Source organism: Ursus maritimus, unplaced genomic scaffold, assembly GCF_017311325.1.
Source record: "Ursus maritimus isolate PB19 unplaced genomic scaffold, ASM1731132v1 scaffold_13, whole genome shotgun sequence".
In the NCBI taxonomy this organism is placed as follows: domain Eukaryota; kingdom Metazoa; phylum Chordata; class Mammalia; order Carnivora; family Ursidae; genus Ursus; species Ursus maritimus.
The window spans coordinates 41,456,503-41,528,591 of NW_024423675.1; the positions used below are offsets into that span (position 1 = coordinate 41,456,503).

Below are 72,089 nucleotides of genomic sequence, written 5' to 3' on the forward strand. Positions count from 1 at the left end.
ATTTAACAAAACAAATGAACAGAAAAAAGAAAAGACAAGAAAGCAAAACAGACTCTTAAATACAGAGAACAAATTGGTGGTTGTCAGAGGGAGCTTTGTGGGGGGATGGATGAAATAGGTAAAGGAGATTAAGAGTACACTTCTCTTGATAAAAATAAATAAATACACACATACATACATAGTAAATCATTTAATAAATTTTAAAAACCTATGCTCCCAGCTGTACCGTAGGGCAAGCTTTGTAAGTAGTGATGCTCTCTCTAGGTCCAGAATTTGAAATCTGACACACAGCCGTGCACAATGGTTTTAGCTCCTGGCTAGGCCATTGACCCTATAATTTATGGATGATTATATCTTTTGAATTTCTAATGATCCTACTGCAAACTTCTCAGCTCAATCAGGAAGAGGGAGCAAACACATGAAGTTGATTTAAACCTCCTTGGTCTGTTGGGGCTGCTGGTCAGATTAAAAGAGAAGTTACAGTACTGGGGGATTTAGTAGGGGACAAGTTTTCCACAGACAACGGTAAGACAAGACAGTCCGTGGTGAAACAGAAACAAGAAAATCCTAGGAGAAATCACAGGGCTCACATTATGGAGAGTAACTGGCCTCATATTCTCCATTATCATAAGTCTTTGGGTACCTGCTAATTCTCTGATTCAAGTCTCAGTTTGATGTAAAGTATTAGTCATCTTCTGTCCTGCTTGAACTCACACATAAATAAATCCTTCCTTGGAAACAGAGAAGTGGATTGCTTGTCAGTACCCCTCAGAGACTTCACTGAACCGAGAGTGATTCATTCCATGCGGTGTCAAGTCGCTTTGACTAATATCTCATTGAAGTCATGCAAATGACTAATGGAAAGTTCTCTCGCTGGAGAAAGTTGATTGCTTGTAACTTTCTTGGGTCTGTGTGAGGAATCCCTGAGATCTTCTCTTGAATGGTCATGATTTTCACTTTGATCGGACATTGTTAATCCACAAATCGCCTAAAAATGACCTACGAAGTTTGTCTGCTCTAAAACTTTGTGTTTGATCTCCCAATTTTAAACCGGTGGACTTCTGCCTTTAAGCAAATTTTATAGACCAAGAGTGTATCCTAAAATTAAACCACAGCATCTAAATTTGTGACTTTTTTATTGGAGTTGAACGGAGTAAATGGAGTTTGCAGTACTTAGACCATGGTTTCTGGATTGAGGCCTTTTGGGAACAGGGATTCTTAGCTGCTGTTGGCACTTTCTGCCTCCGCTCCCCCGTTATGCACTTGTGCCTCAGTTCTGTGCCGCAAGTTAGTAACACCCTGCTGGCACCATTTGGAGATAGCACTTCTTAGGGTGAACCTGGTATTTCCTTAAATGACTAACAAAATGTATTTTCCTTCTTTCTCTAAGGGCCCTATATGAGTCCATCAGAAAACAAAACAAAACAGACAAAACAAGATAAAAAAGTGGTTCTAGGTCATCTAAAAGTAGCCCGTCTGTGCATGCGCACATGTGCACACGTGCGTATACACACACACGCACGCATGCAGACACATACACACACACTTAAATCCATGAGTTTATACTGATACCTTTGTTTCTGATCCAACACCATAGAATTCATTCTACCTAGTCTCCCCCTTTCCTAATCTGTAATTCCTTTGTCTGACGGAGAGAGACCTTGCCTTCACCGTCCATAATAGACTTACGTTGTGTTCGGTCTTACTGCACACATAAAATAGTTTCGGAATTGCTAACTCATACCCGTGAAAGACACAGTTTACTTGAGTATAATATTTGTGTACATTCTTTTCATTTATATAGACAAAATACTATTTTGTTACTCAGGGTGATTCTTTCCTTTTCCACTCCCTTCTGTGTGGTTTTGTGGTTCATTAGTAATGCAGTAAGTTTCGTCCGTTACTGTTTGTATTCCATTTTGCACCCCCAATCCTCAACAACCAGGTTTAGAGTGTTAGTTACAGAGGGGTCCGTGCTTATCCCCGGTTTCACTTCTGTGGTTTCAGTTACCATGGTCAATCACGGTTAGGAAGCGATGATCTTCCTTCTGACGTATTGGCAGAAAGTCAAGAGTAGCCTAAGGCTGTGTCACAGTGCCTGCCGTCGTTCACCTCACTTCATCTCATTACATAGGCATTTTGTCATCTCGCATCATCACAAGGAGAAGGGTAAGAACAGCCCAACAGGATATTTTGAGAAAGAGAAACCACATTCACAAAACTTTACTACAGTATATTGCTATTATTGTTCTATGCTATTATTAGTTGTTGTGGTTAATGTCTTACTGTGCCTAATTTGTAAGTTAAACTTTATCATAGGTATCTATGTATAGGAAAAACCACAGTAAATAAAGAGTTCAGTGTCATCCATGGTTTTAGGCATCCACTGGGATCTTGGAACATATCCTCCATGGATAAGGAGGGATGATTGCAGGAGGATTGATATTATAGTCAAGGTGAGCCTGGTTGATGGGTAGAAACTCTAGGTTTATTGAAGAAGGGAATTGACTTGTAAATTCCTTTCCTCTCCTGTCTGTAATTTACCTGGATTCTGGAGAGAAGTTGCACTGTGACGACCTGAAATCCACAGCCACATCATACTGCCTTGCAGTCTTTTCTCTTGACCATTTTCCCCACCCCATTTCCTGGTCTCACTTTTATACAAGTTTCTAATTAAGAGAAAAACTGGTTCTAGGACTCCTCCCTAATGCTTTTAATTTGGAAGGAGATCGGAATGAAGTCAAAAGGCTAAAAGGTAGGAAGCGGGTGGGTGGAGGCACCATAGCCAAGGGTGAGAATAATTTATAAAATAGGTAATGGAGATTTCAGTACAACTGATGGTCAGTGATATTCGTAGTAATTTAGCACTAACACAATGAAGAAGGGCCATGTCCTTCTTTACCTCTGACCTGGGTCATTTAGTGAGGCCTGACCAGCGCCAAGAAACATATAAAGCCAAAATGCCATTAGGGTGACCAGACTCTTGTCTAAGTGAGCCTCTGGGGTTGGCAGGGCCTTATTCCCCATACAGCTTAGCTACGTACCCTACGTCTGCTCGTCCCTTAGTGTGTTTATCCATTTATTTAATCATCTATTGACAGACACAGACGTGAGTTCTTATTCTGGGTGAAGGACTTTGTAGAAGATACGGAAAAGCTGGGTCTCTCCCAGTGACTAAGTGTCCTTCTGCCTCGTCCCACCGTCTCTGTTTTGTGACCATCCTCAACAATTGATGCATCAACACCAAAATATTTGGGAACTAAGCAAATAGAAGCCATGGAATCATGCTCAGAACCAACCATACAAAGAAAAAGGCTCAGGAGTCCTGCAGAGGGAGTGGTTTTGAAAATCTCGCTCCATACCCTCCCCTATTTAGACTTCAGAAAGACAACTAACTACCTACGGGTCTTGTCTTAGCGTTCTTCCCTGAAGCCATTCAGACAGCCCAGCCTGGACATGTATTTGAATCAGTGTAAACAGGGTTCTCCAATTAATGGGGAAAAACAGCTTTGTGTCAGTGCTGGGAAACCACGGGTTGGAAGAGCAAGGGTGATTCATCAGGCATGTCACAACAAGGCCAATGCAAATTCTAAAATGTTTGTTTCACTTGAATACTAGTACTAGCATAGTAAACAGAGCTACAAAATAATTACGTCAAATACTGCAAACAATAGAAATTTGAAAAATTGCCCAAGGTGGAAGTAAAAGAGAGATTTTCATCAACTCCCAAACCAAAGATTAAAGGTACTGTTGAAACATAGGATTAAGTTTCAAACTTTATAACCCAGGTATTGAAAATGTCAGTGTGTTAGTAACATGTTTCACTGCGAGAAACATGCGTGACATTGTTGGATGTAGATGCGCTTTTTGTGTTTCTGAATTGGCTTATGGTCTTTGTGGGAAGGTAAAGCAGTTCGCATGGGTCATCTCTCTCTCTTTCTCTCTCCTTTATTTCTTCATTATGATGCACTAAGTAACATGATTTTATTTTACCTCGGAGCCTAATTAAAGGGGACATAATTAATTGTGCAAGGACTGGACAGCAAATCCTCTTTCTCAAAAATAATACTAAGTCTTCTCTGTTTCTGTTGGCCATCTTATTTCTTTCTATCTGTTTGACAATTAAGGCTAGTATTTGGGACCATATGAAATGTTATTTGTTATTGCTCAGGGGCTTGCATTAAAAAAAATGTTATTACAGTCCTTTATTTCGGCACTTTGTTGTGGAGAACCCATATCTACCCAGTGGCCTCCAAGGATTAGGAGGAAAGGTGCTTCCAAATGTCCAGATCTTATCTGCGCATCATCTGAAATATGCTAGGGCCCCACATTTATGCATTCAGATTGGCTCTTCATTGGGGAATAGCTCACATAAAGTTGTTGGTATTTCCTGCCCCTGTTAGGCCAAAACTATTGTAATAACAGCCTTTCTGGCTAGATTCAGGCACCTTTGCTTCAAGCCCAGGCCAGCATCCGGAAATGAAGAGGCATGTAGGAAAAGGAAAACTACTGGCGTGGAGTTTGGGGGTGGGGATTCGGGGATTTCTCCATTTTTTCATGGCATCGAAATGTTCAGCATGGAGAAGTCATTAAGGGAAAAAAGAGAGAACCTGTTCTTAGTGGAAATTACCACTGGTTAGATTCTGCACTGTAACTTCTGATTCTGACGTGCTGAAAAAGGCCTGGTAGACCTGAGAGGCCGCAACGTTCCTCAGACTATGAGTTCGAACGCTTAGTTTCTTTGAATGTATGTTGAGAGCTCATACAACTTGGCAAAGGTCTTCTCTGAGAAAAAGGATATAAATTAGAAATACAAAATTAGGTATGAAAGTGAACACCTATTTATAATGAGAAGAGATGCTGAGGATTACAAATTTCATTTTATTGTATTTTTAAATGAAGATTTATTTATTTATTTATTTATTTATTTATTTATTTATTTATTTGAAAGCGGGAGAGCATGCGTGCAAGAGTGAATGGGGGGAGGAGCAGAGAGCGAGGGACAAGCAGATTCCGCGCTGAGCAGGGAGCCCAATGCAAGGTTTGATCTCACACCCCTGAAATCATGACCTGAGAGGAAATCGAAAGTCAGATGCTCAACTGACTGAACTGCCCACGAGCCCCAGGATTACAAATTTTACAAAGCTGGCAAATGCTATCTATATTACAAAATTGATGAAGCCAGCACAATATTTTCATTAGTCTGACACATTTCTATAATAGTTTTTCCAACATTTTTTTGGTTGTATACTCTTCAGTTGCTTCTTCAAAAGATAACAATTTTATAATATTTTCTATAGAGGATAGAATGATAATCCAGTCTTAATATGCGAAAACTTGATTCTCATACCCACGTGCTTGTGGTGTTAGATGCTGCAGGACAACCATAGCAGCACAATCGTTGTGTAGAAGCCAACAGAGTTGGCATGGGGTATGTGTGCGTGTATGTGTGTGTGTGTGTTTGTGTGACTCCAAGCCAGTTCTACACCAGGAAGTCTTGTCATAGTTACTATACACACAAGTCACCATGGAACACATAAATGGATCCTCTAAAACTTAACCAAATGTATTGCCAACTCAACTTCTTAGCTGGAGCCTAAAAATTCTCAAGGTCATCCAACATGAAGAAAAATCTCACGGAGAGAAAATTGAAGTAGAAAGAGAGAGTAATATTTACCAATTGTGATTTAATTACCAATTGTGATTAAAATGTCTCATTCTTACAAAGTTTATAGAAACTTATAACCACATGAACACATTGGTGGGCCTCTTTCCTGTCCAGGATCTTAGAAGGAGCCCATGCAAGAGGAGAGTCCTGATGCTTATCTTCATTAGTTTTGCGATAAATCTACTTGTGGTCCTATGTGAATGTGAGCAAATGACTTAACCTCCTGACCTCCATGTCTACATTTATCTATTTCACTGGATTATTGTGGAGACCAAATAAGATAAATGTATATAATAGCCTGAAAAGAACAGACTCCTTTTGTGTGGGTTACTCAGCATGAACCTCATGCTTGGGGAATAGAGTTTACTGTCCAATGGATGAGAGGTTTGAAGATTTCAGTATCTGGAACAGTACTCCTATTCTGAAGGTTCACTTTAGCTCTTTCCAAGTCATCATCCTCTCAGAAAGCCAGCAGCAGCAGTGGAAAACAAAAAGTTTCTTGGAGCCGGTGAAGTGAGGGCCTGAAGATTTTGGAATTTGTTTCCCATCGTGTGAGGCAGCATGTCTATTGGCTGGTGCTGGCCTTTCAGATGCATCCTGGGTGTGTGTGTGTGTGTTTTAATGGATACAGGAAAGCTTCCAGAGTCTCAGGGGTTTCCCAAAAAGGTGAGAAAATTTTGTTCTGGCAGGATCGAGAGAATTCAAAATGGGGCCTTTACTGCTGGCAGATAAGGTATGGAGGACGGTGAATGATGAAAAGATGGTGGTGAATGATGAAGGGAGATGTGCGCCATCTCAAAGAAGAGCCAATCCTTCTGCAGAAGAGCAAAACATGTATCCAAGGAATACAACTGTATAGCAAATGAGATTTCCTTTATCGAAACCAACTTGGAACTGATTAGTGAACACACACACACTCACACACACACACACAATTCTTTTCCTGTTTGGTCCAAGGCAATGAGGTTGATCCAACTTCTTACCCTTTCTTGTCTCCAAACACTCCTACCTGATGGTTTATAAATCACTGTGTCATCAGCAATACACCTTGTGCCTTTGTTTTTTTTTTTAATAATAATTTTTTATTATGTTATGTTAGTCACCATACAGTACATCCTTAGTTTTCGATGTAGTGATCCATGGCTCATTATTTGCATATAACACCCAGTACTCCATGCAATATGTGCCCTCCTTAATACCCATCACCGGCCTATCCCAATCCCCCATCCCCTCCCCTCTGAAGCCCTTGGTTTGTTTCCCAGAGTCCACAGTCTCTCATGGTTCATTCCCCCTTCTGTTTACCCCCTTCTTTCTTCCCTTCCTTCAGTGTCTTTGATCTCTTTTCAGGATGTGCACTTCATCTTCTAGGCCTAACTGAATCTTTGCTTTCCCCTCAGGACATTGATTTTGTGCCTGCTTCTCAAATGGGGTAGTTTCTCCCATTCCCCGCCAACCCCTGGGCCTGAAGATGCAGTAGCCGGTCTTGTTCCTTATTGCCAGGTAATTTCTCCCTCTTAATTTCTTCAAAATTTCAAGACTTGCTCCACTTTCCTCCAACCCTTCTTTTTTTTTGTTATCAGCCTCCTATTTTGTCTATCGGGGTAGAATGTAGGCTGCATATTAGTAGATGTTGTCCCCCTCCCTGTTACCTGAGGAATACCAGGCACCTAACAGGTTTTCAATCAGTATATGTTGAAGGAAAGAAGAAAACTAAAGAATAAAAGAAAGATAGAAAACACATCTGTCTGTGATGTACCTCCACTCAAATTTTCAGCCTTCTTGGATGAGACACATCGATTATCTCAACACAGATCATCCTAGTATCATCTCCATGGCTTCGTTTCTGTACTCTGTGTTCTGCATAATATAATGTGTTGACCCTGTCCCTCAGTCGTCTTGTCATTTTCTCTTTTAGGGCAGCTCATATCTGATGTCCTTGATGGAGCTTGTACTGCTTGTTGAAGTCAAGCCAACTTCTTTCGTTGGGCTCATATTATACTTGGAGCTAAATACCCGTGGCTTAATAAAGATACGTTAATCTATTGATGATAATTATATGGCAATGGAAAGCAAAATGTTGAATTTTATCTACATAGTCTATGTATACATGTACACACACAAATGGAATATACATCTATATCCAATCAAAGAAGACATAAAAGAAAAGAATTACTAGAATTATCTTCATTGTTGTAGAAAAGTCACAGAAGCTCAGTGAATTTTGACCCAGTTTAGGTAACATTTCGGGGGAAAAGGACTCCCTGTGTGTATGTGATACAGTCCTGGTTCTGAGGACCAGAGGCCCTGACCTCCCTTGAGCATGTCCTCATAGTCATGGCAGCCTGTAGTGACCTACTTAGAAGCTGGTTGGGCCATAGTCAAACTCCAGTCATCTAGGTTGCCCCAAGGAGGGAGAGCCGCTTTCTGTTTCATAAGCTGAATGACTTTGAATGAAGTTCCAGTATTTGAGGGCTGAGCACAGGGGAATTAGGAGGACGGAGACTGAACAGCAATTACAGTTTTGGAGAAAGGAATGAAGAAAGAATCCGAAGTATCTGGGCCATCCTACAAGGACTATGATTGCTGTGAAATGATTGGCAATAAGTAAAACCCGTGAGGCCTTCCAGTTAAGAAGAACTGGCCATTGGCATTGCTCTTTTTCACTTGATTTCTAGGCTTGAGGGTAGGGAAAAACTGGAATTAAATTCTATTGTTCTCCAAAAGTTTTGGGGGAAGAATTATCTATAAAAAATATCTAGCCTCTTACTTCCTGCATAATCCTAAGCATATGTTGTAAGAAGAACGGTAGGGTGAGAGAATGCAGAATTGCCTACCCAAATCTATTTATCCATCACACACTTGTATTCTGTGAGACTTACTCTTTTATCCTCGTGAAAAACACTGCGTATTCACATGTTCCAATAAAACTGAAATAAGCCACATTCCAAGGCCAAAGGAGGTATCAGCAGGTATGGTTTCTAAAACTCTCTAGCACATATTTTTTAACATTTTAAAGGAGACCTTCAGAATGCTGGTACATCAGTTGGAAGGACATTTGTACAATTGATTTTCTCGAATCGATTTTTTACTCACCACCACTTTTAGTCTTGTGTAGGATATTCTCAAAGACAGTGGTCTCTGAGCCCCTGCCAATACCCCTGTATTAATCTGCTGTAACGAAGTACCACAGATTGGGGGGCTGAAACAAGAGAAATTTCTTGCCTCACAATTCTGGAGGCTAGAAGTCTGAGATCGAGGTGTTGGCAGGGTTAGTTCCTCTGACGGCTGTGAAGGAGGATCTGTTCTGTCCTCTCCGTGAGCTTCTGGAGGTTTGCTGATAAGTCACCTCATCTCTGTCTTCTTCACTTGACATTTTCTCAAAGTCTGTGTCTGTCTTTATGTCCAAACGTCCCTGTTTTCTAAGGACCTAAGTTTTGTTGGATTAAGGCTCACTCTAAGGATCTCATGGTAACTTGTTTAAATCTATAAAGACCCTGTTTCCAAATAAGGCACATTCTGAGGTACTGGGAACTAGGACTTCAAGACATCTTTTTGCAGGCAAACAATTCAACCCTTAAAAATCGTTACTTATACCTGGCCAATAATTGCATTGAAAGGCAGGCAATAGCTCTCACAGCTGTGGGTCAGGGTGTGTGTAATCCATGAAATATGTCTAGGTATTTTAGTGAGATTGATGAGGTTGGTTTTCTAAAGAGAAAAAGGTTGAGATGCCTGTAAATTTGAACTTGGCCTCCAAGCTCAAATGGCTGCTACAAGGGCAAATATTGTTGGAGTAGAAGTTTAGGTGCATCTGGGATTCTTTGGCCAGTCCATGTGAGAGTAGACATCCCTTTATGCACCATGTGGGTTTCCTCCCATTCTATTACCCAGTATGAGTGAAAAGCAAAGGAAGAGTGAAATTAAGGGAGAAAAAGAATTCTAAGAAATCTTAGCTTGACGTACTTGGTATCTTGATAGCTTTTCAAAACTTTTACCACCAGGTGATTGTTGATCATAAGTAGGCATAGAAAGTTTACCAGTAACAACATGCACACCATACAAAGACCCTGTGTTTTGCTCCTTTGGAATCTGCCCTTGATGAGTTGCTCATCACTTATCCCAGCCTCAGGCATCATAGATGATCAGCATCCCTCCAAACGACTCCACTAATAACACGCACCACGCCGGGCCCTGGGAGATGACTCAGACGTGAAGCCGAAGACAGTCAAGAATGCTGTTCCCAACATACCTGCTGGATAACCCAGCACTGGAAATCTAGGTGTCAAGTGCCCCGGAGGCTCACTGGAAAATTCTGCCAACTTTGCGGTATGTTTGAAAACTTCTAGAATAAAATGGTAAGAAAAAAAAATCACATAAATCAACTCCCCATGGATACCTTATTTAGAGTGAAAGAGCAAGATCTGTTGGTACCGTTTGTGGTAATATAAAGACACTCAGAAATAGAGAGACTGGCACCTGGCTTAACTCTCTTGGTGATGGCTGCGTAAACAGAGCACATCCCGTTAGGTTTAGGTACTTATTCTCCCTTTTTTAAATTACTGGGATGTGGTAAGCAGCCCTTTTATCTTGTTTTACTTTGTTTTATTTAATTAATAAGATAACAGCTGCCAGATCCCAGTCTATATGTTTTAAAAACTAGCCTATGGCTATTCTAAAATCTTCTCTGTTTGTGTCCTAGGTATGATTGCACGTTTGATGGGGGGTCAATGAAGATGTACCTAAGACAGAGCATCCCTACCTGTGAGCTATATCTCTTTTCTTTTTTTTTTTTTTTTTCGGTTCTAAAGCAGAGGAGTTAATGGTGTAGTTTCTGGAGTCAGACTGCCTGGTTTATTAGAATTTTAGCTTTAGTAGGACTTTGGGTGAGTTATTTAACCTTTCTGTGCCTTATCTTAAGGTCCAGAGAGCACTATGCTGGTCTCATATGACTGTTAGAGCCCGTGGTAAGAGCTCACAATACATATAGCTATCTCTCTTTGGAAGCCTTGTTTTTTTCTTTTGTTTGTTTCTTGTTTTTTGTTTTTAAAGACTGATTTATTTATTTGAGAGAGAGAGAGAGAGAGAGAGCATGAGCAGGGGGAGGGGCAGAGGGAGCGGGGAAAGAGAATCCTCAAGCAGACTCCCTGCTCAGTTTGGAGCCTGATACGGGGCTTGATCTCACCACCCAGAGATCATGACCTGAACCGAAACCAAGAGTTGGCCGCTTATCTGACTGAGCCACCCAGGCGTCCCTGGAAGCCTTCTTTTATGTACCATCCTTATGTCTCTCTCTCTCTCTCTTTCGCTTTCTCTCTCTTCTCTCATATCTTTATCTCTGTGTCTATGTCTCTCTCCATTTCTCCAGACCTACTTCCCTCAGACCAGGGATGTACTGAAGGAGGCCGTTTTCCTCCTGTCCTGCCAGTGACCCATGACTGGCTTTCACGGACCCCATTCTCTTCTCTCCTTCTCCATTATGAAAAAGCAGCCTTCTTGGTTAGAGGTTTCTCTGGGAACAGCTTGCACCGTGTTGAAGTCTGTCTACTTCACAGATAACTGCTTCCTTTATGAGCACTTTCTTCACCACCACCATTTGTTTCTTCACCCCTCTGACCTTTCCCACAGTCGAGCCCTCAACTTCCTCAGCAGTCCCTGGTCTCTATTGAGAACCTTCACATGCCAGGTGAAACATTTAGTCAAATCTTTTATTTGACACATAGGCAATCCACAAATACTTCTATTAGCTTCCTTATGTGCCAGCCACCTAAAACCAACATTGAAGTCAACCACGACAACAGCAGCAATAATGATAATTTTCATAAGTTAAACTGGGCTATGTGTAGACACAGGTTTTTTAAATGCAAATTACAAAATAGATCCAAAGATAAAGATCAAGATTGAAATGTTAACAACACCAGATATCGCTCCACTTCCCTATCCTATAGCCAAGGAGGCCGATGGGGAATACTTGATTGAAGGAAGGTGGGGAGTTTGAGCAGAGATAGGAATTTTCAGTTGCGACGGAAGGGCTTCATATGTAACCTTCAGTTGGAGATGATGGTTTTCTTACTGTTTCCTTTAGAAACTTAAGCTGGGCTGTAAGGCCTCAGAATCTTATTCGTATTGTAAGCATGAAAAATAAGGTCTGGACTAAAAGAATCCTATTTATTTTCAGGAGACCATTGTCAGATGTAACTTATATCCTAGTCATTGTCCTTGCGCTGAAAACACACAAACAGGCTTCCTGTAGTCATCTTTTACCCCTGGGTCTGAAGACTGTCTACTAATTCAGAGGCACCTGGGGTGTGTCTTTAAAATGCAGATTCAAATTCAACAGGTGATTTTGAAGTGCCCTAGAGTCTGAGAGCCACCACTTTCTGGACTTTGGGCCTCAGTAGGGACCATTTCCCATCTGGCAGCACTATAGAGTGAAGCTTGAGTGACTCAAAAAAATGCTGGAACAATGAGATGTCAGACATATATGTTGCAAATGGTTGTTAACCTTCAGATATCCTATCATTTCTTAAAATCAATGTTATGGTTGTGGTGATGAATGAAACCAACTTTAAAGAGACTTCCCTGGAAATATAAAATAATAGTAACTCCTCAGCTAAATCCTGTGGGCGTGATTCAATCCTTTCCTGGAAACAGATGAGGACATCATTTGGGACCAGAGCCCTGCTGGCCACAGTGGAGCTTCTGAAAGAGGAGTCATCCTAGGTTAAGGGAAGGCCTTAGTCACTTCACTAGAGTGTTCCAATTCCTGATGATGAATGGAGCTCTGTTGAACAATGGAAGGAGGACACCGGATAAAAGAATATTGTCTTCTAGGTATAGAAGACTTCACTTATCTCTTTGAAGTATTTACTCCTGGGGCGCCTGCATGGCTCAGTTGGTTGAGCGTCTGACTCATGATTTCTGCTTAGGTCATGATCTCAGGATCATGATATCGAGCCCTGCATCAGGCTCTGCACTCAGTGGGGAATCTGCTTGTGTTTCTTTCTCTCCCTCTGTCCCTCCCCCTGCTCATGCTCTCTCTCTCTAAAATAAAAAAATAAAAAATTATTAAAGTATTTACTCCTGCAGGGCTAAGGGATGGCCTATTTCTTCCCTGTGAATCAGTGAAGGACTTTATCGGGAACATAGACCTAGACACTCCCACCTCCCATGCATGTGAATGAGGGAGCAGGGCAGCCTTGCCCCTGGGAGCACCTTGAGTCAGGGCTCTCCATGGCTTTCCCATCATCAAGTCTTCAGAAATGCTGTCTTAAGAGGTCCCTGGAACTAAGGCCTACCGTTTTACATCATACAGTCATCACAAACACAATTCTTTGGCTCTCTTTTTGTCCCCCAAATAGCAATTTGGGGACTTGGACATCCAGGAATTTATTTGAAGTGCCTAGGATAGAGTTGAGTTAAATAAGATTTCTGTTTTCTGCCTCTTAAATCTGCATTTCAGGCTACAGCTTGGTGGTTTTCATCTCTTGCTGCATATTGGAGTCATCCAAGGAGCTGTAAGAAATTCCAACACCCAGGCCCTGCTACCAGAGAGAGTTTGATACCATTGGTCTTGGGTGGGGCCTTAGCATCCCATTCAAAACCTCAGCATCACAATGTTCCAAAGCTCCCAGCTGATTCTAAGTGAAGCCAAAGTTAAGAATCACTGCTAGTTTTATGATATAACATTAACCAAAAGTCAATTGTATTACAATCAACCACCACCACCAACAGCAAAACTTCTGATTTGACAAATCCTAACAGTAAAGTCGTTTATGGAAACTTTGGTCTTGGTTTGAGGCTCTTCTGGGAATTGGACTGTATTTCACCATTTAAGGGACCAGAGTAGAATTCCAGGATTCAATACTCCAAAAAGACAGACAGAAGATCTCCCATCACATAATGGTGAAGTAGTAACAACAATCCCCAAATTCGTATTTGTATACCGTTTGAAAGCAGAATTCTACAAGATACTCAGTCAGTAAAATTGCTAGTGAAAGCTTGTTTTCTCAATTTGTCCATAAAATTCCTAACCTCGAAGCTTTAGAGAATTTAGTCTTGTAAGTCCAACAAGTGTAACAAAATCAGCTGCGATGTTTTCGTGGTTAGGTTGCACTTGACTGATTGTGAGGACTTTCGTCCAGAGCAAACCTATGCCCACAGAACCAGTTGAAGCACTTCCATTTAGCCACAGATGCTTATCTCCTTTCGTAAGAAGGCGAATAACATCCATGAGAGCAATAGCAGGCGAGGATGAGTCTGGTCTGGCCTCGGAGGATAGTGACCGCCTGCGAGAATAATTCCACCAGGTTCCATTTGTTGGGGAGGAGGTTGGACACCTGCCCAAACAGATGAGAGGGGATAGTAGCACGTCCTTTCTGCCTAACGTTGCATTGGTCAATTTGATGGAATGAGTTTTAGGAGTTGAACTGCTGGCTTCTGATGTTGGTGAAAGATAAATGTGAAGAGTTTATGAGAGCTAAATTGCTAATACCTTGGAAAGTCTGAGGAACCACATAGGTAAAAATTTTTCTGGAGGGCAAGGGAGCAAGATGAGCAAGAGGGAAGAAAGAACAAAAGAAACTCAGTATTTTTGTTGTATTTGAGGGACGAGACAAACTTAGGGTCCCCCTACTCCTCCGCCATCTTAACTCCTCCCTAAGAAATTTAGGGTGTTTTTTTTTTGTTGTTGTTTTTTTTTAAGATTTTTAAAAATTTAATTATTAGAGACAGCCAGCGAGAGAGGGAACACAAGCAGGGGGAGTGGGAGAGGAAGAAGCAGGCTCACAGCGGAAGAGCCTGATGTGGGGCTCGATCCCATAACGCCGGGATCACGCCCTGAGCCGAAGGCAGACGCTTAACCGCTGTGCCACCCAGGCGCCCCAAGAAATTAAGTTTTTTAAAGTGCATTCATCTAGATAGTATCCTTAGCTAGTGTCTGTCCCTATGTTGAATGGGAAGCACTTGCATCTGGTAGCTGCAACCACTTACCAACTGCATCTTTACCTTGAAAGCTGGGGGGCGGGGGAGGAGTGGGGGGAAAGGGAGGGCAGGAGGAAGGGATTCATTGTAATCATTGCTGACATTCATTTAAAGCTGAAGTCATAGAGGGAAGTAATTGAATTTGATGAAAATGGGGTTTTAAAATAAAAATGTGTGGGATTTGATTAACTTAATTGAATTAAACTTATACTTCACATTATCTCATTTAAATTGCCTCTGTTTCCATTTATGTTTTGAATCCCTGGCCTTTACTCAACAGGCAACATTTTCTTAATATGAAATAATGAAGATCTGTTTGCCTCTCCAAGGTCCTGCTTTCTTTGCACATGACCCAGGATCAGATGACCCAGACTGTTGCAGAGGTGGTTGGGTCACAGAATGTAAGCACGTGGAGGGACTTGAAAAGCTCCCTCACTGTCCTGCTGCTCCCTCTGGCAGTAGTGTGAAGGCTCCACTTTCCGAGCCTCTGGTTTTCTCAGTAACCATGGGAGTCAGCCTGACTTTTTCAGCCTTTCAAGGGCACCCGACACTCCTGAGGGCCAAAGCCATGGGGACCTTGACAACACACCAAGTGAAGACAATGTGCTCATTTCCAGAATGAAAATCAGTCTTGCGCAGTCGTACAAGGTACTTTATCCTAATCACAAAAACCAGATTAATGAAACCAACCAGTTAGACCTCATGATTCACTAGACTGACAGGGTGAGTTCCTCCTGACCTACATCTGAATGCCCCTTTGGTTTTCTCTCCACTGAAAGTAGGAATCATGGCAGAGCAGGCTGTGCTGGAAAGGAAACCCAGAGTGGAAGGGAGGAACCGTCCTGGTTGTGGCCCTTTGAAGGGGGCGAAGGAGGCAGCAGGCCTCCTGTAATCTCCCCCTCCTTTGCTCTCAGTGAAGCAGGAATGTCTAAAGTCATGAAATAATGCATCCCTGTACACTCATAGGGACACACTTCCACTGCAGGAGGGAATCCGTCTTTCTCGTTTCTCTGCACACCCACTCTCAGGGGAAGTCTGAAATTCCTCTCCTCAAGCCCTCTATTCACCTCATTCCTCTTACTCCTTTGAAGTTTACAGAAAAGTTGTGCTGCAGTTAATAATAAATAGGTCTATTGTTACCTGTAGGAGCAACATTATTTGGAAATATGTCTTTGTATCAGTTTAAAAACACACACGCAGGCGTCATTGTTTATGCTTTGTAGGAGAATGGTTTGCCTTCTCCACTCTTATTCTTCTTCTCCAATAACTTGTGTACATATATGAGCCATTAAATTATGGTTACTGATTCACTCTCAGTAGAACGGGCAAGGCGGCAATACAGTCAGTGACCAACTCAATAAGCATTTATTGGGCAACCACTTTAAGGCACTGAGCCCAGAGACTGTGGTTAGTACAAAAATGCATGAGGACTTGACCACTCTCCCAGGGGCTTCTGGTCCCGTAAAGGAGAGTCAGCCTTATTAGATACAAATAACTAATGCAAAATACAAAGTGGCAAATGTGAAATATAAAAAAAGTACAGTGAGATTTCTGAGGACAGTAAGCTCCTGTCTGAGAGTCTTCTGCGGAGGGGATGCTTTCTGCACTGGGCTCTGAAGGAGATGAGGGTTTGGACAAGTAATGATGGGTGGGGGGAGATGGGGTACCCCAGGGAGTGGGAGTAGTGTGAGCAAGAAAATGGCCCTGGGAAAGTGCTGTGTACCTTCTGGACCCATGAACTGGCTGTTTCGTTGGGATGTGGATACAGCACACCTCTGAAGGTGGGAGGAGGAAGTTCTACAGCGAAAGACCCTCAGAGTACTTTGGTGTCAAGCTAAGGAGCTGGAACTTGACCGGTAGATACCTACCATAGATACCTATGCTCAGAGAGACACTGATCTAAGTCTTTTCAGGGCAGAGGATACCCTGGCAGCCTCGGCCCTCCCTAGGTAGGACCTGGTGTGCCTGTGGTGAGCTGCTAATACCCGGCTGCCCTGAGTTACACTATGCACCTGAACTTCTATCCCAACAATACTGTCCTCTCCACTCCAGCTGCCATTTGAACATATACTGACTGGTCTGGGTGCCCCCACGGGCTTGCAGCTCTGCTCTCAACCTCAGTGCATTGGAATGTGACTCTAGCAGCTGTCCAGATCTTACTGGGGCATTCTCCTGTCACCCAAGCATCAGCTGCTGGCTAGGACTCGTGAGTAGTAGGTAAGTGTGGGATTCAAAGCTAGTGCTTCTGTTCTTACCACATCTGCTTTCTATGGTTTACTTTCCTACTGATGTGTTTGCCATATTAAATGTACAGGCCTCGAAGAGCGGAAAAGAGAACTTTCATCTTAGTTCTTCTCAAAGTTTGCCTTTTGCTTAAGAGACGTATGATAGCCATGTCAGAAGAAATATCAATTGAAAGATGCTTTTGAAACATTTACTCATGAATACTCTTTTTTTTTTAAAAGATTTTATGTATTTATTCGACAGAGATAGAGGCAGCCAGCAAGAGAGGGAACACAAGCAGGGGGAGTGGGAGAGGAAGAAGCAGGCTCATAGAGGAGGGGCCTGATGTAGGGCTCGATCCCATAACGCCGGTATCACGCCCTGAGCCGAAGGCAGACGCTTAACCGCTGTGCCACCCAGGCGCCCCTATTCATGAATACTCTTGAATCAATAAATTCATTGAGCAATAAAGATATTAGAGCAACATCCTGAAAATGAATCAGTCAGCATGATGAGGCCAACCTTGCCTGGTTGACTTCTGGACTGATCTGCCGTCCCACGGTTATGCTTCACTCTTATTCATGGGAACAGAGATGCAAATGCTTGTGTTAAAGAAACTTCCATGTCTTCTGTTCACTCTGCAGAGCGCTGTAAGGCTTCCTCTTCCCCAGAGGTTGCAACATAGACCCCTTCCCTTGATCATGAGTAGAAATAAATGACCACTTCGTGTGCTGATTTTCTAACACCGCAAGATTTTAGGTCAATCATCTAAGGACAAAATAGCTATAGTGTGAAACCTTAATACAAGCCTGGAGAGTTTAAAATCTAATTTAGAGACATCATACAAGGAATGATTACTACATCAAGGGAGATCACTTTTACTACTCGAATGACATTTAATTCCAGTGTTTATTTGTAACTTTAATGTCGTATGAACATGTTTTATACGAAGTCATAAGAAGAGAAAAAGAGGAAAGAAATTATTTGGAGCCTAAATATGCCAATAAACATATAAGCTGGGAAAAAGTGAGTTACTTCTGACATCAGATTGCTCACAGCATTTGTCTTGTACAATAACAACAAAAATATAAGTCCATGATGTGGGTCCGTGTGTGAAAGTCCCCAGAGTTTGTCATTTCCGTTTTTTAAAAGGAGAAGCAAATGTGTCTGGCTTACTCAATTTTTTCCTACCTTCAAGTTTTCACCTTGCAGTAAACATCACGGAGACTCGCTGACTCACAGCACTTCCCTTCTCCTTGGTCTTTGAGAACCAAGAGAGGTGGCAAACCAGTGTCGCGAGTCATTTATTCCCACAGATCAGAAAATTGTATTCATTTATGTCTGTTAGCTGACAAAGTCTCCACGAGAGTATCCCTAAAGAAGAATTACTCTTTAAACTCTAAACCAAATGATAAATCCAGCAGTAAGTGTTCGATTTGCAGGGGAAGCCCCACCTGATTTTCCACGTGTGACAGGTGAAGCACGTGTTCCCGGGGCTCCCCTAACGCCTGGGATTTACGTTAGCGTCGTTGACACCACAGGCTTTAGTATTTACTGGCTTAAGGATCTCTGCCCCCGGTCATGTGACTTTTTGGAGGATAGAGACCGTCTTACCCATAATGGTTTCAGGGAAGTGAACGAAAGTCCATGTCTGCCAGCAGATGGAAGATTCTATGTATGGGTTGTCAGGTTTGCACTTCAGGCTTTCCATCCCACTGCACAAACACCTGTAATTTCTTTGCCACAGTCATGACCAAGAAGGAAGTGTCCAGCTTGGTTATCTAGAGGGAGGACTACCAGGGTAAGACTGCATGAAACGAACAGTTATTTGAACGACGTGGTTTTAAAAAACGGAAGGAAAGATGGAGAACCGCCACAGCAGTTTGCTAACTGCCTGCTTTTATTTCTTCCTACATTGCTGCCCATGAGCTTTGAAAAATGCAAGTCTAATTAATTCTGCATAAAACCCTTCAATGCATCCAAGGATACTTGGAGGAAAGACCACAGCCCTCACCTGCTGTTGGGCCTGAGTGCTGTGGCTCTCCTCCTCCAGCCTGCCCCTCGGAGCCTCTCTGTCCTTCGGCTTCTGCCCTCCATCACCATTGCTCTCTTTCAGCTCATCCAAACAGATGGCTCCCTCCTGCCTCAGGGCTCTTGCACCTGCTGCTCCCCCTGTCTGAATTGCTAGAGCAGGAGAAGTGTGCCAACTCTTCTGCTGTCTTTGGCTGCAGACCTCTTTTGTTTGGCCAGCCCAAACGAAATAGAGTTTTAAGGTATGAATTTGAATGCCTTAAGGCCAGTAGACTTCCTCTAGTCTACCCTGGGCCTTAATATTTCTTTCAGTCTTATCCCCTGCCAGATGCACGCATTTGGGTTACCTGTCTGCCCCCTCCCCACAAAGGAATTTGAGTTTCAATCCCTGAACTAATTAATTCCCATCAACCAACCGGTAATCTGCGCCAGTGTCACTTCCTCAAGGAAGCCATCCCAGCCCCGCACTCTCAGAACATCCTGTACTTTCCCTTCATGGCGCCCATCACAAGTATTATTATTATTTTTTAAAATCACGTTCTGACTTTAACTCCTAAAAGTAAATTTGAGGTCTGGGGACATTTCATCTAATTTACACCCTTTCATTGAAAGTTTAAATTATTCCCAGAATAAGTAAGCCTGGATAATATCAAACTTTACACACACACACACACACTGTCTCTCTCTCAGAGAAAGCATGTATTTGTATTCTAAATTGATTCTGTTTAAACAAGGAACAAGGAAGAACTTTTGGTTTGGAACATATGATGTTAGCTTTTTAACCCACAGTTGGAATTAAATAACCAATTATGTAATTAAGTGTTTAAAATCTATCTTCCTGGCACGAATGGACATCACAAAAGGTCAGGAACTTTTGTCTTTTCAACATGGATTCTCAGTGTTTTGCAAACAGAAGGCACTCATTTATTGAATGGATGAATGGATGATAAAGCAAGAGTATTCTAAAACTTAATACTGTAAGTAATTCTCTAAAAGTTTTAAATGACAATTATTGGTAAATATCTTTCTGGGATTTCCTGGAGCCTAATCCTTCCAGTAGACACTGCTATTCCCTAACCCTGAGATGCTAACACTCTGAAGCTTATAGAGACAGTGGCTTCATACCGATGTCCTGAGATCCAAACAACAGAAAGAATGAGGAAGCACAGAGGGCTCCAAGTTCCCTGCACCTAATTAAACTGGAGTACCTCTGCTCTTATCATCATTCATATTCTATCTTCTATATAAATTTAATTGACTTCTACACAAGGTTTGTCTGAACAAAGCTCTCACAAGGGCTGAGACAATGTTACCTTATAGAGTGGCATCAATGGCCCCTAGAATGATGCCTGGCACTGAGTGTGTGATCAATGAATCCTTGGTGAAGGATATCAATGTATGGTAACATACTTGTGGATGAGATACATTTTTAAAACGAGGATCAGATTTCCATTGTGTTCCAGAATCAGGAAGCACATTATTCCATTGCAGGTAATTTTGTAAGTATTACCTGTCCCATAGCCTGAGTGTTTCTTGCACTCATCCAATCCCATTGCAAAAAGAAATAAAATAATCACCTCTTCCAAATGATATTAATGCTGGCCCTTCAAATGCGTTTCCAAAATTTCTTTTGTTCATGGCCCTTCCTTCCATTGCATTATCCTCTCTGCCTACAGTCCCATGCAAAATGCAATGAACTAATTATCTTCATAAATATTTTTCTTTATTTTCAAATGGATCAGAATGTGTCCAAAGAATGCTTCACTGAAGTGTGTGTTGAGAAAGGTTGATTTATTATCATTATTATTATTCGTATTCTTAATAGTCGGCCTCATATTTGAAACACACTAAAATGAGGTGTACAATTTTTCATAGTGATAATATATTGCCTTAATGTGGCAATAAGCAGTACCAAGTGGGGTAAAAGCAACCATGTGGAACAGCGTGTGCCCTATTCACTGAGCCAGATGCCTTCGTTCTTACCCTGCAGCCGTTCTTCGCCCTTCTGTGCCTAGTTCTATGCCTCCAAGAGACTTGTAACACCTTGCATAAAGGTGTTAACTTGTGTAAACGCCTTTAACAGGTTCATTTCTTCTCTGGTTCCCAACTGGATTTGTCCCAAGAGGAGTCCCTGCAGGGGGTCAGAGGGAAGGAGCACAGTGAGGTCAAGTCCTATATGTCCCTGCTTCCTCCCTGTAGAGTTGCCTTGGAACTGGCTGCATAACTGCCACTGAAGGCCAAAGGTCACAGCTCCTCTCAAGGTGACCTTTTCTGCACTCTTTCCCACTGGGTTTAGCTTCCTCCTCTTGTTTCTTTATGTGTACATGTTGTAACACCCGCTCTTAGTAGCCCAGGGGCACCTCCTTCTTCTTTGTGTTTTCCCTATACCCCGTAAAAAATCCCTCTCTAAACCTTCCTGGTGTCTGCCACTTGCTTCCTGTCAAAGCCTGACTGACACACTCAAGCAGGGGTTCCATTTGTGATCTCTCTCATTTCAACCAGGAATCAGAGTTATGGTGATAGGCTTGGAGTCCTCTGGTTTCACCACTTGTAGGAGTAACATTTTTTTTTCTTTGACGTCATGCTCTACCATCTTCTTTTTTTTTATTAGATCTAAAAATCTAAATTAATCATCTTCTCCTTTTGTAGTAAAATGTCTTATTAGTTTATTTTCTCAAAACTTTTTAAATGTGCAGTGCATAATCTTATCTTTTGGAAATTATATAATTTGTTGGGTATTACTTTTTTTTTCCTACACTACTTTCTATTCCCTTCAAGTTAATAAATTTGCTTAATTTTTCACGTGCTATTTCTAATTAAACCACAGATTCTCTGTCCTTGTTAAAGTATCTCAAGTTATTCAGACAAACCAAATTATCTATTAGTTTTACTTTAATGGAAAAGTCTGTTCTGGAGTATTCTTTTTTTTTTTTTTTTAAGATTTTATTTATTTATTCGACAGAGATAGAGACAGCCAGCAAGAGAGGGAACACAAGCAGGGGGAGTGGGAGAGGAAGAAGCAGGCTCATAGCGGAGGAGCCTGATGTGGGGCTCGATCCCATAACGCCGGGATCATGCCCTGAGCCGAAGGCAGACGCTTAACTGCTGTGCCACCCAGGCGCCCCTGTTCTTGAGTATTCTTAACTATTCCAATATAGATTGGTTGCCATAACCAATTGCTGTGAAAGCCCCATCCTGGACATTCTTATCAACTGTCTTTTATTGGATCCCATTTCTTTTGTTGATTTATTCCCCTGGTTTGGTGAAACATGGCTTCCAGAAGCTTCCAGAAGAAGGTGCATGGGAGGTAAATTTTGAAAACTTATATGCCTGAAAATACCTTTGTTTTATCCTTGCACTTAACTGATAGTTTGGCTGGATACTTAATTCTGGATTGAAATAATTTTTCTTTACCATCTTGAAACCACTTCTCTGGTTGCTTATAACTTTGAGTGTTGTTAGTGAAATTCTTTTACCTCATCTTTTGTATGTGACTTTTTCTCTCCCTCTGGAAGCTTCTGGGATCTTTTCTTTGTTTCAAGTTTCTGCAATAATTGATGATAAACTTTGGGTGAATCTATTTTCTTTTACTGTTAAGGGCATTGAGTGGGCCATTTCAGTTAAGAAATTCACATTCTTAAATTCTTGAAATTAAAAAAATATTTTGTTAAATATTTTCTATTGTTTCTATTTCTCTCTTTTTTTTCTGGAATTTTATCAATTGGATGATGGACTTCTGGACTGGTCCTCTAATTTTATTATCTTTTCTCTTTTATTTTCTATCTTTTAATTTTCTCATTTTGCTTTTTGTGAGATTCCCAGTAGCTTTATCATCATCCTCTTCTATTGAATTAAAATTTTTTTCTTCTATTTTATTTTTAATTTCCAACATCTCTTTTCTGAGTATTTGTTGAATATCCCTATGTTATAGTATCCTGATCTCATTGCATGATGCCAATTTTTTTTTCTCTCTAGTGTGTTACTTAGAATGTATGTATCTTTTATTCTGTTTGTCCACTTAACACTTGAGCTAATTAAAAAGTTATTGTTTTTTGGTTTATAATCTACTTGCAGAATTTTTGTTTCTTATGTCTGTACTTATGAGATCTGCTGCTTTGAGGTCTTGCTTTCTAAGGGAAGAATAGTCTACTGGGAATACAACAATAGTTGTGTTGAATTGGAACATAAGACTGCCACCTGGCCAATTTGGAATCCTCATGCCACTTAGCCAAAAGAAAAAGAAGGGAATTAGTCCAAGGGCTAGGGTGATTTATTCTAAATACCAAGAGGAAACTGGGTTACTGCTAAACAGTTGAAGGCCTATTTGTGGAGGCTAGGGGATTCTCTGGGTTGTCTTTTAGTACTCTCATGTCCCAAAGTAAATTTGACGGAAAATTATAGTACTTACATTAAGTCAGGATCACTGAGGATTCAAATTCTTTAGGAATTAAGTTTGGGTCATTACACCAGGAAAAGAAAATTAGATGAGGTTCTGGATAGGGGCAAAGAAACCATGGAAGGGGGGGCACCTGGGTGGCTCAGTCGTTAAGCGTCTGCCTTCAGCTCAGGGCATTATCCTGGAGTCCTGGGATCGAGCCCCACATCAGGCTTCTCTGCTGGGAGCCTGCTTCTTCCTCTTCCACTCCCCCTGCCTGTGTTCCTTCTCTCACTGGCTGTCTCTATCTCTGTCGAATAAATAAATAAAATCTTAAAAAAAAAAAAAAAGAAAGAAAGAAACCATGGAAGGGATAGTGGAAAAAGAAAGTAAAAAATATTATCCTTGATCATTTAGACTTCATGCATTATACTTTTTAGCTGGTTATAGTTAGAATAAGATATTTTAGAGGATTATGTATCTTATAAACAGCTCCTTTATTAAACTCTTATTAATTTCAATAGTTTTCAATTAACTCTTAGGTTTTTCTAGTTAAATTAATCTATAAAGAATAATAACTGTATTCCTTCTTTCCAACAATTATATTTTTAACTTTATTATGCTTTTTGTGAGTGATTTTGGGCATTTTTAAGTTACAAGAATGATACTTGTTCACAGGAACATATAAAATAAAAGTTGTAATTTTCTCCCAAGTTGACTCCAATTCCACTACCCCAATGTAGTATAATTAATGGTTTAGTATGCATTCTTCCAAGTTTTTCTGTACACATGGACTTCTATGTTTGCATGTTTATTTATTAACAAAATAGAGCTGTGTTATATACACTCTCCTTCAATTTGTTTCTTTATTTACTTTAACATATTTTAATGTCAACAAACACTGTTCTATCTTATTCTTTTATCTATTTTTATTTTCTTAAAGATTTTATCTATTTATTTTGCAGAGAGAGTGTGACAGAGACAGAGCATGAGCAGGGGGGAGAAAACAGAGGGAGAGAGAGAAGCAGACTCTCTGCTGAGCAGAGAGCTGGACACGGGGCTCAATCCCAGGACCCTGGGATCATGACCTGAGCCGAAGGCAGACATTTAACCAAATGAACCACCCAGGAGCCCTATCTTATCCTTTTAAACAACTGCATATTGTACCATCTATAAAAGTTCTTTAATATGTTTATCCAATACCCCATTGTTAAGCTTTTTTTCCCCAATTTTTCTGTGTTTTTTTTTTTTCTGCAGTGTATATCTTTGAACATCTTTATGTAGTCACATGTTTTGTTTTGTTTTGTTTTTTTCCTACCAGGCAAAATCCAAAAAGCAAAATTATTAGGGAATTTTTTTTTTTTAGAGCATAAAGCCGTTATGCTATTATTACAAAAGATGCACTGCGCTGAGGGAATTAATGTTTTAAAGATGCTCATCCATGAATTAAGACTTTGCTTTTTACCTTTTCTTCTCTAGACTTCAGTAACATGGCACTTTTAAAGCAGAAAAAAAATAACCTTTAATTCTAGGGGATTTACAGCTGGAAAAATACTGGCTTAAGAAACAAACTTCTTATTTTTTGAAAATTGCTTTCAATTGCTAGTTTACTGTAAAAGAAAACCCATCAACATATCTAGTAATACATACTTTTTAGATAAAATTGTATAAGCACACAAATATTAAAGGATTGCTCTGGAATTTATGGACGCCTGGAATTCGTCCATGTAAATTCACAAGGAAAAATAATTATTTTTCTAACTGCCTCACATTTACCCAGCATCTCACTCTATCCTGTAGAGCTCTATTTTTGTACTCTCTTCCTTTCTTCAGCTGGAGGGAAAAGGACTGAGTTCCAGACTTCTAAACCACCACGCCCTGGCTATACCAAGTTTTGAAGGACATTGTGATGAAGGACTGGATGACATACTTAGTCAAGAACTTTCTTCCTCATCAGTGTCTGTGTGTGTGTGTGCGTGTGTGTATGAAGGGGTGAACAAAATGATGGGAATGTATATCGTCTCAAGCACAAGAGACTCATCAATATGGCTACCAACTGTTGAGGGTCAACTTGTATACTAGGTGGCAAAGAATAAACAAGGATTTACTCATCTAGGAGATTTCGCCAAGGTCCCCTTTGTTTTCCAGTACTTTTCTTCAGGATTTATTGAGGATTTACTCAATTTATTGAGGATTTAGTATTATGTTTGGGATTGGGAATAAAGCACTGAACAAAATAAGACTGTTTGGGGCAGCAGTCTTCACATTTTTTTTTAGTGTATTCCCTGAAGTAATTTTGAAAAGCTATACCCCCTCTTGCAAATTTTTAAGTTGACATATTATTTTTATTTTATTTTATGGTTTTTTAAAGATTTTTAAAATTTTATTATTTTTTATTATTAACATATGATGTATTATTTGTTTCATGGGTACAGGTCTGTGAATCTTAAAGATTTATTTATTTACTTATTTGAGAGAAAAAGAGAGAGCTCGTAAGCAGGGGAAGGGGCAGAGGGAGAGGGGGAGAGAGAATCTTAAGCAGGCTCCATAGCTAGGCAGAGCCCTGCATCGGGCTGAGATCATGACCTGAGCCGAAGCCAAGAGTCCAACGCTTAACTAACTGAGCCACCCAGGTGCCCCCAAGTTGACATTTTACTTTTAAATCAAATTGGCAAAGAATGTAATTTGTATCATTGGCGACTAGGTAACAAATCCATTGCTCTGGTGTTAAGATGGAATTTGTAAGAAGTTTCTTCAAAATATGGAACATTTCCTCCTAACAACTCTGTTACATTAACATTTACTCTGAATTCTTACCAAGTTTTGATTAAAGAAAAAAATTGAGATTTTTATCTAATGAAACAGAACTGAAAAAGGGCTGCTGAAGTCTTATTCACCATCCTAACCACATACAGGTTGTTGGGTCATTTAAAGTACCTGCTCTTATGTTTTAATATTTAAGGGTAAAACCACAGGACTTTTAAGTTGAAATTTTGTAATTTTGGAAAGGAAGCTTAGAAAATACATATTGCAACATTTTATTCTCCGGGGGAGACAACTGATACCCAGAGAGGCAAGGTGACTTGCCCAAGTCACCCAGCTGGTTGGTGAATTTGAGATCCTCTGTATCATTTGGTGACCTTTTCATTATTATGTGATCAAAAATGCTACAACCTCTCCAGTAGGCTTAAGCAAAAATTAATGGTAACAAATAACAATAGAAACCACAATAAGCCTGCATTGTGTAAGAATGAGACAAAATTCTAAATACAAAAATTTCTTTTTTAATAGGAGCAAATAACAACAACAATAATATAATACTCTATTATGTACAAATGAGACAAAGTCTTGGATATAATCATTTCTTTTCGCTTTTTCTTATATTTCTAGTATTTTATTTATTCCATACTATCTATGAAACATTTTGCTTAAACTTTTGAATTAGTTTCACATTTGTATTTGGGACAAATTTACCATCTCTTTTTTTGATTTGTACATCTTCAATATGACTGAGGAAAAATAGAAATACATTCAATTTCATTTTAGAATGGTAAAATGTAGGAGGATGAATTTATCTTAGGTAACATAGAGAATTTGACAAATGATGTAATCTTTAAAATAATTTTAGGATGCACCTTTGAACCAATCAATATCAGTTTAATTAAGTGGTTAGAAGACCTGGTTATACTAGTGAAATCATTTAATTCTGTCTAGCTCAATTATTATCAATAATATTACAGATTTCTGGCATAGTCAACCTGGGGTTTGGAAACTAAAAAAAGGTTATAAACAACAATGAAGACCCTGTAGGAATACTTCTCTGCGTTACTATTCAAATTACTAGAAGAAACTGCAAACATGCTTAATAACTGTTCCTATTGCCATATAACTTCCTAATATTAGAAATGAGAAAAATAGAACTTTCTAAATAGCTATCGGTTTTGATATCCAAATTTGTCATTTTCCATGCAGATGTCTATATCAGGTGCGTGTTTGGACATAAAATACAGACTACTGTTTTTAATGCTACAGTTTGTGTCTGCTTTTATATTCTCCACTGACGTCTGAAATTAACATTTAATGCAAATATTAATTAAATTAAATGAAAATTAAACTAGATCATACATGAATTATAAATACGAAAAAGCATTTGTACTGGGGGTTCCTCACTTAAAGAAAACCCAAAAGGAAACCTAGTCTAATAAAAAATAATATAGATACGGGGTGATTGGTCATTCACACTACAAGTTTTTACCATGAAATAGGAATGCCCCAAATGTCCAAAAAAATAACTTGATTTAAAAAATGCCTTTGGGGGCACCTGGGTGGCACAGCGGTTAAGTGTCTGCCTTCGGCTCAGGGCGTGATCCCGGCGTTATGGGATCGAGCCCCACATCAGGCTCTTCTGCTATGAGCCTGCTTCTTCCTCTCCCACTCCCCCTGCTTGTGTTCCCTCTCTCGCTGGCTGTCTCTATCTCTGTCAAATAAATAAATAAAATCTTTAAAAAATAAATAAATAAATTAATTAATTAATTAATAAAAAATGCCTTTGAGCATAATGTTTGACTAAAGTGAAGGACATCCGTTTTAATGCATGTATGTATCTATTTAATTTTTTAAAAATTAGATAAACTGGTGCTCGCTTTGACAGTACATACACTAAAATTGGAATGATACAAAGATTAGCATGGCCCCTGCGGAAGGATGACAGGAAAATTCGTGAAATGTTCCATATTTGTAACCCTCACGGGGTCCAGAGCCGTCACCTAAAAAAAAAAAAAAGCTGCACTCAGTTGGCTCCCCAAGGCTGAGGAAGGACCTGGTAGCACACAGGGCAGGAGGGGTGTGTTGGAAGCTGAAGGGGGTGCTGCAGAGACCCCAGAGGCCCACACAGGCAACAGCCAGATCCCTCTCCGTGCCCCTCCCTTGCACCTGCATCAGGGACCTGTGATTACATATTCCTCTGCACAAAACGAAAAAACAAAACAAAACAAACAAAATTAGATAAACTGCTGTTTTGGCTTCCTCAGTAGCCTGTTGTCTAGAGCTCATCGTCATCATGTTTTCCCCCAACTGCAAGCCTACACATTCCTAACCCCATTACTTTGCTGTGGCTCAGTGCAGATTTTTCACCTTTACCCCAAGCAAAATTCCAGGCTTATCTTTGCATTGCCAACATCTGATGAAAGTGCTCAGCTAAACACAGGAACAGGTGGACCTTCTACTCTAGGTTCCCCTCTTTAGCCCCCAGAAGAATGGCAGAAGCTTTGAAGTTAGAGCTTTCTCATTAAGATCACCCAATTCTAGAGAGGGCCGGCTACCACACGAATCCCTAAAAATGGAAAGGAAGAAGTCTGAAGATGCACTCTTCCTTGCTACAGAGAAATTTCCCCAGGGGTAGGGCCTGGAGGGTGGGGTGGAGTTTGGGAGAGTTTGGTTGCAATGAAACTTACCTCCCGTGAAATTTAATGAAACCATGTCTATGAGTTATTTTAAAATCGTAGTAGTATTATGAAGTGAGATACACTTTAAACTTTAAACTCTGTATCATTGTGTTTTCAAAGTCTAACTCTGGTGAATGATATTACACTTACATAAAATATCAGAGGTGTGCTAAGCTGACTTGCAAAAGCTTATTGTTAAATTTTCAGGAATTTTGCATACACTTGTCAAACACAGTCATTATGAAAAAGCAGATGATATAAACTCAAAATTTAAATTATATTCAAAAAAAGGTAATAACTACTTGAAAGTCATCATTACATTTTACTGTTATTTACGCACTTGAGGTTTTTCTGTCTGTGCTGTCTACTTTAGGATTGTCAGATAAGATCTAGGATGCCCAGTTAAATGTGAATTTCAGATAAACAGTGGAAAATCTCTTAATATAGTTGTGCCCCACATATTACATGGAAATACTAATACTAAAGCAATTATTTGTTGTTTACCTGAAATTCAGATTTAACTGGGCATTCTGACTTTTTATTTGCTAAATCTTGCAGAATCTGTATGAAGAAAATAGCATACATTTCTTCTTAACGCTGTGTTCAATGACTTTACATGAAAGCTTGAAATCAGTCCCAGTAGGTGTACTTACAACAAATCAGGGCTCCCATCCCCCAAGCAATTGTTAATATTTACCAATATACTTTGAGTAGAATCCATTTTAATCATTTTACAATATTGTATGATGCTGGCCAATTGGTTAGAATAAATTGAATCTTTGATTATTTGGTTCCTACAATGAAAATTAATTAGTTTGTGCATATGCTTTTATTATATTTTCTATGCTTACCATCCCATGAAGAAGATGGCAATATCATTTGTAGGAAACTTCCTTTTTTTTTTTTCTTCAACAAACTTCTAATGGACAACTTTCGCCTGGAAGTTTTGAGAAACATGATGTTTTACTCAAATTAAGGCTCTCCATTGATTATAAAAATAAACATAGTAAAAATTATTTAATTATTTCCTCTGCAGAAATAAAATTAGATCATCATATCTTCCAGTATCTTCTTTCAATTCATATGCCTACACACCTTTTGAAGTTAGAATGGTATAGATAATTGTAGAGAGGATTAAACTTGGGGTCACAAGTTAATTAATATGAGGAAGATGTATGGGAAGAGCTCTGGTTGCTTTGTTTATGCTTCCCTCTGCTGTAGCCCGTATTGATGCTTCTCATTACCATTAACAAATACTTTAGAGGACGCGGCAAGCGAAGTAAGATTGCTTACAGGTCAATTCATTGAAAATATTTTCGTTTTCCCCCCCTTTAAATTAAATGAGTGAAATGAGAGAACGGATCAATTAATCATTTTAGTAGCTAGGCTCTGGGTAATCAAGGTCAGTGACCTCGGTGGGCTGATAAATGAATTTGATCCCAAGGAGGCCTGGCAGGATCGGGTTTCTGGATGCCTTGTTTTAATCATTTACGCGTGTCCCATAATTCACGGAGAGAAGTATAGAGCTAGCAGCTCCAACCTCAAGTTCATCAATATTACACAACAGAGCAGGTGTTTCCAGGACAGCTAAGTCAGAACAGCACTCTTCACTAGACAGTGGGAAAACCGGGGTAATTGTCTTCTAACTATGCAACAGGCACAAACATGCATATGCATTTGGATGACTGTAGCTGGACTTTTCAACTGACTCTCACTAGCATCTGTCCATAGTTTGTAACAAGATTCTTCTCCTCCTCATCTCTTCCTCCTCCTCCTTCTACTTTGCATTTCAAAAAATCATAAGGCCAATAATTTAAAAGCATGGGTAGTCATTTTCTTTCTGCAGACTTAAGCTAAATACCTTCTTCGCACACTCTTGCTTACTATTGACTGGACAAGTCTGGATTTGAGGAATGCTAATATTTTAATCAGGCTCATTTTCTTCCAACAACTGAGACATTAAGTTCTGTCTCCACATGCAAGCTATTGTATGAATAGAAACTGACTGAATTCTAACAACAACAACAAAAAATGGTTGTTTTGAAAATGGGTCATTCGAATGAATAAGATAAAGTCTCCAAGGGATTTTTTTATTTTTTACCTGAATTGAACCGTCTTAAAAAATGGGTCAGAAGATAGCCTACCAGTCAATTTCTAAAGGTTACTGAGGCAGAAATTCATTAGCACCCATAAACAGTAATGGGTTCAAACCCAAAGAAAAGAATACTGAGTCTTCTTCTTGTAATTTCAAATACAGGTGGGTAATTACATCCTCTCCTCCCAGATCACCCTTCAGGTTTCAAATTGTTTTGGTGCTGCGCTCTCTCATTTTGAGGAGGTGACATTTCAAGGATGGGAAAAATCATTCTTCCTGCTTTAAAGAATAGGAAGAATAAGCAGACTAAGATGGAAAACTTCGGTGTCATTTTATCATTTTTTTCTATGCACACAGGACTAACATAGATACTTTAGAACTGATCCTTAAAGGAATTACACTCTGAGAAGCGATCTAAGAAATAAGAGGAGAGGAGCCGGTCTGAAAAGAAGTCTACGTTCGGCTCGATAGGTCTATGACATTACCACCAAAGCAGAGCATCTATGTGAACTTCCGGAACAGCTCGGGACCTGAAGGCTTGTTTTAGCCCATCGCCTAGATGTGTAGCACCTGGGGATGATTCTGGTCTCAGGACTCTCCTTTTCACTGAGCTTAACTTCAATAGTTAATAGTCTTTTACTTTGATCTAACATTTTACAGTTCACAGGACACTTTCATAGGATAACTAAAGTGTCTTAAGTACTGAAGACATCATCGTCTCATTTCATTTCCCCAGCAATTGCCTGACGGGGATTCTATTATGCTGGTTTTACAAGGGAAGAAGAGAAGCGCGGAGAGATGAAGGAACTTGTTTGCTCGCCCCTCTGCACTCATCTCCGCCCTCTGACAAGCTAGAAGATAGGAGCTGTCATGCTTGCTGAAGAAAAAGCAACCGATCATCAGGGAGATTGGGGAATTTGCTCAAGGTCACTCAGCTAGTCAATAGTAACACCGGGGCCCCAAGCCAGGTGAGAGGCTTCCAGTGACATCTTCATGACTGGAAAACACGGGACAAGCTGGGGGAGATACAGCTGCCTGGCGAGAATTTTGTGTGACTCTAAAGTCTCTGAATATAACTTCAAGACCTGTGTATCCAGATGTAATAAATATAATTCACTTCTCACTCTGTGCTTGTACCGTTGGGGTGCCATTTATAACCTTCTACCCCGTGTTGTGCGGCTATTGTTCTCTCTGAAGGGTCCACACGTACCTGGCACGTAGCATGTGCTCAGCTTACCGGACATGTTTCATAAATACGTGAATGTACACACCTGTATAGGACGCAGGGTAGGTGCAATGCAAGGGCGGCTTCTCCCTAAAATGCGGGAGTGGACGCTCAGGCTGCCCTTGGAGGAGAGTAGGAAGCAGAGTTTATTGGAGACCATCTGTTTGGTGCGCCTGCCTCGCTGTCTTCAGTGTTGCTCGGGAATCGAACGGAGTGTGCTGCGTGAGGCCGGCCGCAAGATGACCGCTCGGTATGCCCCCGGAATCAGCAGGCCTGGTGGAATGCAGAGTCCCAGGCTGCTTAGACTTCTGCCCTTCTCCCTCTCAGAAAATTAGACTCGCAGACCCCACCCAACTCCGGGGCCCAGCTTTGCACAATCGTGAGGGTTTTTCCAGAGCGGCGGCGGCAGAGCGTAGCAACCGATGCACGAACACCTGCGTTGAATTCCAACAGGTCACTTCACCACATATTTCTCTCATCAGTAAGACGACAGGTTCCAACTATGTGACCTGTAAGTCTCTTCCAGCCCTAACACCCTCCAGTGTATTGCCTGTGGGTGTAACACCCTAGGAAAATATATACCAGGCTCCTCGCGGCCATGCTTTTGCACACCGGCCGCTCTAAACAGCACCATCCACACTTTCTTACTTGGTCATGGTGGAATGATCATGAAATAACAGTGAGAAATGTCCTTGGATGACAGCTTGGTTGACTAATGACTTAGTATTTATTCTAATTCTTAAACAAACAAAGAAAATCTTCGATAACTCCTGTGACCTCGGTTGGCGAAGAGAAGTGGGTCCCAGGGAGGACTGGCAAGATCAAGTCCGTGGGTATTTAGCTTTAATCATGTATAGGCTGTGTGTGCATGTGTATTTCAGGTCACTTACATAAGGAATGGGCGAGCTGCAGGATCAAAATCATTTAGCAGGATAGGCATTTGTTTTGTTTCCCTGAAACCAAATCGGTTATCACCAGGATATTATTGGAAACTATTACTCAGATACAGAAATGGCACGTGAAGCCTTTAAATTTCTGTCAGTGGTCTTGGTCACTGAACAGAGAAGAGGAAATAGAATTTGCTGATAGATTCCTTTTGTCCACTGGTTTGTATTAGATCTCCTTTTGAGGTTTTTTGTTCTTTTGTTTTGTTGTGGGTTTCTTTTCTTTCTTTCTTTTTTTTTTTAAGATTATTTATTTATTTATTTATTTATTTATTTATTTGATAGAGAGAGACAGCCAGCGAGAGAGGGAACACAAGCCGGGGAAGTGGGAGAGGAAGAGGCAGGCTCACAGCAGAGGAGCCCGATGTGGGACTCGATCCCGGAACGCCGGGATCACGCCCTGAGCCGAAAGCAGAGGCTTAACCTCTGTGCCACCTAGGCGCCCCTCTTTCTTTCTTTCTTTTTTTTTTTTAGGTTTTGGAGTTCTCGTTCATTAAATGTGGTTGTTGATTATGCTGAATACACTTTAAAAAAATGTTCTGAGTGAATACAAAGTGAATGTCGCTAAGTATTCATCTTCAAAAACACATTGATTCTCTTTTTTTTAAGATTTATTTATTTATTTTAGAGAAAGGGGAGGGGCAGAGGGAGAGGGACAAGCCAACACCCCACTGAGTGGTAAGCCAGACCGGGACCCTGAGATCATGACTTGAGTCAAAATCAAGAGTTGGATGCTTGACCAATTGAGCTACCCAGATGTCCCCCCAAAACACATTGATTCTCCCAAAACACATGGATTCTAACAAACATAAAAATTGGAACACATCACCTGAGATAATGCATAAATTACCTATTGATAAGAAAGAAAAAAAAAACTACCTGGGACCTCCACTTTAAGACTAGCACTTAGGAAGAGGATTATCAATTTATTTTAGGAGCCCTTGTTTTTCAAACCTTTTGGATCATGACCCACAATGAGAAATAAGTATGTCTTGTTGTGGTCTGGTATATGGATGTATATCTGAATAAAATTTCACTACGTATCTTTTCTTGTTATGTGTGATGAGCTATGATTTTTTTTTAAATCTCTCCTACTTTATATTTAAAAACTGATGGCTATATTTCACTAAGTTGATTGGTGACCCACTAATGGGTGGTGACCTGCAGTTTGAAAAATACTGTTAGAAGTTAACCTACTGTTGGAGCGCCTGGGTGGCTCAGTCAAAGCTTCTGCCTTTGGCTCTAGTCGTGATCCTGGAGTCCCAGGATTGAGCCCCGCGTTAGGCTCCCTGTTTGGCGGGGAGTCTGTTTCTTCCTCTGCCCCTCACCCTGCTTGCGCTCTCTCTCTCTAAGTAAATAAATAAAATCTTAAAAAAGAAAGAAAAAAAAAAGTTAACATACTGTCAAGCCCATATATTATACAATGTGTGTGTGTGTGTGTGTGTGTGTGTGTGTGTGGTTTCACTTCAGAATAGGTCCATCTAAGTATCAATGAGCCACGTTTTAATGCCACTATAATGCAAGAGCAGCATAGACAGTGTGTAAACAAATGGGTGTAGCTGTGATCCAATCAAACTTTATTTATAAAAACATGTGATGGGCTGGATTTGGCCCATGGGCCATAGTTTGCTAAAATAGGTCCAGAGTGTTGTTTTTACCCTTCTTTCCTAATGAACAGCCCTATACATTCTTTGTCTCTTCCCCAAGGAAGCCCTCTCTGATATCCCTGACTAGATCAAATCCTCCTATTACATGTTCTCATAATACCATGTATTCATACCTTTGAGGGAATGTCCACGCTGGAAATTTTATATTGCCCACAGGTTATCAGAAGGAGCTTGTAAGCATCTTGCCTTGTTCATTGTCATTCATTCATTGTTATGTGCAATGAATGGGCACCTCTGATTTATTATTGGTACATAAGACAAAGTAAAAAGGTCATTGTTCTAATCCCCATCACCTCTCACCCGTCCCCCAACTCCCCCCCTCTTTGGCAACCATCACATTGTTCTCTAAAATTAAGAGTCTGTTTCTTGATTTGTCCCTCTCTGTCTCTTATTTTTTTTCCCTTTGCTTATTTGCTTTATTTCTTAAATTCCACAAATCATGTATTTGTCTTTCTCTGACTGGAGCACAGGGTACTGTGTGGAAGTGTTGAATTACTATATTGTACACCTGAAACTAACATAACAGTGTATGTTAACTAACTGGAATTAAAATAAAAACTTAAAAAATAAATAAACATAAATCTTAAAAATATTATTCTAGCCTCTGTGATTTAAAATAATGCATCCATCCATTTGTTCAATCGACAAATATTTACTTAAGTTCTGTTGAGTTACGAGGAGGACACCAAGGTGTATAAGGCATGAAGCCATTATTTCAGGTATCTTGGTGGTTGTTTTCCCATCTGAAAAATAAAGACAAAAATGGGGGAAAAACACAAAAATGAAAGCAATAAAAAGAGTGCTTTTGGCACCACAAATATAATATTCTTATAGGTGTAGTCATTTGCTTTGCGGAATACTGTTGGTTCAAGATGATACAGAACACATTGCTGATATACCCACTACTTTTCTCCTTCCCACATGTTGTTCAACCTGGGCAGGTTTCGTAGGGTTCTTTTTGCCATTCTAAACATAAATCTAGAGCCTTTTACCCCTCCTGCCTGACTTGAGAAGTTGCTGCCCGATTAGAATTGGGATCAGATGTTTCACTGCCCATATAGACTTTGGTCAGAACCAGATGTGCTCACCGCCCTCTGGAATCCTCATGTTACATGGCAGCTACGTTCTGAAAAGAAGGCCAGGAAAAACAATACTCTAACAGTTGATGCAGACATAGGAACCAGACTTTCCAGATGCTTCTGGGTGTTTTGGGCTTTGTATGTAAGTTTATACGTATGGGGGCTAAGAGTATCTTGAGCAAGACTTGACGTTATTGCCCACTTCTCAGCTTGAGAGGGAAGCCATCACCAAGGACAGACTCTGTCAGGCACTGGTAAGCTTTACCCTCGGCTCTGATTGATTTCAACAGGCTTGAAGTGAAAATGACTTTAAAAGCAGAGTCACTTTAAATGAAATGCAAAAAAAATCCTGTGTTCCTCCCTGTCTTCCCCCAACCAGCTGCATCTGTCCCATAGATTTGTTTGGTTTGGCTTTCACAGTGTTTAAACAACAACCAAAAATCGGATTTGTTGATGCAGGAGATTTCATATAAAAATCTGGATTTCTGGCACCTGGGAGATCTGGCAGCCCTGGGTGGCATTTCCCTGTGGAAGGGTAGCTGGATGCCGCTCTGCTCAGATGTGTGGTGGGACTTACCAGGGCACTCCCCTAACTGGCCACCCTCTCTCACTCGTGCTACCTTCTCGGCCCACCTATGCCAGAGCATTTGGTGTGTCCTGGCCAGACGGAAAGGAGGTTCAGTGGCACAGAAATATTTTTATGTCTTAAAGAAAATAGCTTTTAATGCTATTGTGTTATTTGGATATTTGTCTACGACCTTGTATTTTTATAGGTACCTTCCCTTCAAGGGACTCGAAAGACTATGCAAAAGCTCGAGGGTGAAAACACCACTGATCCCTTTCGGCCAGGGGAACTACGGTGTCCCAAAGAACTAGAGTCTGAGGAAATGTCTGGTTGCGAGGAACGTGGCTAACGGGGCATCCTGCCCCACTCGAGGGGCTCTTGGGGCCTTTGATGGGCACTGAGTAGGTGAGTCAAGTAAGGATGAGCAGAGGAGCCAATGGGAGCACAGCCATCCCTGCCACGATGCCCACAGGGATTTGTGGGGGGCCTGGCTACCACCGTGTCCTGTCCCAGGGTCTTGTCTCAGAAGACAACTTTGCAGAGGAACCTACAGAACAGGAATTTTCCAGATGGAGGCAGACGTTAGAGAGCAAGTCAACAGGAACAAAATGAGCAGAAGCTTAGAAACATTAAAGACAATGTTGAGCTAGAGAGAGGGTTGAAATCATGAAATTTTCATTTTCCTCTATTTATGTCCCCTGGAATATAGGCACATTTAGACCAGATACACTGCTATGCCTAGAGTCCTTGTAGAATTCAGTGCTCAAAGAGTGGTCCATGGACCAGTAGCGTTGGCATCCCCTGGTGCTTGTTAGAAATGTAGAGTCACAGGTGCTATTCCAGACCCATTGAATTAGATGCCCAGAAAATTCTTATATGCATTAAAATTTGAGAAGTGTAGTTTTTGAGACTAATGAGGCTTGGAGCCAGGTACCCTCACCCTACCTCCCATTTATTTAGATTGCATTTGATCTTGAGACTAAATAGCTGCAAATCCCCCAAATAATGCAAACAATGCTTGATGTCAAGGTGGGTGGCATGGAAGTCCATAGTAAATAATATAATTGCCATTATTTTATTTTTTTAAAAAAACTAAATCATTCTTTTTCTAAATAAATTGACACTTGGTTTGCTCATCTATCTTTTTCCCCTTAATTACATAAAGACCAGGTAGAAATAATCTCTTTAAAAAAATGGAGCCAGCTTTGCCCTTTGGACTCATACATTAATAAAAGGAATACAGATTATTGAGTTATTTAATACATTCATGAGCCTAATTTGAGTTCCAGTTTATGGCAGGAAGCATAACAATGTTTTTTTTTATTTAATGAGTAATCAATATGATGAATTGACAGAATTGTGAGATAAAGATATCATTATCAAATGTGTACTATGTGCCTAACTCTTTACATGCGGCCTGTATTCTCCGCGACAGACTTCAACCAGCCTTGACGTATACACAGGGAACGAAAGTCATAGATGCTAAGTTGCTTAGATAAGGTCACACCATTAGAAGTTTGCAGGTAAGGTCTAAACATACACTTGAATCTGAATCCCATATTATTTTCCTTTCTCTGCAGGTACCCTGGACTGAGGCTTACTTTATTTTTAACTCCTCTGTGACCCAGCCAGTTTTTCTATGATCTGGACCATCAAAACAGAAAGGCCCTGTTCTCCTTGATTTTATCTTTCTTGCTTAGAGAAAAGTATTATAAAAAAAAAATACTGGCTGTATTTACAGTGATTTTTTAAATTTCCTGACTGTAAAATCAGTCAGGTACATTCAGCCAAATTTGGAAAATATGGAAGAACCCAATGAATAAAATAACTTTCACTCATAATCCTATCACTTAAAGATGACCCTACCATTCAGAGATGACCACCATTAACGTTATATGTTTCCTTTGTTAATGAATATACATATATATTATATATATAATATATATATATACACATATCTTTTTTATTGAAATTCAATTAGCCAACATATAGCACATCATTAGTTTCAGATGTTGTGTGCATCGGTTAGGTATAACACCCAGTGCTCATCATATCTTATAAAAATAAAATTCAACTCATGTTCTATATACTATTTTATAACAAATGTTTCCACATGCCAATAGATATTGTTTCTACAACATAATTTTCATGGTCCCATTGTATCCTACCCATAGATATAATAATATAAAGTCCAGGAACCATTCTAGTAACTTAGAAGTAGTATCTCACAGTACGACACACAGTAGGCGGTTTTCTGATCCCCATTTTACATGTGAACATACTGAGCCCCACAGAAATAGCGTGGGATTTGATTTCGATCACGTAGCTATTAAAGGACAGAGTTGGGACCGGAACTCCTGTGGTCTAGATCGAGGGCAACATCCTTAACCCCCTCTGCTTGGTAAGTCGAACTGAACCTTCAGAAGCATTTTAAAAATAGCAAATGCATTCCTCTTAAATTCTTCAGTGTAGCACAGCCAGAGTCCATTCTGTTGGAGCAACGCTGTGCTTCCTTTTTTCTTTGCACCCTTTCATTTCCTTCACGAACTCACACTTATTTTTAGCAGTAATTACCTTTGCCATCAAATGAGAGCGTGTGTGCAGACATGTGCCCGACCCCATGTCCTGACAGGTTCAATTAATGGCAGCGAAACAGAATTCTTGTATTATTTTTTCTTCTCTTTTTTCCTCTCTTTTTTCCTTCCTTTCTCCCTCCCTCTCTCTTTCTTTCTTTTGCTCGAGGTTAGTTATTTGACGTTATTCACTAGGACCAAGCTACGCTAAAACACATGCAAGTATCCTATGAGAAAAAAAAAAAAGAAGCCTGGTTTCATAGTCCCAAATGAAGCCTTCAGGCAGTTCAAAACAATACATGTTATAGCTTCAAAGAATAAAGATACTGAAAGGTGAAAATTTTAAAATATCATAGAGGTTTTCAGGTGGCTACTTTACAATTCGAAACACACCTTTAACTTTAAAAGCAACATTTTGTAACCTGAGTTGTCTCTTTACCCATTCAGGAAGAGCACGGAAATTTTGTGGCTAAAACAGATCTTTACTTCAAAAGAGAATGTGGAGATTTTAAAACCTGAAATGCTGTCTCCCAGAGCGGACACCGAGACAGTCAACAACGAATGAAACTGGGGAGGATCCTGAGAGTAGCAATAATGTTAATTTTCTGACGTCAGCCCCCTGGAAATAGGAAGTACCCACTTCTGCAATTGCACTGAGAACTGACACAACTCACCCATCCCAGCTATGGTTGATTAAACCAGTCATGCTGCCAGCAGGCCTTCCCAACAAGCAGGCCATGGCGCAAGATGCTGCCAGCAAGAAGGGCCACTGGACTCCCTCAAGACCCTTCTGTGAGTGCTGGCGCTATGACTGAATTTGTATCCAGCAGTGCCCTTCGTGATAATTATCATACGTTTATCTCATTCTGCTCCACTGGGGTTATGTTACTAAGGAGTAATTGAAAAAACAAAAAAGAAAGGAAGGAACAAAGGAAGGAAGGGAGGGAGGAAGGGGGGGAGGAAAGAGAAGAGAAAAGAAAGGGGAGGAGGGGGAGGGAAGTGGAAGGGAGGAGAGGGAAGTGGAGGGGAGGAGAGGGAAGAGAAGGGAAAAGAAAATGGTTAAGAGCAAAGGATTTGGAATGGTTTACGACTTGAATCAGCTCTGTCACATGTTGTCAGGGACATCTCCTGTTTTTGCCAGCCCAGTATCCTCCTCCATCTTTTGGAAACAGCATCTTCCTTTTCCATTAGAAAACTTTCCCTTCCCTATTTCGTGCCAATACTCAAGATTCCTGTCTCCACCTGGAAAAATTGTAAGTCATGTGACCCAAGCAAGGCCAATCAGATTCAACCTCCCAGAAACATGAATTGTGAGCCAGGCCAACAGGAAGTGACCAGTGTTTTGCTGAAGAACCCGGTCCCTTAGTTGCTGCTGCCTTGAGGCTGGGAACTGCTATATTCTTACTCTTCAGACGATCTAGTCATTCACCCTTCTGTGATCCCCATGCCCTTCCAATATGTTTCATTTTACTTAAGTTAACCAGAATCTGTTTCTCTTGTTTAGGCTAGTCAACCAAAGGATTTTCATAGCCTAAACAAATTAAGTGAATCTAAGTCTAATCTCCATAGACTACAGCCAATGTAAAATATGTGGTTCCATCTAACAGCACTGTAATAATCACTTCAACGTACTTGACAATTAAAAAATATTATTTTGGTAACTGTGGAATGTTCACATCATCTTCCTAAGAAGTTACATCATAGATAAAATTTTGAAAATAATACTTACTTTCCAGACTTGTGAGAATTCAGTGAAAACATGTCTGGAAAATATTGAGCACAATGCCCCATAAAGTAGGTGATCTATATCTTTTGGCTGTTATCACTATCTAATGTCTATATAATGTAATGATTCACTGTATAATGTGAATACCTCAGTCCAAGGCAAGTTCAAACATTAAATTAATTATGCTAATAGTTTGTCATACAGTAAAATCTCCGAGTTTTTGACAACGCAGGAATGACTGCTAGGTAGTTATATTTAGACTGAAGAACTTAGCTGCTAATTTTAACATTTTAGTGGGACAGTGATCAACTAACAAAATAGATTTGATACACCAAAATTAGAAAAAGGGGGGTGGGGGAGCTAATTTCTATAAGAGCAGCTAAGAAAGATTTCCACTAATGCAAGTGGGCTGTTTTGAGTTTCCCCAGGAATTTATGGTATTTTATTCTAAATAATGAAGTGATCTACTAGGGAGGTATTTTCAGATGTATGTCAAACAAGGGAATAACTAATTTAGTCTTTGCTATAAATGTATTTTAACATGGATGCATACATGGGCACCTAACACAGCCACTTGGAATTGCTCTTGGGATTTTGTGGAATATGCCGTACAGAGGATTAAAACAAAATCTGAGATGTCTTGGGACACCTGGGTGGCTCAGTTGGTTAAATGTCTGCCTTCAGCTCAAGTCACGATCTCAGGGTCCTGGGATCCAACCTGGTCAGTGGGGAGCTTGCTTGTCCCTCTTCCTCTGCCCTTCCCCCTGTGCTCTCTTTCTCTCAAATAGATAGATAAAATCTTGTAAAAAATCCAAAATCTGAGATGTCCTTGGCCATTTGTTCTAGTTGACTCATGTATCTGAACACTTCAAGGCTTGCACACCATTTGTCTCACTACAGTAGGCATTTGGCATAAAAAGTTTTAAGTGAAAGCTTCTTCTGATGAAGCTAAGATTTAAGAGTATCAGGTCATTTTTTTCTCTGCTTCCTCCGTTTTTAAGACTTTTCCCCACATGGAGAAAGCCCACCAGCGACCTCCTTTGCCAAGAGCCTTCCCAGCGAGCTGACATTACAAAAGTCATTCTGCCTGCTCTGACGAGGCAGTCCAAGTTTGCTGGCTGAATGAGAGGAGGAAAGCATGTATCCAACAGCCATTTCCTCCTTGCAAGCCAACCAATCCCTGATTTCACGCAGATCCCAGGTGGTGATCTCCAGGGAGTGTCTCTCAGAGGTCTTAGCAGTCATGGTAATGTGGTTCCCCTTTACCAGTGTTTGTTTGGTGTGTGACCAACTTCTGGCTGAAAAGATGTAAGGGGAAAATCTGTTGGGAGAAGGGGCTTCTAGAAAAGATTTTCTTCCTGGTTCAAACTCTGGAGACTTTTATAAAACCTTTTCTTTTTGTCTTGAAGGTAGCTCCGGAGCATAACTAGCTAGTAGCTGTATCAATCTTTCCATAACCAGGAAGTGATGAAATGACTGGATGAAGTGCCAATGTACAGAGTGAGAGTGTAAAAGAGCCTGAATCCTTAATGTCATTTTGAGTTACTTCCCCCAAAATGGAACAAGGACTGTCTACTTTCTGGACACCTTGTTAGCTGAGACCATTAAATGCCTTTATCGCTTCCCTGTTACTTGCAGCTGAAAGTATTCCTAAGGGCATTAACTCTCACACACCTTCTCTAAACCCCTTAATTTTAAATGCTTTGTGACACCAGATAGGATCATCATCTGACAATAAGGTGATTATAAGCTTTCAAAATTAAGCTCAAAGTTCTGTTCAGTGTTTTACTAGCAGATACTAGGGGGCTGTTTGTATTTGCTAGAACCATCAAGGCGCCTACTAGTATCTCAAGCTTGGCTAGCGGGAGGAATTTTACAATAAGGGTCTGTGAATGGATACTGTGGTTAAAACACTCAGCAGTCCTCTTAGAGAGAATGTTGGAATCAGAATGGAAGAAATCATTCACTGTTAACTTGGAACCCTGATTGTTCTTTAGTATCTGCAGAAATTAGGAGTTGGGCATTTGTTTGCATAGAAACTGGCAAACTTTGAAAATACATGGTATATTAAAAAAATATGACAGAAACATTTTATTACTATAAAGAGAACGATAGCCTCTTGAACCATGTGGCCTGTTTTCACATACAGAGAATTCTAGAAACTGTGACCATGAAGACTACTGTGCTCTTGAAGGTGCCCCCCAGACTTCTGAGGTTAAGGAGATTTCTTGAATGCATAATATACTTGAGGAGAAATTTCTGAGGGAGAAACATCCTTTGCTAGTTTGCAGAGAGAGTTTCAAATTTTTTTTTTTAACTGTGACATACAGTAAGAAATGAATTTGACATGTCTAGTGTAAGGATGTTTGTGTATGAGTACACACATAGGATTGAAATAAAAGTTTCGTGAAAAGGTACTTATTCTTTTTATACCCTCATAGACTCTGTAATTTTTCTGTGCCTGTTCCTTCCATTTCTAGAAAGTGCTGGTTTTAACCTACTAAACTGATTCACAACCTGCTAATGGGTTACCACTTGCAGCTTGAAAAAGCATTGAGCCGAGATAGTTTGTGTGGCTTTGTCACAGCTCCTATGACTTCAGCTGGCTTGAACAACATGGAAACTTGTCTTACAGAGCAGAGAATCCAGAGACAGGACAGACCCTGGGCTTGCCTGTCACCAGCCACTCAGGTTCTTTCTTTGCTTTGACTTGTGCAGCATCAGCTCCAGTCTTGGCTGCCTCCACTTGCCATCACAAGAGACTGCGTGTTGAATGTTTTCAGTTATTCCTCCGCACCCACACTCTGCCCTTCTCTCTGCTCTGGGTCTCAAGAGACCCACCCGTGTGGATTACATGAATAGGCTCCCTCACCTCCTGGCTTCTGCCTGAAGTCAGCCAATGGGAAGCCCGTAGAGGACACAGAGCAGAGAGAGGAGAATGAAGCTGGAGTATTTATTGGTCTGGTCTCCTCTCTGTGAGGTCAAGGTGTTCTGACCACCTTCCTTACCTGAAGTACAGAGCTCTTCCCAAGGTGGCCCTTTCTCTACCATTCTCTCCTGATAACCCCTGTGCCTACGTCTCTGGGCACAGATGTGATGTGTGCTCTGCTGTAGCTTGCCCTACGCTGCTTCTCTATCCCTTGTGCTTCCACCTCACACTACCCTTACCTTTGCAGATAGTCCCTTTTATTAAATCACTCCTGAGTGCGGACTCCTGGGTGGCTCCGTCGGTGAAGAGTCTGCCTTCAGCTCAGGTCATGATCCCAGCGTCCTGGGATCAAGTCCCACATCATCGGCAGGGACTCTGCTTCTCCCTCTGTCCCTCCCCCTGCTCATGCTCACTCTCTCTCGAAAATAAATAAATAAACAAACAAATAAATAAAATCTTTTAAAAAAAATCACTCCTGAGTGATTCCAATTTGAGCGTGGTGGTAATTCTTAATGAAGTCCTGGCTAATACCAGCTGCCCAAACCAATGGTGTTCACCATCATCAGGGGGAAAGAGATTGACTTTTTTCCCCAGAAACCCTGAGTTAGGGTCTCTGCGTTCCCCACCAGTTCAAACGGGTGAAGCCTCCCCACTTCTGACTCATCGGTGGAGGTGAAAAGAAATTGCCATTAAACTAGACGAATGGATGCTAACCAATCACGTAATGTTTAACCTCAAAGGGCCAAATAGAAAAGTAACTTTCGTTTGTACCTAGGGAACTATGATATTGCAATATGAGATTTAGGCCAGCATCATGGCAACAAGCAAACGAAAGTAGTTATTTCAGCGGCAAAATGAATTACTTAATTACACAATCACTAGCACATTGGGTGACTGACCCAAAGATCAAAACCCTTTTGATCTTTCCTTTCACACATTTCCTTTCTCCAAAGTGTAGTCAGGAAAAAAACGGCGTCCTATAAGACTATGTGCACCATGTTAAAAAAAAAAAATTTGAAAATTTAACAGCTGCTTCTTGTACTCATCGGTAGAAATGTATTTTGTCTCTGTTACATTTCATAGGATCGCACAGCATGTGATAGGCTCCAGAAGCTGACCCTAAATTGGGAAAAAATAGGTTTAATGTAAGTTTCCTCTCTTTCTCTGTGTGTTAGCCCAGAAATGTTCCAGGGATCAGGGAAGGACCATGCTGGGGTTGGGGACGGCCATGTCTCACTCTCTTTTTCTTCTTCTCCTCTCCAGGAGACAAGACACAGATGTCAGTGTAGAAGAATTGCACCAACACTGAATGGATTTATAAAACATTGAAATAAGAACAGAGAGTAGTTCGGATCCAGTTTGACTTTTTTTGTACATGTCCCATCTAACTCCAGCCCCTGGAAGTCTGGTCTGGGATGGGATGTAAGTTTCATCTCCATAATCTGTCTAACTGAGGCTCTGAGCCTGATTTTCTTCCCTGTGACCTTTATCTACGCGCAATATCAGCGTCATCCTCCCCGTGGTGATGGGGGCAGAGAAGCAGAAGGGCACCGTGGTGTCAGTGCCAAACTTGAAACAGAATTCTCATCTCAGGTATGTCGTTCTAGACTGTACACCACAGTGCCCTGGGTACACAACAAATGCACAGGGACACAATGGGACGATCAAAGTTTCTGAGGGAAACGGCCATCTTCACCATCCGTGGAATAGCACAGGAAGCCTTGGCTCAAGGTAGCTCATGGTTCCAAATGAGAGCACACTACATTTCTTCTGATGACCTCACATCTTTGCAAATTTGGCTTTTAGTTATTGCTGTGGTAAAAAGTACCTGAGGAAAGCCAGAGTAAGACAGGAAATGAGGGTAGTGGTACACAGCCTGATTCTAAGCTGTCAGAAGTTGTGTAGGACCCAAATGGCACACACATCCCATTGACAAGTAGCTGTGACAGTTTAAGATTGAAATGCCATTATTTCTTCTTTCACATTATGCATATTTTTTTCAAACACCTACGGAATTGTTAGGGCATAAGTACTTACTAAATTGTTTGGACCTAACTACTCAGTGAACAGAATTGTGAGGTACGTCTCTGGGCTGAGAAGCACCACGGAAAAAATTACCGAGACACTCAGGGCACCAGGACCTGAGAAATCCTGGGATGCTCTGAGCTCTGTCTGAGGAAATAGGCAATAGTACTTTAGGAAATTCTTTTTTTCTTTGTTTCTTAACCTAAAGATCAGCTTTATTATAGATAAACCTAGAAAATGTGGTTTTCCCTCAGTGGCCAAGTGGATTTGCTAATTCTTTAGACCTGATGAAACAGATTTATCCCCTTAATCACAGGATGGAGCTAGGCTGCTTTCAGTCTCCCCCAGGGGCAGGCCCCTTGCCACAAGACAGAGAGCAGACGAGGACATATGTATTTTACAGACAAACTGGCTCATAAAAACAGGCAAGAGAAGAAGTCTGAAGTGGGAAAGCTCAGTTTTGTCAGATAAGGCCCTCAATTCTCCCTGCTTAGGGAGGAGAGGAAGGCACTAGTGAGAAAGATCAGGGATGTTCCTGATGGAGGTCTCTCCAAACAGAAACCCAAATCAACCCAAATCAAGGGAACCAGAAGTCCCTCCTGTATACACGTAGGGGAAGAGGATTCGGTTATAAAATGGGTGATAGGGAGACTGGACATATAAAAACAACACGTGTCCTTTATAAGAACCAAACAAAGCTAGCTGTATTTTAGCAAATAAGTTTGCATTTCTTTGCCGGTGAGGCTGAAGCATTTTCACATTTTTGTTATCAGATTATATAAGCTCTTATGTGCATTGTCTTTTCATGGTAAGTACATTTTTAAAAGGTCCTTAAAAATGTACCCTGTAGGAAAGGAGCATTTGTGACAGGCCTGGCAGGGAATGGAATAGAGAAAGAGCTCTAGGTGAGGATAGGGAAAATCCTTAACCAATTCCTATCATTTTTACTCATGATGAAAATCTTTTCTCTGTTAGTTCTTTGGATTCTTGAGAGAGTCTGAATTTTTTCTCTTGCAAATGCCTTCACGCCTTCACGCCCTCACCCCCTCTCTCTTCCTGGCAAGCTTGAACCTCGGAGGAGCTTCCACACTTGCTTTGTCTTGGCTGTGCCGAAGAGAAGGGTCTGTCCTTCAGCGGGTCCAGGGTCCCCTCAGCGGCACCCTCACAGGAGCCCGGCAGACCCTCTGGGCTCCTCTAGAAAGCGAGCCCTCATTCTCTGCAGCTTCCTGCCTTTTCATTCTCCTGTAAGGAACCACACACTCCCACACACCCACCACCCACTCTCTGTGGTGAATCATGTATCATGCTGTGGGGAGAAAACTGAAGACATCAGTCAGGGAGCACTTTCCCTCCCCACCACCAAATCCACAGCTGCCTGTCTTCCCTTCCTCCTCCCTGATAAAAACAGCAGCCAGCTCTCCTCCTGTCAAAGTCCATTGAATGCCATACCTACCTACCTACCTACGACCTCCTTCCTGCCCCACCTTCCTTCCTCTTCCCCCACCCCCACTTTCTCAGCACGCAGTCCAGTAGAAGCTTCCGGCACACATCTCTATTTGGCCCATACACAGACATACTGCATTATACTCCAAGCCCTCCCCTGACCGGACCTGGCTGCCCCCTGCGCCATGTTTTGCCATATCCATCAGAGGAAATTTCTCAAAGAGACCTTCTCTTCACATCCCTATCACCCTATTATGTTGCAAGTGTCCGTTAGGGGTAGAGAAAGCTCTTAGATGTGTTCAAATTCTGGAGAAATGGCCTCTAAACTGAGAGTCTGGGACTGATTGTATTGAATATCTGTGGGCAGAGGCCCAGGAATCTCCATTTTTATCAAGTGGTCCGGGTCACTAATAGGATTCCCATGGTAAAGACATAGAAATATCTTTCTGTGATTGGCTACAAGCACCTTTAAAGCAATCAAAACTTGATGGTCACCAAGACCTGGGAACAGAGGTGAGGGGAAGGAGGATAAGGAAGAAGGACTTAATGTGTACAAGAATTTTCTTTTGGGGTGATGAAAATATGCTGGAACTAGATAGAGGTGTTAGTTGCCTAACACTGTGAATGTACTAAATGCCACTTAATTGTAAGCCTTACAGTGGCTGTTTTATATTGTGCGAATTTCACCTCAATTATAATAATCTACTGAGAAAAGAACCTTTATTTAGTGCTCTCTGGCAGAAAATGCTTAAAATATTTTTGATGGACTGCTCATCAGGGAATAAAATTAAAGTAATTAGAGGGAAAGGTAGGTTCTTATGTAGATGAATAGTCTAGAAGTATTCTTGATAAACAAAATGTTGGATCATGAGGCTTTATTTGTATCTCACTTGGGCTGGTGTCTATTATTTATTTGTATTGGGTCCCCAGGGAGGAAGATAAAACAATTTTTTGAGGTATATAAAAAAGTGTATTTTATTATATCTTGTTAGCCAATTTGGAAACTGTTTGCCCATGAGATACTAAATATTGAAAATCCTATATGAGTAAATTATGTAAAACATGGAAAGAAGAAGAAAACTATAATTATTCAGCAATTTCCCGGGTATTTCAGCTTCAATTTCATGCCACCTCATTTTAAGATCAAGTTGAGCTGCACTTTGGGGACTAATTTGCACTGATAACATGCTGTGCTTTAATGGACCCTCCACAAAAGCCAAGGCCGTGAGTGGGATCAATAGTGCGTATTCCTCACTAAGGCGTTTTAATGCATTTAACCACATTTGGGTATTAGTCTTAATAAGCTTTCCGAGCCTTGACTATTATTGCTCCTTAGAGTTTTAATAAGAAATACAGAATTGCATATTGTATTCCCATTAAATAAGCACATTCATATTAAAAATCATTATGGAATCTAAATATTTAGAAAAAGGAAAGCCACACTCCTGGTTGGAAAAGCCTAACCTTATATTTACAAGACATGAAAATACCCTTTATTCCTGGAGCATCTTCCCCCAAGCAATGTGTGAGTCTATTTCCCCAATCCAAATCGCTTCCTTTGCTTCTCTGCATGAGGGTGCGAGACTGCCTGCATAAACTTGATCTTCCCCCAGGCCGGGAGGTTCCCCAAGGCTGGCCGGGAGACCTGCAAGGCTGGTGAGCGGATCATGACAGGGTTGGACTCTTTTGCTGGGTGTTCACTGTTGCAGCCATTATTCCCTGTGCACCGGGCACTTTCCATCTCCCATCTTGTCCGTTCCTCACATTAAAGAATGATCCTTGCTTCACAAACAAAAAACAGTCCCCTCATCTAGAAAGTGGAAGCTAAATTTCAAACCTGGGTCCATAAAGCTACTAAATCCTTTATTCTCTGAGGTGAAAAACCCTCTCTGCTGGGAATTAGCAAAAGGAAAAGTCCCTTTCTCCCTCCAGACAGGATCATGGCAGCTTCCTGTTTTGGGAGAAGTGGGGAGAGCCTGTGCTCACCTACCACAGAGGGCCTGGGAAATGGGGGAAACTGTTGGCCTCCTTCCTTGGAAGAGTGCTTGATTGACCCTGAGAAGAGGCAGAGACTCATTAAATTGGCTCCGTGACACCTGCTGGGAGAAGATAAATATCCTTATAATTTTTCCCGCATTGAGAAACACCACAGCAGAAGTATTTAAGCGTTTACCGTAGTCAGGGATGGGGGTGTGGGAAGGGAGCCCAATTTGAATTGACTTCTCAGATTTCTTAGTCTAATTGCTACGCTACATTTTCCCTATATTGTTAAACATTAAAATGTCTCTTCAGCTTTTGGCAAGATGTTTTAAAACATCAAAATTCAATTTTCTGCCAATTAACAGTCATTTAATTTAGGACTACCTAATTGAGTTTTCTGATTTTAAGGTACTTAAGGACTAGAAACTCAAATGCCATGTTTTAGCCCAGAGCTAACTTTTTATAAGCACGCTATAACCTTTCTAAGAGACCTTGAACCACAGTGACTTTTCTTTGCAGGTGTAACTATAATGAGCTTTGATCGCTTGCTCAAGTGTATCCCCACCTGGTTTTGAATCTGTAATGAATCATCAGCTGGGGTCCCAAGTCACCACCTCGGGAGGACAGCCAAGCACAAAGGTCAGGGAAAATCCGTCTTTGTCTACAAAGTGGCCCCAGCAAAAATATCTCATTTAAAATCTGCTGGAAGTTGGTATTTTCTTTTCTTCCTAACTCAGTGCCTGCACTCTGGTGAGCAGAGCAGAATGAAAGGAAAATGTCTTTCCTGTAACAGGCATCCAGAGGGAAGAACCTCGGAAAGCAAAAAGACAATGTTACGTTTTAAATATTGGGGGCGCCTGGGTGGCATAGCAGTTAAGCATCTGCCTTCGGCTCAGGGTGTGATCCCGGCGTTATGGGATCAAGACCCACATCAGGCTCCTCCGCTATGAGCCTGCTTCTTCCTCTCCCACTCCCCCTGCTTGTGTTCCCTCTCTCGCTGGCTGTCTCTATCTCTGTCGAATAAATAAATAAAATCTTTAAAAATTGGATTTTATGGCAGGTGCTAGGGGCCCGTGTTTGAATGTGGGACTTGATATGCAACCAAGAGACAGTTACCTATCAGTCAGGATGGTAATGAGTCACATCCAAGTTCGAGGTCTATGCATTTCTGTGACCCAGCTTTGTCCAGATATTGCTACAAGAAACTGCTTCTTACGGTCCGACAGACAGGCTTCAAGTTTCCAAAGACGTAACCCCCCAAAATGTTCACTATAGAGCAGCGTGTTTCAGGCAGCCTTTCTTGTTTCACTGTAGTGACTGGGGAGAGCCAACTACGACAATTACATGGAGCTCCTGACGCCGTCTGACGCGTGGCTGAGGCCGCAACAGTGTTTGTTAAATGGATTAATGAATATATGAGTGAATAATAAAGTGTGACAGAATCCACCAAGTTCCTTCTGGGTCACACCGGCTTTTAAAAGGGTTTTAAATTGAGTTCAGAAGTGCTCTCAAGGTGAATATGATGGCTCAATTTGGCTGGCAGAGTCACCAAGACATTCTGAGAGTAAAGTCAACCTGCCTCTTAGCCAGTAGTAGAAAATCTCCCCACTTCCAGGTATGACCCTCTGAGTGGAAAGGAAAAGCCCCCTACATGGAATATTTTCATACAGAGATGCAGCCAAATGCCAGAAATCTGTTTTTTGTTTGTTTGTTTGTTTGTTTGTTTCTTTTGTTTAAGTAGGTTCCACATCTAACATGGAGTCCAGAGCCAGCCTTGAACTCATGACCTTAAGATCAAGACCTGAGCAGAGATCAAGTCAGTCGCTTAACCGACTAAGTTACCCAGGCACCCCCAGAAATCCTTTTAAAAGGACTGTGCATGGATTGCAGAAGGTACTGTAGAAGCTAGAAGCTCTGGCTTTCCTATGTGATTGAGTCACCGTGAGGAGATTCATAACCACCCCAGCAGTCACTAAATCCTTAAAACTGAACATGTGGGGTGTGATTGTAATAGAAACCGTATCATGGGCTTCGTAATCAGAGTTTTGGGGTTTGAATACAGCACAATCACTAGCTATGACTTTTTTTTTTTTTTTGCTATGACCCTTATTTAACCTCTTTGAGACTTAGCTTCCTCTGTGTAAAATGAAGGTAATAGAAATCTATCCTATAGAGGGGTGAAATAATACGTGTAAAGTAACTAGCACAATACTACTCTCTTAGCAATTGCTTGATAGACAGTAGCCAGTGACGTTATTGAACAGATACACGTGCCACCTTGAAAGGTTCGTTTTCTGCCTCTGGACTCTAGACAGTCACACAGTGTTTACTGTGCATCGACGATATGCCAGAAGTGTGCTGGGTATCACACAGAAAATGTTGACTACACAGATATGGCCCCTTGTTCTAATGAAGTTAATACTTTAGGAAGGAAGAGGGACATTAAACCAGTAACCTTTAGGCAGAAAAAAATCAGAAAATGTGAAATGACCATCAGTGATCCAACCATCCAAGCTTTATTATTTTGAACTATTTTTACCCTTTCCTTTCCTTGTCCTCTGTCTCTTCCCATAGACTATAAGGAACCTCAGAAGAAATGTCGGACTCTCCATTGCTCTAGTCTTAATAATTTTTGAAATTGCAGGCCTTGAGAGTGGACAATTCAATGTATTAATCAATATTCTTATTGCAGAGAATAGAATCTTCTCTGGCTCAGCAGAATGGTGTGGACCAGGGAGTATCAATAATTCCCCGGTTATTGGGAGGTGTGAGGAAATGGATCTAGGCTGAGTGAGCATGAGCCCGCAGCCACACGGGAGAGCCAGGCCATCAGGAGTGGTGGTCACCTCTACACTGATCAAGAAACTCCAAATCAAGAAGTTGCCACGTCAGCTTCCTCAGACCCAGAACTCTCGGCTCCAGTCTGCCCCGGCACAGCGAGAACCCTGGACCTGCCCTTGCCCGCATTGACTCGGTTCTGAATCAAAGTCTTGTGTGAACACATCTAATGGGAGGTGTCCAAATCACATACAGAATGGCACCACAAATCACACCTGGGGAATGTGGCTTTAACTTTTCAGCCTCAGCACTCTTCAGTGGGCCTGCAGGGGAAGGAGAGCGAGGAAGCCCTCAGGATCCATCACCAAGGGGTCAGTAAGGGCAAAACTGTCAGTTGAACAAGGGCAACTATTTTTAAGAAGAGTGGATTCTCTTGCATATCCGACCAGTTCATTGGCTCCATGGCAGGGGAGCTACCCTTTTTAACTCTCCAGCACCCTAATTCAGCTCGACCTATAATAGGTAGAATAGAATAGATGTTAAGTAATCCGACTGCTCTAATCTTTCTTTTATTTTTTTTTCAAATGCCTGACCTCGGACAGGATGTTCATGAAGAGAAGGCTACTCATGGCCGGCGTCAATTTCCTGATGTGTCATGGAGTCTCGCTATTGGCTTTGCCATTTGCTGGTCAATGTGGTTTGTAGGCAGAGCCAATGAAATGGATCCAGAAATGGAATGTAACATCTGTGACCAGTTCAAACCTTTCAACATGATGATCTGTTTATCAGAAACCAAAGCTGCTAAAAAGAAAGTACAAAAAAGAAGGGAAAAAATCTAAAAAGCCAACTATTCATTATAAGTTTGAAAACAACCTGTGTGTGGGCATGACTCTGTGTGTGTGTGTGTGTGTGTGCGTGTGTGTAGACCACATGTTAAAAAACAAATTAGAATGTGGTGCATGTTGATTGGGGGTGACGAATCTTCCAGGTTTACCCAGGATTCGGGTAGTTTCCTAAAACATGGGACTTCCAGTGCTGAACAAGGACACTCTTGGATGAATCAGGCTGGCTGGTCAAAATAATGCATCCTTAGACATAGAGATCTTGTAGCTTGTGGTCTGAAATTTAGTGTTGCCAAACATCACAGGAAGTTGCAAACTGTTGGACCGTAGATTCAGCCAATATGGTGTCTGTTTTAAAAATGTGTTGCCAGCATTTAAAAACAGAGACTTTGGCCAAAATGTACATGTCCAGCTCTTCTTGATAATAATGTTGATGATGCTGCTTAATCCAGAAATTCCAGGTATGCCCACGTGATTTCTGTGCTCCAGGGCACAGAATACAGCGTTTCATTTGTCACCATCTCTGTCATTCCCTATTGTCTTAACTGTTACTGAGCCTCAAGTCAGCTGTCATTTATCATCTCGCTTGTGCTATTGCTTTTCTTATAACTGAGAAACATGAACTTTTTATACATTGCCATAAAAAATAAGAAAATGAAATATACACTGAGAAGGCCGTGCATTTCAAGAGAATGTGGAAGAGTACATTTTTCTTGGAGCTGACCTCCTTCTCACATTTACACCACCTGCCTGACCTCTGTAGTCACTGGCATGTGGTTCCTGCTCCAAGGAAGAGAGTTCAGTGGACAACATACCTTTCCTGATTAGTCTTTAGTGAATACTGTATTCCTCAATAGAGAAGTTAAGATGCTCATTTTCATATCATGCAGTCATTTAAACATGTTTTCAAAGACTTTTTATTGACATGAAACCCATTTATGATGATTAGATGACAAATCACGTATCCATCTTTTTACCTATTGGCCTCATATGTCCAAACTTTGCCGGGCTTACTATAAGTAAATGCTAGACTTCCCAAAGGTCTTTATTAGAATCCCCATTATCATCTTGTCCTCATTCGGAAAATTCAAAAGATGAAAAGTACAAAGTTATAGGTCCAGAGTCAGTAAAATGTTCCTGTAAAGAGCTGTAGGGTAAATGGCTTCGGCTTTGCAGGCCATGTGGTCTCTGCCCGGCTGCTGACTTCGCCAGTGGAAGTACAGAAGCAGCCACAGGGAGTCTGGGTGCCAATAGCAATTTCTTCGGACACTGACATTTTAATTTCATATCGTTTCAACGTTCACAAAATGTTTTTCTTTTGATTTTTTTCCCCCAACAATTAAAAAATGTACAAAACATGCTTGGCCCATGGGCTGTACAAAAACAGGTGGTGGGTCAGATTTGATCCTCTGGCCCTGCTTTGCTGACTGGTGTTAGAAATCCTCGGCGTGTCCACCCACAGGGACTGAAGCTTCATGGATCGTGGCAAGCCGTACAAGTAACTTCTGAGAGTACAGTGTATTATTATGCTCTCTCCTATGGAAACAAATATTATTACACAAAGATGATGCAGCCCCAAGCAGTATGGGTGACTGTATTTAGATGATATACCAAGTGTCCATGGTGGGAGTAAAGTGTGGATTCGCATCTGGTAAGCAAAGTGGCATGTTCACAACTGACTCATGCAAATACTGTCCCACTTAATGATTACATTTAGAAGAGCACACAATGGAAATTCACGTGGAGGAAACATTTTTAATGCAGACGGGGTGGTAGCATTATTCATTGGGCTGTGATGTCATTGACTGATGGTTTGTATGGACAGTGAAATTGATAGAGCTACTTTAATTTTCACTAGTTATAAATTGTTTCATAATTAAGGGCAGAGAGAGAAATTATGCGTCCTGGGAGTGACAGAAGAAATTTTCCCAGCTTTGCTCCCAGGGACTTGGGCTGCTGGGCCTTAGCTGCAAAGAAAGAAGACCGCTTATTTTTAAGTAGTTTCTGTGATGCTGATTGGCAAAGAAAAGCCCCCCCCCCCCGCCGCAGGTATGAGCAGAACCCCGCAGATTTTGCTCTACCTTTCCCGATAATGTTTCTAAGTGGAGTCGTACATCAGAAACACCTGTCACGATGTGGATGCTGGAGGCCCTCCCCCGAGCTCCTACTGCATCAGAAGCTCTGGGGTGGGACCCCGGATTCTGACCTTCGGCAGGTGATTATTAGGTCCATCAGAAGACTAAGGGTTAACTTGCAGAGACTTCTATTGCCTCAGAACACAGTGCCCAGGGCTTTGCTTTCTGGCTGTATTTGCGGGCATAGGACCTTCTCAAGAGGCTGAGAATCCCAATGCCGGAAGGTGTAGTGGTTGCTGAGTGCACCTCGGACCTTCCCCTCGGGTCTCACCACCTACCTGGCACTGCCAGGGGTAGCAATGCTGGAAACTCCCCTCACCATCACCGTCTGTCCGTCCTTCCTTGTCGTCTATGAAGACACTGCCCACCACCCTGTTCCTCATCTTCCCTGCCCTTCGAAAAACATAAGCTTTCCAAGATGTCAGACAGGGATGTTGCCTGCAAGCAGCCTCTGCTCTCAGCCCTGCCAAAGCCTCAGGAGACAACTGCAGCAGGTGCCCAGCTAGCTTCTAGAACAAGGCAAAGAGAAAACACAGAGAACAAAGCACAGAGCAGTATCTCGATAAAGTATTGTCCCACACACTGAAGCCTGACCACCACAGGGCTACCCAAGGTAGTTTGACAAATGGTGAGCTGAATCAGAAAGCCAGCCAGCCAGAGAGTGGTCTGGGAGGAGGGGTGGCGGGGTGGGGGCGGGCAGAACCTGCCTGAAGATGGGGCTGCTGTACTCACCCCCCTCCCCACAGCTAAAACATTCAGTTGTTGCCAGAAGAAAGAGCTACATGGTCGGGGCCAGTCTTATTTGAGGCATGAGGGACCGAAGGCTCCAGTTCTCATAAGGATCCTGCCTTTCTTATTCCTGGTGTACAATGCTCTGCTTCTTATTCACATTAGTCCCCAGCATCTGTAATGTTGGGTGCTGCCTTGATTGTTTCTTGATGGTACATTAGAGTCTGGCTCTGACCCCATTCGCTCTCCTCGATGACAGAGTTCCCCAAAGCAAACCCCCTCTGAGTCCACCTGCTTCTGAATTCTTTACTGCTCCCTGAGCCATTTCCTTACCTAGATTCCTGTACGCGGGCTTCTGCTCACTTGTAACCACTCAGGTCCAGGCGTTCTGAAACTTAAGCGTGCTTCAGAATTCCCTGGAGAACCTGTTAAAAAACAGGGCTCCAACTCTGATTTTTCTGGTTGTGCAAGCTTAGGGGTGGGGTCAGGAAATCTGCATTTCTTTTTTTAAAAAAGATTTTACTTACGTATTTGAGAGAGAGAGACAGAACACAAGCAGGGTGAGGGCAGAGGAAGAGGGGCAGAAGGAGAAGCAGACTCTCTGCTGAGCAGGGAGCCCAATTCAGGGCTCCATCCTGAGACTTCAGGATCATGACCTGAGCCGAAGGCAGATGCTTTAACCGACTGAGCCACCAGGCGCCCCAGGAAATTTCTAACTCCTACCCAGCTGATGTTGGGCCCCACACGTTGAGAACTACCACAAGTCTACTAATTGATTGTTCGAATAAATTCGCCTCTTCTAGAAATTCAGGCTGCAGCCATCCTTCAAGAAGCAAGTCTGATTCATGGGCTCAGGGCTTCTCTCTGATGTTTCCAGATGCTGTGTCGATTTATGAGGTTGTATCCAGCCTGACGAGAGTCATTTTTACACAGTGCGTATTTGACCGAATTCAGTCACGCCTTCTACTTCCCGGCCATTGTGCAGCTGCAGCTGCAGAATCACAGTTTTGCAGGATATTTCCTTTTCCAAACAAGAAATAGGGTCACCTAAAATACATTATAAAGCTGACCATAATTACAGCCTCAGTGAACATCGTCCCTGTCTACTGAGTCTTCAGTAGGGAGCATGGTGCTCACATGAGTATCATTCGGGGTCCTGGCAGGAGACAGACTAGACAGTCCCACTGGGTACTCGGAAGAGAGGTCAACAAAGGAACGACTTACAAAGTGTGGGCAGAGTTTGAGGAAACCACAAAGATGGGGTAGTACCCTGGGGCCAGGAAGAGTAGGCCCTCAGAACCCACAGAGTGTAGCTGTGAGAGACGGCAGCCAGACAGGAGCTGTGAGCTTCCATGTGACAAATGGCCAACTCTTGACCACCTGGCAGGGAGGGAGCTGCAGGAGTAAACACCTGGATCTCCCTCACCTCCCATCCATGGTCTTCCATGGGTGCTTCGTGGAGGTCAGGAGGCAATAGAGTCTACCGGTGCGTGCATAGGGTCAACCTCCCAGGACACAGTTCAGGTAGAAAAGAGGAACACACGGTTCTGGAGGGGCCCGCACGAGTTTCTAGTGTGACACAGATCTTCCCAGCAGTCCTCTCAGGAAAATTCTGCTCTTCTCATTTGACAGGCTCTGAGTGGTTAGGTAGCCTCTACTGCATTAACATGGCTAATAGGCTTCAGAGCTGAGGTTCAAAACCCTGATGGCTTTGCCTCCATTAGATGAAGGGGATGGAGGAGAGGAAGGGTATCTCCCTGGAGAACCAGGAAGTCCCCGTATTTCCTGTTTCTGTTCATCCCGGAAGTCTTCAGCAGCTTGCAGAAGAGCCTTACATTGTATGCTTCTGAGATGCTGGGGCAGGGCGATGGCGGTTGTGGCCGGTGCAGGCTTGTTGGGAGAGAATCCACTTTCCATGCACAGCATGTGCTCTAATCCCAAGTGTTCCCCAGCATAGACACCAAGGAAGGGCATATGCGTTCTTTGGGGTCTGTCAGACGCACGGAACAGACTAGGGACGGGTTAACACCTGTTGCCTGCGTTTAGTATATGTCACTCTCATCTTTGCAGTCCACCACTGTGGGACTTCACCTCAGTATCCCCAGTCAACTGTTACTTACCAAATGCTCTTGGGGGCATGGCTCATGGGCAGGCTTCCCATTTTTCAGCAAAAATAATAATATTTGTGAAACTTATGGCATTGATTATATCTCAAAACAATTTAGTTGGTGCCTGCTAGTTATTTTAACACTCTAAGGTAAGAGGTGTTATAGATCTCTTCTTTCCCTCTTGTGAGACAGGCACAGAAATGAAGGGATACAGAGTTGAAGGAGAGACATCTCACTTTTCCCTCATAATAGCAAACATTTCACTGCTACACATGATATGAGTGTCTTTAAAAAAAAGTCGACGTAATTGTCGTAGAAGTTCAAAAACATGCCGTTCAGCAATGTGTCTTCTGTCTACCCATGACCTGTGGGCCTTGGCTTAAGGTCAGTGAGTAGAAAAGGGTTGAGAAAAATTATCTAACTCAGTGCTCTTTCTGGAAGGAAGAGGAACAATTTTAAACAAATTTAAATATCTTCAGAGGCAGGCCAGAGAAAGAATACATGAAGAGGGGCGGGGTGCATGGGAAGAAGCCGGGCCCACAGGGGTGCAGGGGCCCAGGCAGAGGAAAAGCACCTGTTCATCCTTAGGGCCACTTCTCTGGTCTGCAGTCGATTCCCCGCCGGCTTAAGAGTGTGGGTCCAAAACTTCTCAATCTTAAAAAGCCAGGATCTGAGAGCTAATTTCTCATTGTTGGCCATTAAAAAATAATGGATTCAATAAAAACACATTTAAAATAAAACACATTTAAAGTAAAAATAAAAATCACAGAAAATTTAAAACATTAAAAAAAAAAAACCCACTACATAAAATAAATCTACTAAGGTCTGTCCCTGTGTGTCCAGTCAAGGAATCTAAGAATGGAAACCTATTACTCCAAAAATAAAGAGACTTATTAAATAAACTCTCTCTAGTCTTAAAATGCAAAACATACCTTCCACAATTAAGGTTGGCTGGAGGTAGAGGGCTAAGGTATCAAGCACGCCACCGTTCTAAGCTAACCTTACTCAGATCCAAACTCTGTTCTTTCCCTTTCTTTCTTTATGAAGAGCACAGATGTCGTGTACCCATTTGCTTTTGATATATTTTTAACGTTCAGACCGAAAAGCAAAAGGCCTTTGTCTCCCATTTGCTTGAGTTTGTTAGACAAAAATAGGTCTCTTTTTCATCACCACGTGCACAAACCATTTTATTAATAATTTACCACAATGTTCCACAGCAGAGACAAAGCAGACACCTACATGATCATTATGTGTTCGGGGGCTCTGCGGCCCCTTTAATTTTCCTGCACCTGCCGTCACCTGTCTCTCCCTCCTTTCGAAGATTCGTGTTTTCTATTGTGTTGCCTGCACCACCTTTGTCTTCACGGTGCAAGCCCCCTGGGTGGGTTGCTGCTGTAGAGAGAAAGCAGATGCCTATAGCTTGCTGTGACCCCATTTCCCACCCCCCACCCTGCTTTCCCAAGCCCTCGCACAGTGATGTGCCGTACAGAGGTCCTGGGGGCCGTGATGCGTTAGGAACCTCAGGGCTGGTCTTAGCCCAGCCATTAACTGGGCTGGAAAAAGAGGCATTCTGGGCGAAATCTCCTCGTGTGATAAATGCAGGCATCTGACCCAATTTTAGGTTCCCCTTTTCCAGTTCAGAGGGAAAAGCAGATTCCTCACCACACAGATGCTTACATGTGATGTCCTCAAAGCCAGTGGTTCTCTACTCAAAGAGCAGACAGACAGTGGGAAGCCTGCAACTTGTCCATGGGACTCTCTGTCTCTCTGCTGTGTCTTACTGGAAATGCTGATTTCTCTTGTCCTCTGCAGAAAGGACCCAGCCCGAGCTTTGTGCTTCTTCTGTGAGCAAAGCCTCTCCTTTGAACTGTGTTCCGTCCTCCTAGGGTATTGGCCTTTTTAAGAAATACCGTGAATTAATTACTCCCATGTGTTATCTCACGGAAGGCAATTTGATGTGCTAGGAATTACTGGTTTCATTTTGAAAATGTGGACACAGGCTGAGATAGATGACGGGTACAGAGTTGGTAAGGGCTGGAGCTGAGATCTGAACCCTTCGAAGAGTCTTATCTGCCACTGTAAGGTAATAGAAAAGGGATTTCGAAAGCTTCTCTCTTACACGTTTCTCTCTCCTCTTTCTCTCTGTTAGAGTCTGTACACATGCAAAAGATTCTACATCAGTGGATCTTTGAACACACAGATGACTGCAGCAAAATTAGGTCCTCTGTGAGGCCCATGAATCTTACGGCCACGTGGCCCCTGGAGGATGGGAAAGAGAAGAGGGATGGGGTGGGGCAGCTAGGGATTCCAGATGGTTGTGGAGTCTGCCTTAGAGAGAAGAGGAGTGAGAAATATCCACAAGGAGAGCGCTAGAAATAAAGGAAATGCTTACTGCCACCAGAGTGTTACTTTTCCCCTGGGCATTCATCAGATGCAATTAGTTATCAGTGTGAATGGTTTAAAGCATATGTTTGCTTTTTTTGTGTGATCACTCTTAAGCCTTGTTGAAAGCACGTGTTCTTTCATACTGGGGGAAGAAAAAGAAGAGGGAGAATGACTGCACAGAACTGAGGTCATAGTGGTGAAGTCCTGAACACCAGCCCTTCATAGAGAGTGAAGATAATTTGATCCAGGGTATTTTCCCAGAATCATTGACCGGTTGCGGCCTACTTCCTCTGAGGCCACTCAAGCACCGTCAGTTGGATAAGCCAAAGAAGCAACCCAGTTTGGTCAGTAAGAAAGCTGAAATCAGAAAGTCAGACTCCTTTGCAACAGAGATTTTGCCAGAGTTGGTCTTTTTCACAATAGCTGCCATCAGTACAATGTGACGGTTAAGAGTGAGTCAGACTCACAGGCTGCTTTCCTATTTTCCAGCTGCCCTTGACAAACCTCTGCGTCAGTTGTCATGTGTAAAATGGGGAGAAGGACACCACCTAGATCCTAGTGTGTGGTTATGTAGTTTAACTGGAGTGACGTGTTTACATCACCCAGGACAACATCTGGAGAAGGGTAAATGCTATGTTGTATACACACACACACACACACACACACACACACACACATGTTTATATACATTATATTTATATACACACAAGTGTGCACATAGAAATTGATTCTGTAGTCAAACAGCAATTTGGAACCATCTGGGGAATGTTTCACAAGGACACTGAATTTCCTTAAAATGTATTTGAAAACTGCTACAGAGCAAGGCATCTGGGGACACTTGGATTTATACATCTGTGGTTCAATAGAATTTGATTGCTTCTTTTTGCCTTGTACTGACAGGTTGTTGTGATACAGTGGAGACACCTCACGTTAAGGCTCCTCATAGCCCGAGGCCGTCGTGCAGGCTAGCTGGAAGGGCTCCCTGGGGCCTGCGCCTCAGAAGAGGGACCTAGGGAAGTACACAGTGCTTAGTCTACCTTCTTCACCCATTCATCCCTTCCACAAGGTCCAAGCCATGATGGCATCACTGTGTGGTCCTGAGTCGGACTGGATGGAATTCCTTAACTGGGGCTAATTGGATATGGGGTGTTGCTCTGACCTAGAAACCCCATCATTCATGATTCTGATATGTGCTACCAAAGGACTCCCAGGAACAGATCGTGAATCAGTTACAACAAAGCCGAGGGCTCATAAATGCAATAATGTATGTGCTTATGATTCAGGGATAGAAGGAGGAAGAAGGAATCGAGTTCATTAGCCAATTATGCACCCTGAGGTCTCAATGTCCTGGCTGTCACTGAAGGTGAGTGATTTCTTCCTGTGTACTAAACCTTTGCTGGGTTTGTGGGACACCTCCCACCTCCACTACTTGCCATTCATCTTCTTTCTACCTCAGTTAACCAATCCGTAGCTAATGGATGTTAATATTTACTTAATGCTGAGTGGTATTGTGAGATTTGGGACGTGTAAAAGGATGCACTTGAAAAGCAGGCAGAAAATATCATCATGTTTGAGTACTTGAACAAGATTTAAGTGGAAGGGTTGGGAATGGTTTGGACAAATAACACAGTTTAAATGCACTTGTTACCTGAGCCAGACATTCAATTAAAAGGGACTTGTTTTTAAAAGCTGGAGGACATATATAAAAATGGTTTGAGGGTGGAATGATCCAGAGGCATACAGGGAAGTGGTTGAATACCCTGGCTTTGAACTCAGACAGTTCTGAGCTCATCGCTGGTTCTGCTTTCTTGATAACTGTGTGTCCCTGATAAAACAGCTAACCTTCCGAGCCTCCCTGTCTTCATCTGAAAAACAAGATGGTAATACCTACCCAACAGTAATGTGCGCAAAGAACTTAGCATAACGCCTGGCACATAGGTTCAAGCAATACATGTTGTGTGGATAGCTCTCAGAACGAACGACTGCATCGTATTAATCTCGCCATTGGAGGATACAGATGGAAATTAATCTAAATAACCCAGACTTCGGAGCAAAATTTCTGACTGACATTCTCATCTCTTCAGAAATAAGGCACTTTGCTTTGCTTGTTCTTCTCAACATTTCAAAGATAATGTTGTTACCCTTTTTTTTTTTTAGATTTTATTTATTTATTTGAGAGAGAGAGAGAAAGTGAGCATGAGCAGGGGGAGGAGCAGAGGGAAAAGCAGGCTCCCCACTGAGCAGGGAGCCCGATGAGGGGCTCGATCCCAGGACCCTGGGATCATAACCGGAGCCAAAGGCAGATGCTTAACTGACTCAGCCACCCAGGTGCCCCATACACTTTCTTTTTTTAATTAGAATCCGGAAGTTCATGACCCCATACATTGCAGGAGAACTTTGGTTTATGAACAAGTTGTTTCTCAAAAGTATGTTTGCTTGTAGGTTGTTTGAAATCTAAAATATATTTTTCAGAAGGAGCAATGTTATAGAAGATGAGGACAACCCAATGACTAAGCCAGGCATGACCCCTCCTTTAAGACAACGAATTGATATAGGGCTAATGAGTTGTTCCACTCCATGCCTCCTGTAGATACCAGCCTCAAAGCTCTGAGGTATGCTAGGTCTCTTATCTGCTCAGAGATATGTGGCTCTATTTCACGTTCAGGATGATCCAGACTCTTCCTCGCATAAAAATCTGGACTTCACCTCACCTCTTCTCTCTCTCTCCACCAAGATCACTATGTTTCCTTCCTTCAGACATCCTTAGGCCTGGATTTCTCACCCTCAGTAAACAAACAAACAAACAAACAAAAAACCTCAAAAAACAAAACAAAACATCAAAAAACTTACAGAAGTGTTAAGAGGAAAGGATTCAATCCTCAAGAGAAGAAATTGCCTTTTTTGTTGTTCCTGGAGCAGGGTCTGCTGTCCACAGTGATAGTTGCATGGCTCCCGCAGTGATACCGTAGTTAATCGTTCCTGGGGTCAGCAAATAAAGGACCTGAAAATGATGTAGGGAAGTCAGCTCTCGCATAGCCTAGGGCCCCTCTCATTAAAAAATGGATGTGTCATGGGGATGGAAAGCATCCACTCTTTCTTCTACATCTATTTTTTTCATACATCTGTTCTGCCTCTGACACCAAATTGTAAAGTCTTGAAAAACAGGGATTTTTGTATTTCCCAGTATAGCTAGTACGGCACTTGGCCAATGGGGTGGTGAGGTGTTCAAAGGTGTATTTTTAAAAATTTAATTCCAGTGAGTTACCACACAGTATAATATTAGTTTCAAGTACAATTTAGTGACACCTGGTACTCATCACAAAAAGTGCCCTCCTTAATCCCTATCACCTATTTAACCCATCCTCCCACCCACCTCCCCTCTGTTTAATATCAGTTTTTTCTCTATAGTGAAGAGTCTGTTTCTTGGTTTGCCTCTCTCTCTCCCCGCCACCCTAGTTATTTGTTGTGTTTCTTCAATTCCACATATGAGTGAAAACATACGTTGTCTTTCTCTGACTGAATTATTTCGCTTAGCATAATACTCTCTAGTTCTATCCAGGTCATTGCAAATGACAAGATTTCATTTTTTTATGTCTGAGTAACATTCCATTGTGTGTGTGTATATATATATATATATATATATTTCATCTTCATCCACTCATCAGTCAATGGACATTTGGGCTTTTTCCGTAATTTGGCTATTGTAGATAACACTGCTATAAACATCAGGATGCATGTATCCCTTCAAATTAGATCAAAAGGTATATTTTTTAATTTAAATTCAATTAGCCAACATATAGAACATCAGTAGTTTCAGATGTAGAGTTCAGTAATTCATCAGTTGCATATAACACCCTGTGCTCATCACATCACGTGCCTTCCTTAGTGCCTGTCACCCTGTTACCCCATCCCCCCACCCACCTCCCCTCCAGCAACCCTCAGTTTCTTTCCCATAGTTAAGAGTCTCTCATGGTTTGTCTCCCTTTCTGATTCCTTCGCATTCCATTTTCCCCTCACTTCCCCCATGATCCTCTGCCCTATTTCTTATAATTCTTCATATGAATGAAACCATATGATAATTGGTATATTTTTTACCAATGGTGATTCAGATCTTTATATGTACTTTCAAGTTATCTTGTCCTAACTAAATAGAAGAGTCCATGGAAGAAGGAAAGTAATAATATAACGAAGACATACATTTTTCCAATCTAATAACAATTCAAAAGAGATCCACGTATTCAATCCAGAAGAAAAACAAAGCAGCGGATTTGTTAGACTGATGTGTAATGTGGTTTTTCTCTTTATTAAGAAAATGAATTGTTACATTAGTGCTTGTCCAATTTCATAGTGATTTTAGAAAATCTAACGCCCCTTTAATATAGAGCAGCTACTAAATTTCTCTTGTAATTTTAATAAAACCAGAGGGTTACTTTGCACCAGAGACAATGTATTTCCTCCCTTTTTCCATCTCTGCCTCCCACCTCCTTATTCCACTGCTTTATTAGTTAAAGAAAAGTCAGATGTTTACCTGGAACTTTGAGCTCATCTTTCTCACGTATTCATAGAATTCAATACAGATAAATCTTGGAGCAATACAACTTCCAAGTGCTATAAAACAAAACAGAAGCACAAATAGCTTTTTCTAAACACTTCTTCATCATGTCCTAATTTTTTTACTGGATGGAAAATCCCTCAATGAAATAGAGAAAGTTCTTAGCAACTGATGCCTCACATTCTATTGCAAAATGAAAAAGATGGAGTGTTTGTTTTGTGAAACAAAACAAAACAAAAAACTAACGGCAATAGCAACAACCCATATTAGTCACCTCTGCCTCTCTGACCAGATGGACAAAACGTTCCATGGTCTATAAATTAGAGTATGATCACAGTCATGAGTCAGTGATGTGACATGAGTCAGTTGGTGAGGTGGTTGTCCAGTTCTCTGCACCAACTCAGGAAACTCAGGTGGAAATGAAGTTGGTATTTTTCTGGTAGAGCTGCCATGTTTAATATTGGGAGAGTCCAGAAAAAGGGAACTGAGAAGTAGTTAGACAAGGTTATGGCCACCATGTCTGGGGAAGATGGGGTAAGGGTGATGCTGGAGGGTGGAGGTGGGGAATGAATGGGACTGGGTTGCCTATCCCTGCTCTTCTCCTCTTCTGACTATAAAATGCAAGAGAGTGTGTACAAAGTATGTGAACAGAAGCTATGAAGAATGGATATTTGAGGTTTACTATCCCCAAAGGGAAAGAAAAGAGACCTAGAAGACAAACTTTGTAGGAAGTAATGACTGTTTTTACTAAACTTTATTAAACAAAGGAGGATTAGGAAAAAGGAGAATTTGACAATTGTTATAGGGAACAGTTGTTTGTGTGTTTGAAGAATCTGCCAAAAGAAAGTCTGAGGAATTTTCCTATTATACTTAATGTATTAAGAATATTTCCTTATATAGTTTCATACAAGAAAGAATTTCTAAGAGGAAAAAAGTTTTAGATATTGTTTTAGATACTGATGGGCTTGAGGAAAGTTGATGTATGATGAATAGTTTGTGAGATACTGCTCACTACATAGGAATACAGACAGTTCCCAGCTCACAAAATGGTGATGTTCTTTCTAAACAGACTGTTTAGAATTTGGAATCTACTTTTGTATTTACTTACATTCATTCTTCCAATCAAACAGGTTATTTAGGGCCTGATATGTGTAAGGCAAAATTCTGAGACTTTCAGATTCCAAGACGAATCAAATCCAGGGCAGGATATCAGTGAACTCAAAGTCTAGGAACGAAGATAAGATTGGTATAGAAAGAATTTTAATACTTGGTAAAAATTGCATAGTGTCCCAGAAAGGGGGGGTACACAAAGAGATAAAAGACTGAAGAAATACAGTGAGTGAGGGCTCCCAAGGCATGGAATTAACATTACCTTGACATGGTGAGCACTGGGGGTTCGAGCATGGGCTTGGGAGACAGTCCAGCTGGATTTGAATCCGAGGCCCAAGTCCTCCTAATCATGCAACTACTCTGGGCATCAGTTCCTTCATCTACAGAATGGAAGTCAGAGAAATGCTGGCACTTCACAGAGTTATTGTAAGGACTAGGCAAGATACATGTGAAATTCTTAGCCCAGGTCATGAAGTATAAAAGATATCCAGTAATCTTATTATTAGTTCCAAAGTATTTTTACAAGTTGACACTATATAATGGCACAGTGGAAGCCCTATTGCTTGTTTAAGGTGAGAATGGCAGTTTTGGGTATTAGAGCATCTGCTAAGCTGAAATTGTAAAAGGAAAATGAGGGACTCCTCTTCTAAACTCCAATCCCAACTTCTCCAGCCAGGGGCAACGGAGTCACTTTCCGCCTTAACTCATCAATCTCAGTGGCTCTCCTGGCAGCTTGGGACTTTGGGGCAAGAGAATGATCTGGGAGGGAAGGAAGGTTCTAGAACCTCCTACCATTGTCCCCAGAAGATGTTATTGGTGCCATTACTTTCCAACGGTCCATCTGCTTCCCTTTCTACTGCTACCAGCTATTTCTTCTAACTAGAGAATCATTTCTACTATGGTCCTCCCAGGAACAGAGGAAATTCCCTTTCTGTTTGAATTGAGGCCTTGTGAAGCTCTTAGAGTTATTTTAACTATGACCAACAAAAGGAAATTGAGTAAGATAGAAAGGTGTTAGGTCCTTTTTCTGATCAACCTCATTTCTCCACACTGCCCCATCTTTCCCCTTCAGGCCTAAAGAAAGACAAAGGAAGCGGAGGTGGATCTGTTAGTACTTGAAATCCTGACGTATAAGACGTATCTGTATTTCAGAGATTCAATTTGCAATGATGTTCCTGGACATTGGATCACAGAAACTGGATAGGGATTTGGACTGTAGGACAGTACCAGACATGAGACAGGGGGGAGACAAGGCTAGAGGATGGGCCCAGGCTGGGGGTGCTGCAAATAAAAACAGTGAACCAGAGAGATGGGGAGTTCAAGCTAGGTGGGAACAGGAAACCAGGCCACTAGGTCCAGATGCTGCTTTGTTATATGTAAAGAGTTTGGCCCCAGGCTGGATGCAGGTGAAGGACCTGTACTGGTAAGCAGGACCCTGCACTTAGAAGGGCCTGGGGCTTAGCTTAATGCTCTGCCGTCACTATCTCAAAGTTCCTAACAATTTTTAAGCAAGGAGCTACACATTCTTATTTTGCTGTGGGTCCTAAAAACTATGTAGCCGATCCTGCATATAACCCATGTGGGACTAGGATGGGGGGAAGGTGAGAGAGAAAGCCTAAAAGGACATCACTCTAGAGTTAGCTGAATGAAGTGGGGTTGGGGAAGGGGGCTGAGGGGACCCATCAAGGCAAAGCGAACCTCATGCACGAAAGCTCAGAAGCACGAGGGTGAGCAGCCGACAGTTCACCCCGGCTATGGCACAGCTAAGGATGGGAAAGAGCAGCAGTGGAAACCAGGCCTGATAAAGCGTGGATTTTACACTGAAGGCCAGGAAAAGGCTTTGTATGGATTTAGGCAAAAGAATAACACGTTTAAATTAAGTTTTCATTTTCAAAGGTTTAATCTTGGGACAGTGATAGGATGTTTTCCCCCTTTGGCATTGGCAAGAGGAGGGAGGTATGGAAAGAAAGAAGGAAAGTAGGTGTATCAGGGAAGAGGGTATGTAGTACCCAGGAGAGATGATGTTGCAGGTGTGAGCTAAGAACACGTGTGGAAATAGAAACAGGACCTAAGAAGGCAGAATCAATGAAATTCGGTGATCCATGGGGTGTGAGAGGTAAGGGAGAGAAAGAAGTCAAGGATGGTTCCCAGATTCCTGTGAATCAAAGTATTTGGGTTGTTTGCTTATGTATGGATGGATTCTTCTTTTCTGTCCTCATGAACGGAACATGAACAGACTCCACATATCTAAATAATTGAATTTTATTCTTTTTTTTTTTTTTTAAGATTTTATTTGACAGAGACAGCCAGCGAAAGAGGGAACACAAGCAAGTGGAGTGGGAGAGGAAGAAGCAGGCTTCCAGGGGAAGAGCCTGACGTGGGGCTCGATCCCAGAACTCTGGGATAACGCCCTGAGCCGAAGGCAGATGCTTAACGACTGTGCCACCCAGGCGCCCCTGAATTTTATTCTTGAATTATTACTTCATTCAAAAATTATCTTGTTGTCTCTAGAATTTGAATGTTTATATTAATGGGAATTTTGCCCCTTTTTTTTTTTTTTTTTTTTTTTTACTATGCTGTGTCCTGCATTTTCAGCAACATTATTGGAATGGCAATAGCCGACCTCAGCTCTGACGTTGGGTGAATACAAGCAGGCGCCCTCCTCTTCGCTGGATGATGCACATGTTACTTCTCAGTTAGCGTCTCACAAACATCATGTCACAGGGATCATTTTCTCAATATTTGGAGACAAGGAGATGGTGACTCAGATTAAGTAAGAGCTAATTTAAAAAAAAGAAGAGGTTTAAGGCCAAGTTTCCTAACTTCGTGTTTTTTTTATTCCTCTCACCAAATGATGTTTGCCTCAAGGGATTAAACCAAGAAGAGTTGAACCAGCAGATTAGTTTCATCCAAATATTTCTGCACTTTCTTCCTTTGCCCCATCATTTATGTGGTCTTAGAGATGGCTGAAAGAGAACCGAAACAGCAAATAATGTGAGTAAGAGAGAAGAGAACAGCAAGAGTAGAATAGTTACAATACTCACTAAATGACTGGTGGAGAAAGTTGATGACCGTTACGTGGTCGTGATGCAGTCAAGGGGAATCATGGCCGTGCAACATGGAGTGGGCGCACCTTCCTGGCCCCTCTTGTGCCACCTTTCCCTAGTCTCATTTCTTCACAGAATTTATGGCTTTTCAGCACATCATCTGAAATTATTCTGATTATCATGATGTTATTATTATGTACTAATTAGTTTTATTTCCTGTATTAGATTATCAACTCCTTGGAGAGAGGGGCCATTATGTCTGGTACACCGCTGCATCCCAGAACTAGGAAAATGCTAGTGTTTAGTAATGTCTCAACAAATATTTGTTGAATGAATGAATTTCAAGAATCAGGCATTAAAGAAACACTTTTATTTGCTTAGGTGTTTTTTAGAGAAAAAGAGAACCCATGTGAGTGTGGTGGGGGGCAGAGGGAGAGGGAGAGAGAGAATCTTAAGTAGGCTTGATGGTCGCGGGGCTTGATTTCACCACCCTGAGATTTTGACCTGAGCCGAAATCAAGAGTGGGTAGCTTAACCAACTGAGCCACCCAGTTGCCCCTAAAACAAACAGATGAACAAACAAACAAACTTTTAAACAGTGCAGGATAAACAAAACAATTAGCTGAATTAAATTATCAACTTTGGTTATGGAAGCCCACATATAATATCTTGGAGGATGACTTTTCCATTTCTTTTTCTACTGCTGATGCCCAAAAATGTAAGAGGAAGACTTGATAAACCCTGAAAGATATGCAAGTAATCTTAGGGGAAAAAACGTTACAAAGATTAGTGCATTATGAGCACTAATAATGAATCTTACAAAAGCACATTACGTTTTATTGATAGGGCAATGTGGAATGAATTATTCAGAGGATTCTAAAGATGTATGAAAACTCTAATTTCATGGAAGGAAATCCTAACCACTAACACTCTATGTTCTGACCCAGAATCCTGGAGCCCGGCAGTGATGCTGGAAACAAAACTGTCTTTGGCTATAGATAGTGTAAAACCTTAGTTCTTTGATGAAAACAAAACTTACTTAGCTCCAAATGCCAACGCTTCTTGTTCCCATGTGAAAGAATATCATGTCCACTTTACACTAAAGAAGGGGAAACATCTGTATTATACTTCAAAGATCGAGGCCTAAAATTAACAATTTGGGAGTGGTAATAACCTATAACATGTAAGTTGTAATCGGGAAAACAGTGGTGAATACTAAGTACTCCTGGACATTTACATTTTTGTGCATGCACGTGGACTGGTTTTAATTAATTAAAAGTCAAAAAATAAAAAGAAAGACAGAAAATAGAATGTATTAAAATTTACTTAATTTATTAAATAACTCATCTTCACTCTTGCAAAGAACTGATCATTTCACTTTTAACTATTCAACAGAGACATCAGAACAAAATACAGGTGATATTTTTTCATCTCATAATGATTTGATATCAATGGTAGGTAGATATGTTTACCTGGGATAAAACAAATCAGTTTCTATGTAGACTGAGTTATAAAATCTCCTTTGGATTATAAAGTGAAATGGGGGAGCTCCTTAAAATATGCAGCTCCTGGTCCCTCCTATTTCCTACAAGAGTGAGACACATAGGCAGAAGTTTACAAAGCCACGAAGAGAGTGCAGGTTAAAAGCATACACAGGAAATTATAGGTGCCTAAAAGATCACCTAATGAGGCCAGGCCAACGTTATCTAAACAACAAAATTTTTGTTGAGTTTTTAAAAATTTAATGAAATCCTATTAAATGTTTATAAAAACACAAGTATTTGCAATTTTACTTTTAATATGCACTTCCTTGATAATATTTAATTTGATGCTATGTGTCATACATGTTTTATCTAGATGTGTTCAAACCAATATTTTGTTATGCTATCTAAGAGGAAGAACGGTGGCAAATATATGAGTTTTCTAGAGCTGCCATAACACAGTACCACAGACTAGGCTGCTTCAACAACAGAAATGTATCTCCTCACAGTGTAGGAGGCTAGAAGTCTAAGATTAAGACATCTCCAGGGCTGATTTCTTCTGAGGTGTCTCTCTTTGGTTTATAAATGGCGGTCTTCTCCCTATGTCTTCACACGGTCTTCCCGCTTTGTGTGTCTGTGTCCAGATTTCCTCTTCTTATAAAGATACCAGTTATATTGCATTAGGGCCCCCTTCATGGCCTCATTTTAGCTTAATTACCTCTTTAAGGACTTTATCTCCAAATGAGTCACAGTCTGAGGTAGTGGGGGTTAGGGTTTCAACATGTGAATTGTGAAGGGCACAATTCAGCCCATAATAGTGAGCTTATTGCTTGCTCTTTCCTTTCACCTAAAGACTCGCCCACTTTAATTTCTCAGCGACGTGAAGAGAGCAGCGTTTTTCTCTTACATATATAATGAATGAATTCCCACCTTTAGTAGCATACAGATAGTTGCCTTTTGTTTGAGGGATCTGAAGGAAGAGACGGGGAGAAGAGATACGTAGAAATGCTTCCCTGGGGCTTGACCCACATTTGTTCCCGCGCTAAACACCACACCCTGAATGACAGAGTCACCATGTGTCCCTCAACAGCCTCTTGTGTTTGTGACATGCTGATCCTTCTATATAGCACAACACCCAGGGCAAGGGCCCCTCTTGTCTGAGTCTCCAGGAAGTATTGCGAGGAATGGTGAGGGCTTCCATTATAGCTATGCAAGCAAGAATAAAAGAATAGAGAGTAGGGGATGATTTGATAAAAACTGACACAAGGCAAAATCTAGGATTTATAGGAGGAAGTGAGGAAGAGGAAGGAGCCAAGAGTAATTCCGTGGGGTCTTTCTTGAGTAATTAGGTGAACAGTAATATTACTAACTAAGGGAGAGCATCTGGAGAATCTGCTTTCAGGGTAAAGAGGAGCTGCACTTGGGGCATGCAACTCCATAGATAAATTCTATCGATCACAACCAAGCTCATATGCTCCTATGTACAGCCTGGTTAATTATGCCAGCTTGCGGAACGTGATGTATAAACTATGGTGGTACGTGGTATGCTAACTAGTAATCAACATACATCAATTAAAATGTGTAACCTGAGCTTATTGACAATAATATAGCCATGACAAAAGGAAGAAAGAAAAGGAAACAAGACAGGGGTTTAACATTTAAGAGTTGTGCAAAATCAGAACCAAATATACCCGAACGAACAACAAAAGCAAGCCTTTCTTGAAGAATGCTACCGGTTCAGCTATGGCTTTGGCCTGGGACTCTAGAGCCACCTCTGATGATATCGGTGGCACAAATTTCAGTGACTGATGTCTAGGATATTTACTTATCATTTTACATCATATGATATGCACCAACGTTAACTGCAATGAACCCGAATTTTGAATTCCAGGAAAGTTTAACAAAGTTTTTTTTTTTTCCTTTTTTAGAAGAGTTACACTTCTGGGGTGCCT

General features: G+C 41.4%; 1 non-coding gene across 1 annotated transcript; it reads left to right on the forward strand.

Annotated features, from left to right (window-relative positions):
• Window positions 1-27,911: 27,911 nt before the first annotated feature.
• LOC121102329 lies at window positions 27,912-28,015 on the forward strand. Its single transcript, XR_005834449.1, has one exon. It is a non-coding gene; the product is annotated as a U6 spliceosomal RNA (small nuclear RNA).
• The last annotated feature ends 44,074 nt before the right edge of the window (window positions 28,016-72,089 follow it).